We start from the raw sequence: 71,573 nt of genomic DNA, 5'->3' as shown, positions 1-71,573 counted from the left end.
CTTACGAAATGATTTGTGCTTTATTTATGAACTTTCTCTTTGCCGTAAATTCGGTATCCATTCCACCCAAATCTTAAATGTTCACCCTCCAGACATAACAATTGTTCATTCTCTAACAAAACCCATTCTCTAATCCAAACTAAACAACAAGCAGCATCATAAAGTTTTCAGTTTGGTAAACCCAGCCCTCCTCTACTTTTGTCATCACAAAGTAGTTTTGTTTTTATCCTGGCTCTTTTTTTATTCCTTTTGCCATAGAGTCAATGGTTTTTCATTCTGGATGATGGGTATCGCTTGAAGCAGAAGCAGTATTTCAGGAAGGAAACTCGTTTGGATCAGAGATATTTTTCCTAATAGAGATAAGTGTAATTTCCCCCATATTTCTAGGTCTTTTCTGATTTCCTTCCTTACTGTCTCATAGTTATTGTGAAACTGATCTGCGTTTTTATGGGTGAAATTTACTAGACTACTCCAAAACCAAAAAATGGGGAAAGAATATGTATCCTCTTTAGATAAAAGTAAGAGAGGAGTAGTACTGTACATTAAAAATCATATTGATTCAAAGGAAGTATTTAACGATAAAGATGGTTACTATGTAGGAGTAGAAATATGCTGGAAAGAAAAGAAAATCTTATTAATAGGAATTTACAGTCCACAAGAAAATAAAGGTCTTTTCTATAAAAAATTGCAGGAAAAAATCTTAGAATATGACTATGAACACACCATTATGATTGGGGATTTTAATGGAGTTATAGAGCCAAAATTGGACAGGAGATCAAGCAACAAGATAAAAAACAATCAAGGGAAACTACCACAGAAATTTTTTGATTTGGTAAAAAATTTAACACTGGTAGATGTATGGAGGTTCCTCCACAACAATGAGAGCTGTTTTACTTTCTTTTCACCCAGGCACGATTCCCTTTCGAGAATTGATTTATGTCTTGTATCAAACTCGTTGTTAAGGGATGTGGATGGTATGGAAACACTAAACAGGGTTATATCCGACCATAATCCAATTAAAATCTCATTTAAAGAATCAGATAAAAAATCGAGATGGTACTTGAACGAGGAATTGTTAAGAGATAAGAAGATAGTTAGCAAAGGGAAGGAGGTGATTAGATTTTTCTTTGAAGAAAACCAAAATGGCGAAGTAAATTTAGCTACGGTTTGGGATGCAGGGAAGGCCGTGATTAGAGGTTTTCTCACGCAGCAGAATATAATATGGCAAAAAAACAAGAAGCAAGGAAGAATAATTCTGAACAATATCTTAAAAGATAAAGAAGAACAATTAAAACATAATCCAAAAAGTAAAGCTATCCAAAATGAGATAAAGTTAATTCAAAAACAGATAGAAATAGAAGCAACATCTGAATTGGAGAAAAGATTAAAACAGGCAAAACAAAAATACTTTGAGCATGCGAATAAAACTGGTAAATGGCTGGCAAATAAATTAAGAAAAGATAAAGCTAAAAAAGCTATAAACAAAATCAAAAGAAAGGACACAGTAATTACCAAACAAGAAGATATCAGAAAAGAATTTCAATTTTTCTTTGAGAAACTGTATTCAGAAAAAGAAGTAGACGAGGAGCTATGGGATAAATACGTTAAGGAATTGCAGTTAGACAGCCTGTCGGAGGATATGAGACAACAACTGAATCAACCTGTTACGAAAATGGAAGTATGGGAGGCTATCTCCCAACTAAAAACTGACAAAGCCCCAGGTCATGACGGACTGACAGCAATGTTCTATAAAACGTTTATGGAAGAACTAACATCTCCTCTTCAACAAGTAATAAATGAGGCATTAACTGGAGATATTCCTAGCTCTTGGAAACAAGCAGAAATAGTTGTTATTCACAAAGAAGGAAAGGACCCTTTGGACATAGTAAATTATAGACCGATATCATTATTAAATAATGATTATAAAATTTTTGCATCAATTTTGGCTAAAAGATTGAAAAAATGTTTACCAGACCTAATTGGAGAAGATCAGAGAGGCTTTATGCCAAATAGACATATAAGAGACAATATTAGAATTATTTGGGACACATTAGAATTTTACGAAATACATAACGATAAAAAATTAGGGTTATTGTTTATAGATTTTGAAAAAGCTTTTGACTCAGTTAATTGGAAAACGCTGCAAAAATTGATGCAAGACATTAATATTGGCAAAAATTTTTCAACTTGGATGGAGAAGATTTATAATTCCCAGAAAGCCCAAATCAAAATTAATGGTGTTAATTCAGATTTTATTTCAATAAATAGAGGCACACGCCAGGGATGCCCTTTGTCCCCAATTTTATAGAATTATTTATTAAAAGAATAAAAAGGAATGAAAAAATTCAAGGAATCAAAATTAGAAAATCCAACTTCAAAATAAGAGCTTTTGCGGACGATGTGGCGATAATTGTAGATGACCCAATGGACAGCATTAATAGTATTCTGGAGGAAATAGAACTGTTTGGCAGTATATCAGGCTGTAACATTAATCAAAGTAAATCTAACTTGCTGACAAAACACCTGAAGAAAGAGGAAGAACTACTATTACATAATATCTCAGGGATTAGCATTGTCAAAAAAGTAAAATATTTGGGTATTCAAATTACAAAAAAGACGACAGGTCTGTTTGAAAACAACTATAAGAAAGTTTGGAGTAAAATTAAGGAGGATCTGATAGGTTGGAACAGATTAGGTCTCTCAATTACAGGAAGGATTTCTACAATAAAAATGAATATATTACCAAGGATTCTATTTCTTTTCCAGACAATTCCTATAATAACCACAGATAAAATATTTACTACCTGGAATAAAGATATAACTAATTTTATTTGGAGAGGAAGGAAACCGAGAATAAAACTAAAAAGTCTGCAGGATACCAAAGAGAGAGGGGGCTTAAATTTGCCGAATCTTAAGCTGTACTTCGAGGCATGCTGTCTGATGTGGTTAAAAGACTGGGCAACATTGGAAAACAGAAAGCTCTTAGAATTAGAAAGTGAAGGAAATAATTTGGGGTGGCATGCGTACTTGGCATATGGAAAAGCAAAACAAAATAAATCTTTTTTAAATCACTGCGTGAGAAAGCCCCTGATCAGGGTTTGGGATAAATATAAAAGATACATCATCCCTAAGATTTGTGGGTGGATCTCTCCCTTAGAAGCATTCCATAGGAAAGAAACGAGAGGGGATACAAAATGGTTTAAATAGGAAGATGTGTGGATGAAGGAGGAGGAGGTTATTAAGCTAAAATCTAGAGAACAACTAAATAAAGAAGGATGGGATATCAACTGGTTCATGTATAGACAGTTAGTGGAGAGATTTAAAATGGACGGTAAAATGTATGGTTTTGAAATGGACCAAGAAGACAAATATTCGGATCTACCTAGGATCTTACTAAAAGAGAACGAAAAACTGGTCAGGAAATTCTATGTGGCACTTTTAGAAATAGAATTGAAAGACGAAGAAGTCAAAGATCAAATGATTAAATGGGCCAAATGCCTGGGACATCCTATACAAATGTCACAATGGGAAAAGTTATGGAAAGATGTAAACAGATTGACGGTTGCCCAAAACATAAGAGAAAATTTTTATAAAATGTTTTATTTTTGGTATCTTTCCCCATACAAAATAGCCAAAATATATAAGACAAACAAAGATTTATGTTGGAAATGCCAAAAAGAAAAAGGCACTTTTTTCCACTGTTGGTGGGGCTGCAAACTAGTAAAAGAATTTTGGAGAATGATCAATAATACAATTAATTCTATTTTAAGTGCGAATCTTACCTTGAATCCCGATCTTTACCTTTTGGGTCTGATGAATAAGGACATAAAGAAGGAGGACGAGAAAGTTTTATTTTACATGATATCGCTAGCAAGAATTTGTTTGGCGCAGAAATGGAAAGAAAAGCAAATTCCAACAAGGGAAGATTGGTTACTGAGGCTATATGATGGTATGTCAATGGATATCTTAACGAAGATGATTAGAAACGAATATGATGAAAGCGTACTAATAGAATGGAAAAGGGTTATAACATATTTTGAAGAGTTGTGGGGGGAAATAGCAGTGGTAAATCTAGGGAATAGGTGTTAGATGGATGTCGACCTCTATCAAGAGGATCTAACAGGATAATAATCGGATATGTATTATATATTATGATTTGTCAGGTTATTGTACAAAGATTAAATAGTTGTATTGGATAGTCAATATTCTACATAGATACGGGATGGTAGGTAGGAAGTCATGTAGGATGAATGAGAAGTGGAAGAAAGATAGAAGGAAAACGAAAGAAGAAAGAAGAAAGAAGAAAGCAGTATGAATGTATTGTGATATATCGTATTGGAAGGTATATGTTTGTGTTTGAGCCTTTTAACCAATAAACTTAAAAAAAAAGAAATCTTAAATTCTTCTGTTTCTTTATAGTTAACAATTAGTTTGGCTCTTTGATCTTTATACGTTGCCTTTATCCATCTTAAATAAGAAGCTCCTATTTCGATTTTTTTAAGTGTCGCAAAGAAACATATCCCATCCTATGTTATCGAAGGCCTTTTCTAAATCAAGAAAGATTAGTGCAAGGTTTTTTCCGTTCTGCCTTTCAAAATATTCAATTATATTTAAGGTGTTTCGTATGTTATCACTGATTTCTCTGTGAGGAAGAAATCCTGATTGGTGCTTATGAATCCAGTCTTTAAGAACTTTTTTGAGTCTATGTGCCAAAATCATAGAAAATAATTGATAATCCATATTTAATAAGGAAATTAGCCTATAGCTCTTTACCTCAGTTGCATCTATATCTTCTTTTAACCGCAAAGTTATATTAGCTTGTTTCCGTGTTTCAGGATAATGGTTTCCTTTGATGGCATTTATCATTAATTTGAGTGGTGTTAACAGTCGATCCTCAAATACTTTATGATAACTGGCGATGAAGCCATCATTCCTGGTGTTTTCCCTTTTTTCCCTTTTACTTATTACTTCCATGATTTCTGCTGTCGTCATCGGTCCATTTAATATAGTTCTTTGTTGGTCTGAAAGTGGCTTTAAGTTAGCTTTTCCCAAAAACTCCTCTATTTTGGCTCTAGACATTTGAGATCCTTTATATAATTTAGCATAGAATTTTTGGAAGACCTTTTTAATTTTAATAAAATAATAAAATAATAATAAAACTTTTATTTATATACCGCCCTTCCATTGATCAGGGCGGTGAACAACATAATACAAATAATACATACAGTAAAACATTTTAAAATAATCATAAAACCCCCGGTCAGCTCTCCAAATTGCCGTCAGCAAGAGAGAGAGGCCATCTAGGACTTCATTCGGGGAATGCAGTTCGAAATAGGAGGGTCTTTAACTCCCTCCTAAACTGAGCCAGGGAGGTGGCCGAGCGGAGCTCTGTGGGCAGCGTGTTCCAAAGGGTCGGGGCAACGATGGAATACGTCCTCCTCGATGTCGAGGAGAGTTTAGCCCCAGGTACCCTAAGTAATTGCTGCCCAGAAGTTCTGAGGGTGCGGGGCGGAATGTATGGGGAGAGGCGGTCCTTCAGGTATCCTGGGCCCAAGCTATGTAGGGCTTTATAGGTAATCACCAACACCTTGTACTGTGCCCGGAAGCGAATAGGCAGCCAGTGCAGGTCTTTGAGCACCGGTGTTTTGTGGCTGGTCCTGGAAGTACCAGTGACCAGCCTGGCCGCCATGTTCTGTACCAGCTGTAGCTTCCGGGTATGATACAAGGGTTGCCCCATGTAGAGCACGTTGCAGAAATCCAATCTAGAGGTTACCAGAGCATGTACCACCATTTCTAAGTCCCTCTGGGCCAGGTATGGGCGCAGCTGGCGAATAAGCCGAAGCTGGTAACAGGTGTTCCTGACCGTCGCATTCACCTGAGATGTAAGGTGAAGCGACGAATCAAGAAGCACCCCCAGACTGCGCACGGAGTCCTTCACGGGAAGCGTGATCCCATTCAGGACAGGTGGAACTACCGCCATTCCTGGGCCAGGGGAACCTATCACGAGTAGCTCCGTTTTCTCAGGATTCAGGCTGAGTCGGTTTTTCCTCATCCAGCCCATTACCGACTCCAGACAGGCCACGAGAGGAGAGACGCCATCCTCGGTCACTGCAGCAGTCGGAGACATAGAGAAAACTATTTGGGTGTCATCAGCGTACTGATAACCCCGCGCCCCATGTCTCCAGATGATCTCTCCCAGCGGTTTCATGTAAATGTTAAATAGCATGGGAGACAGAATGGCTCCTTGAGGGACCCCAGTTGTGAGGGCCCTCTTATCGGAGCACACGTCTCCCAGCTGCACCATCTGGAACCTCCCGGAGAGGTAGGACCGGAACCACTGGAGCGCAGTGCCCCCGATACCCACCTCAGCCAGGCGCTCCAGAAGGATACCATGGTCTATGGTATCGAAAGCCGCTGAGATGTCCAAGAGCACCAACAGGGACACGCTTCCCCTGTCGATGCCCAGATGGAGATCATCGACCAAGGTGACCATGGCCGTCTCAACCCCGTAACCCGCCCGAAAGCCAGTTTGAAATGGGTCCAGATAATCCGTTTCATCCAAGACCGACTGAAGCTGGATTGCAACCGCCCTCTCGATCACCTTCCCCAAAAATGGCAGCAGCGAAACTGGCCGATAATTATTGTGTACCAGGGGGTCGAGGGAGGGCTTTTTTAACAAAGGTTTTATGATGGCCAATTTTAATTCAGATGGAAATTGCCCTTCCCTCAAAGATGTATTAATAATCCGTCGCAGCAACAAAGTTTCTGCCGGTCCCCCCTGCGCTGCTAACCATGAGGGACAGGGATCGAGAGAGCAGGTTGTCTTCCGAACACTTCCGAGGATCTTGTCCACATCATCGGTACTCACCAACTCAAACTGATCCAGTATAATGGAGTCCACGGAGGCTCTGGACGTCTCTACCCTAGGTTCTGCTCCAATGCCAGCGTTAAGACCTTCGCTTATCCGAGAGGTTTTATCCGCGAAGAAGTTGTTAAATTGGTCGCAGCAGGCCTTAGAAGGTTCAAGGATCTGGTTCTGGGTGGGAGGGAGCTGAGTTAGCTCCCTGACCACCCTGAACAACTCTGCTGGCCGCGACTCCGCGGACGTGACACGAGCAGCATAGAACGAATTCTTAGCTGCTCCTATCGCCTCTCCATAGTCCTCCAAAAGGAGGTCTAGGAGAGCCTTGTCGGCTAAGCGTAGGTGTTTCCGCCAGCGGTGCTCTAGCCGTTGCAAGACCCGCTTCCTTGCCCGGAGATCTTCCGTATACCAGGGCTTACGTTTGGAACAGGCTTGAGAGGGCGCTTGGGAGCGATGCTGTGTATTCCAAATACCGGTCAGGGCATCAACAGAGTCGCCGTCACTTCCAACCATGTATCCCTCTAAGGCTTCCTGGAACCTTTTGGGTTCCATCAGCCTTCGAGGGTGGACCATCCTAATAGGTCCACCACCCCCGGGGGGGGGGGGTCTGGGTAGTGGCCCTGATTTTTGCCTCCACGAGGAAATGATCCGTCCATGACAGGGGGGAAATATTAGTTATTTCCGCCCACGGATTTTCCACATCCGAACAGAAGACCATATCAAGTGTATTACCCGCAAAATGCGTTGGACCCTCAATCAGCTGGGACAGGCCCATGGCTGCCATGGTGTCCATGAATTCCCGAGCCACACCGGATGGAACATAGCTGGCCGTAAGAGCGATGTTGAAGTCACCCAGGACAAGTAGCCTGGGCGTCTCCAGCATCAGCTCAGCGACCAGCTGTGTCAGCTCGTTAAGGGAGTCCGCTATCGCACGGGGTGGCCGATACACTAACAGAATCCCTAGACTATTCCTAGCTTTTAGGGTCAGGTAAATGCACTCGATAAAGGACGTCTGTCGGATGTGGTTCCTGGTAAGAGGCAAGGTGTTCCTATGTATCAGAGCCACACCCGCCCCCCGCCCACCTAACCTGGGCTGGTCCTTCACCGAGAACCCAGCAGGGAGGGCCTGTGCCCACACAGCATCCCCCTCAGGCCCAAGCCAGGTCTCGGTAATGCAAGCCAGGTTGCAATTAGAGTCCTCCAACAGATCGTGGAGGATGTGGGTCTTGTTGTTGATCGACCTGGCATTGCACAGGAGCAGCGACAGGGTTTGTGGCATGTTTGGAGTGTCCCTCAGGTCCCTTTGGTTGGGAGGGGGACAGGAAGGAGAGATAGATATGATGCATCGATCCCGCCTTCCTCTGTAACGCGAGTCCCTTCTCCCACCGCCATACCTTCCCTTGCCCAGCACTACCTCAATGGGAGCTCCGCTCATGCCGCTGTTATCCCCCTCCTCCCCAGCCCACGCATCCCCCGTATCCATAGCTTCCTCCCCCCCTTCCCCTGCAATAAAAAGAGCAGAGGTTAGCCACTTCAGGCATCCCCTGCTCTAAAGCTGACAACCTTACAGCCTCTTCTAACTCTTGCGCCGATGGAACTGCGCAGCTGCACATCTGGAGTCCTCCAAACAGTCCGTGGGCAGCCTCCCTGGGGCGGTGCACAGATGCGCACCTCCGACACCCCAGAGAGAGCCGCCCGGCAGCAGCAGCTTGGCCCCTGGCTCGGAGTCCGGCAAGAGAGGGAGGCGTGGTGAAGGAGGAGTCCAGGCAGCTGGATTTCAGCGTGTCGCTGCCACCGACACGCCCCTCGCTCCACCTCCCCCCAGGTGTCCCTGGTCTGGTCCTCCGAAGCCTCCTTGGAGCCACAGAAAAAACAACAGAGGAGTCCTCCAAACAGTCCGTGGGCGGCCTCCCTGGGGCGGTGCGCAGATGCGCACCTCCAACACCCCAGAGAGAGCCGCCCGGCAGCAGCAGCTTGGCCCCTGGCTCGGAGTCCGGCAAGAGAGGGAGGCGTGGTTTGTGGCTTTTACCTGCAAGCAGGCCTTAAGAAATGCCTCTCTCACAGGGACAGCCCCCTCACAGCTGAGCAGCAGAGTCCGGTGGTGGTCTGAGGCTTTTACCTGCAAGCAGGCCTTAAGAAATGCCTCTCTCACAGGCACAGCCCCCTCACAGCTGAGCAGCAGAGTCCGGTGGTGGTCTGAGGCTTTTACCTGCAAGCAGGCCTTAGGAAATGCCTCTCTCACAGGCACAGCCCCCTCACAGCTGAGCAGCAGAGTCCGGTGGTGGTCTGAGGCTTTTACCTGCAAGCAGGCCTTAGGAAATGCCTCTCTCACAGGCACAGCCCCCTCACAGCTGAGCAGCAGAGTCCGGTGGTGGTCTGTGGCTTTTACCTGCAAGCAGGCCTTAAGAAATGCCTCTCTCACAGGCACAGCCCCCTCACAGCTGAGCAGCAGAGTCCGGTGGTGGTCTGAGGCTTTTACCTGCAAGCAGGCCTTAAGAAATGCCTCTCTCACAGGCACAGCCCCCTCACAGCTGAGCAGCAGAGTCCGGTGGTGGTCTGAGGCTTTTACCTGCAAGCAGGCCTTAAGAAATGCCTCTCTCACAGGCCAGATGTTAATGTCGAATCTTTGTTTATTTCCGTAATCGTGTTTCGTTGTTTCAACTTTCTTATTTTATTGGCAAGCCATCTTCCTGGCTTGTTTGCTGGTTGAAACTTCCTTTGTTTTAGATACCTAATTTATTCTAGATTTCCATTGCTTCTTCTGTATAGGTTTATGAGGGAAGACTGCATCCTGGACTATGCTAATTTTTGAGATGTGAAGACCTATGGAAATTCATTTTATAAACCCAGTGAAACAAATATCTCACAAAGCTCTAGTAAACAACATGTACACACACAGTCCCCACACAAAGGACTCACTGGCGCACTGTGCGTCTGGGGTCTGGAAATCCAACTTCCACCTTCTGGGAGGACAATGCTGCCAGAGACTGAATTTGGGGCTTTATACCTGCAAAGCATGGCTCACTCTCTCAACTGCAACCCTTCCACACAATCCTGGACTGAAACATTTAAACAAAGGTCCTCTTTCAGCTCCAGGAATAAAGGCCTACCTTCACTGCAAAGACCCTGATTCCTGCAGCCCTCTCCTGCAGTCCTTTATTGCCGGAGCTTCCCTGGGTCAGAGGCAATACCTAGGAAACCCCTCTGAGTCCCAGCCATTCTACGAATGAGTGCCAGGAGTGAGTCCAGGGGGCTGAGGGGGTCTCCTTTCCCAAAGAGGGAGGCAAGGACCAGTGGGACCCTCCCCAGCTAGGGCAAAAAGGGAGGGTCTCCTTCCCACCTCTCTCTCCCATCCCCCAAAGCCCAGCCTCCCCACTGGCCCTGAGTCCCTGCCTAGCCTTCCTCAGACCCCCACAGGCCCCTTCCTTCCTTCCTTCCTTCCTTCCTTCCTTCCTTCCTTCCTTCCTTCCTTCTCCCTCCCTCCCTCCCTCCCTCCCTGCCTGCCTTCCTCCCTCCCTCCCTTCCTTCCTTCCTTCCTCCCTCCCTCCCTCCCTCCCTTCCTTCCTTCCTTCCTTCCTCCCTCCCTTCCTTCCTTCTCCCTCCCTCCCTTCCTTCCTTCCTCCCTCCCTTCCTCCCTCCCTCCCTCCCTCCCTCCCTTCCTTCCTTCCTTCCTTCCTTCCTTCCTCCCTCCCTTCCTTCCTTCTCCCTCCCTCCCTTCCTTCCTTCCTTCCTTCCTTCCTTCCTTCCTTCCTTCCTCCCTTCCTTCCTCCCTCCCTTCCTCCCTTCCTTCCTCCCTTCCTTCCTTCCTTCCTTCTCCCTCCCTCCCTTCCTTCCTTCCTCCCTTCCTTCCTTCTCCCTCCCTCCCTCCCTTCCTTCCTTCTCCCTCCCTTCCTTCCTTCCTTCCTCCCTTCCTTCCTTCTCCCTCCCTCCCTCCCTCCCTTCCTTCCTTCCTTCCTTCCTTCCTTCCTTCTCCCTCCCTCCCTTCCTTCCTTCCTTCCTTCCTTCCTCCCTTCCTTCCTTCCTTCCTCCCTTCCTTCCTTCCTCCCTGCCTCCCTCCCTCCCTCCCTCCCTCCCTCCCTCCCTCCCTCCCTCCCTCCCTCCCTTCCTTCCTTCCTTCCTTCTCCCTCCCTCCCTTCCTTCCTTCCTCCCTTCCTTCCTTCTCCCTCCCTCCCTCCCTCCCTCCCTCCCTCCCTTCCTTCCCTCCTCCCTCCCTCCCTTCCTTCTCCCTCCCTCCCTTCCCTCCTCCCTTCCTTCGCCCCAAAATGGAGGGCCAGAAGCACAAAGGGACACACTTTCTTCCTTTTGGCCCAAGGAGCCTGGCCTCATTCTCACTCTGGAGCCTCAGGAGAGAAAGAGATACCTCTGTTCAACTGAGGCCTCAGAGAAGGTTCCGGAACCTTATTCCCCACAATCACAAGAAGCACAAAATGGCTGCCAGAACACAAAATGGCTGCCTGAACACAAAATGGCCGCCTCTGCCTCAGTGCTTGGCAGTTGTCCGTTTAAGGCCTTCAGGGAACCCAAAATGGAGGATGAAAGTGCCCCAAAGTCGGAAGGGACCCCAAACAGGATTTCTGAACCTAAACAACACAGAACGGTTTGCCTGATGGCACCCGATGGCTGTGAGGACACAAAAGTCCCCAAACAGGATTTCCAAACCTTAACAACACCTAAACATTTTACTGGTGCTATTGAAAGGAGGAACCTGATCCCCTCCTTAATTACAATCAATAGTGAAACATATTGATATTAAGAATGCCCATCGTCCACAACCAGCTCAGGTCTTGACCGCTCAGGGAGGCCAGTCCAGCTGCAGGTGGCCCTCCGTCCGTCCCCCTTTCCTAATGCATTCCTCCTCTTTTCCCCAGCATCAGCCCTTTCCCAAGAAGGCTGCATCCGCACTATAGAAATAAGGCACTTTGACACTGCTTTAACCACTCAGTGCTATGGAATCCTGGGATTTTACCTTTGGACGCTTAGCCTTCTCTGCCAGAGAGCTCTCATGCCACAACAAAGTACAAATCCCAGGATTCCATAGGATGGAGCCAGGAGAGTTAAAGCAGTTTCGAACTGAATTATTTCTGTAGTGCAGATACAGACTGTTTCAGTTGCAAAAGGACCCAAGTTGAATTTTTATCCTGTTAAAAATGTTTTTGCTTTTTTAAATATAAGAAGTTTGTTTTTCTGTCTAATCCTTATTCTTCTTGTTGTTATTTGTTTGTTTGTTTGTTTGTATCATTCTTGGTAATATGAGATGGTCTGGTCTGCCTCCTTCCTTCTTCCTTGAAAATCTATTGATAAGAAAACTGGGGAGACTTTTAAAACCTCCCAAAGGAGCTACTTTTGGCCTTTTTGGGGGACAATCTTAGAAGGGATAATTTCTGATCCCTTTTAAAACCCACGTTCCCCAGAAGGAGCAGAGCTGTGTAAGAAAACCCTCTCAGAAAAGACACACAAAGAGACACACTTCCTTCCTTTTGGCCCAAGGAGCCTGGCCTCCTTCTCTCTCTGGAGCCTCAGGAGAGAAAGAGAAGCCTCTGTTCAACTGAGGCCTCAGAGAAGGTTCTGGAACCGTATTCCCCTCAGTCACAAGCAGCACAAAATGGCTGCCAGAACACAAAATGGCCGCCTGAACACAAAATGCCTGCCTCTGCCTCGGTGCTTGGCAGATGGCAGTTTGAGGCCTTCAGGGAACCCAAAATGGCAGATGAAAGGGCCCCAAAGTCGGAAGGGACCCCATACAGGATTTCTGAACCTAAACAACACAGGAAGGTTTTCCTGATGGCACCCGATGGCTGTGAGGACACAAAAGTCCCCAAACAGGATTTCCAAACCTTAACCACACCTAAACATTTTCCTGATGCTATTGAAAGGAGGAACCTGATCCCCTCCTTAATTACAATCAATAGTGAGAGATATTAATATTAATATTAAGAGTGCCCATCGTCCACAACCAGCTCAGGTCTTGACCGCTCAGGGAGGCCAGTCCAGCTGCAGGACTGGGACCACTTTAACTGCCCTGGAGCAGTGCTAGGGAATTCTGGGAAATGTAGTTTTGTGAAACATTGAGCCTTCTCTTTCAGAGAGCTCTGGTGCCACAATAAACTCCAATTCCCAGGATTCCCTAACACTGGGCCAGGGCAGTTAAAGCGCACTCAAGCTGGACTATTGCTGCCGTGTGTTTTGGACCTTACTTGGCCACAAATTGCCCATAGCCTGCAATGCATCTCCTAATTCTGTTGCCAGTCCCTCCCTCCCAACACTTTCTCATTTCCCCCCAAAACAAGCGCAAATCTGGCAGATGGAAAGAGGTTTTAAAGCAGCATTTAAATCTGCAGTAGTTGCTCTTAAAAATCTAAATGTCCCATATGCTATTATCAGGTTTGTAGCTATTATTACAGAAAAACGTAGAGTGCAAACTCCTCAAGTACCATTATTTTCTGGAGTGAGATGTGCTTTTCCAATTGATTCACTGTGATGATCTCCGTGGTCCAAGCAGCCAAACCGCGGCCCTGTAATAATAATAATAATAATAATAATAATAGTAATATTTTATACCCCTCTCTTCAGCCAAAAGGCTATCAGAGTGGCTTACAAATTGTTAATTAGACATTCAGACATTATGGCTCTTAGCCCAGAAGGCACTTTAATTCCTTAAAGCATGCTGCCACCACCCAGTGAATTATCAAAGGGTTTCCCTTAACCTCCACTCGGACCGGTTAAGGAACCTTATTTCTACTTCTTTACTGATCTTCCAAGCATCAACCGAGCCAAGACACGTGTAAAAGGAGTGCCGAGTAGTAGATACTCTAAGGAGGTATGTATTATAAACAACAAAGTATAACTGAAATATAAGTCATACAAGATATTAAGAATCTTGCAGGTACAATATTTGAAAGTATATAATGCTCAATTCATACAAGCTATTAAAAAAACAAATAAACCTAAGCTTCCAGTTCTGAGACTAACTTCCAAGATCCGCTCTTTAACTCTCGATCTCCGACCGACACAATTCCCCCAACTGTCTCTTGGTCTCTCAGGCCTTATATCTCCTTCTCACGGAAGCTTCCAGAAAAACCTTTATCTTGCTTTCTGATTGGTCAAGAGAGCCTTCCGTAGCAGTGATGTCACAATGCATTTGCATAAACCTCCCTTTACTGCCTGAAGAAGACCTCCATTGATTGGAGCCCAGTCATTGCACTTGCCCAAGGCAAGGCTTGCCCTTATTTCCCAGTGTCGTTCTTGGTGTCTGCCTTCCAGTTGTTTCAGGTCTTAAGGTGACCTTATGGGAGTCTCTGAAGGGGTTTTCTTGGCAGGTTCCCTCAGAGTGGGTTTCCCATGGCCATCCTCTGAAAGAGTGTGACTTGCCAAAGGTCACTCAGTGGGTTTTTGTGACATTCATTCAGAGGGAGATGCCTTCTTTACTTGACACTGAGATATCTCTGGATGTCATGAGCATACAGATAGCACCCGCCCCATGCCTCCGGATGAACTCTCTTGGCGGTTTGATGTAGATGTTGACTAGCATTGGGGATAGGATGGCACCCTGGAGAACGCTGCATTTAAGATCCCTCATAGAGGAGCAACTGTCCCCAAGCATCTCCATCTGGAATCTGCTGGAGAAATAGGACCGGAAGCATTGCAATGCAGTGCCCCCGATCCCCAATTCCCTCAGGAGTTCCAGAAGGATGACATGGTCAATAGTATCAAAAGCCACTGAGAGGCCCAAAAGCATCAACAGGGTCACACTTCCCCTGTCGATACTCAAGCGGAGATCATCTAAGGTAACCATAGCAATCTTGACTCTGGATCCCATCCTGAAGCCAGGTTGAAATGGATCTAGGTAATCTGTTTCATCCAAGACTGTTTGGAGTTGAAGAGAAATGGAAGACGGGAGACCGCTCTGTAATTCTTCATGTCCAAGGGATCTGGGGAGGGCTTTTTCAGAAGCAGCCGTATCACTGCTTCTTTTAAGCAAGATGGAAAATAGCCCTCCCTAAGAGATGCATCTATGATATATCTCAGGTGAGTCCTCAAAGCATCTCCTCCTTGGATGACCAGCCATGAAAGGCAAGGGTTGAGAGGGCAAGTTGTCTTCTTCACACTTCCAAGGTGCTTGTCCCCATCCTCAGTACTCACAGATTCACAATGATCCAGTATGATCTTATTCACAGAGTCACTGGAATGTCTTTACTGTTTTTACTGTTGAGGTATGGAGCAGCATTGAAAATGTTCAGATGTGGCAGAGAAGCTAATGGACACTCGCTGCTCTTAACCAGGAATTGGTTGCAGCTGTGGCTCCAGACAGCAGGGGATTGTCCAAGATTGTGGCGGAGTGTGCCAGAGAGCAGCACATAGCACTTGTGTAAATATGCGGTAACATCTGGAATGATGGACAGTAATCCAGGTAACATAGGAAATTGTACAGGAAGGGGTTGAGCTAGATTGCCACATGGCAAAAGTGTATATAAGCTCAGATCATCATTGTACAGTGTGGGTTTTGTAATTGGTGGATGGGGTTGGTCTAGCTCTCGTGTATGTTTTGCAACCAAAAATAAACAGTGCCTCTTGGAGAAAAGCCAGCCTACGGTGCTTTAATCTAGCAGCTGTGTTTCCTGGCAAAGCTCCAGTCTGCCAGTTTGTCTATCTACTCACAAGCTTCCAAGATTGCTCTGAGTTCACCTCTGCATTTTCTCCCAACATTTATACTCTCATTGTTTAATCCAGTTTTAGTACTGGGATCGGGGGGGATTGATTTCTTTTGGATTTTATTGTAACCTCGATGTATTTTATTGTTGAAACCAGCACAGATTCTCCTTCATAGAGCGGGCTAGAAATAAATCTTTTCTTATTATATTATGCTGGCATCCAAGTCGGCTCGTATCTCGTGTGTGTGTTTGCCTTTGCTGTTCTTATGGCTGGGAATGGAGCTGAGGAATGAGGAGAGAAGAAAGGGTCCGTTTTGTGCAAATTCACAACTTCTGCGCATCAAAGAGTCCAGTCTGTTGAAATAGCAAAGAACTTTATTAAAACACATAGTCAGAAATTCAGTGTTTAAGCTAGAACTGCCCTCCCCAAGCCAAAGAATATAGTGAAACCCCCAAACCTAAAACTCCACCTTCTACCAAACCTAGCCCCCACCTACAATTCCCACCATCTATCCCCCACTTTGCCATCCCTCTCACACGCACAATCTCTCCCTGCCCCAGACATTCGAAGAAACTGGATCCCTTTCTGTTACTACAGGTCCCCAACTTTCTTCAGCCAACATCCCACAAATTCCGAATGCTATCCTTGCTATTCTAGCCAGCCGCAACAAACCCCAGCCCCCCATCTAACTAACCTAAACCACGACCCATAATCCCCCGCCAAATTTATAACCCAAAGCAATTATCTACACTAGTAGCAATTAAAACCTAAACTTTACTAAACATAACTTTAAAACATAAACAGACATATGGACAGAGAAACTGTGCAAATAAATTCATATGGGCTTTTTAGCACCGCTGGATGGAAAAAATATTTTTGTATTCCACCTTTACAAAAATAATGTTCATTCACTTCTTGGGTTTGTGTGGCTTCTCTCCTGTGCTGCCTCTCTGGTGACTGAATAGGCCTGACCTCCGAGAAAAGCATTTTCCACACTGCTGGCATTTGTATGGCTTCTCTCCTGTGTGGACTCTCTGGTGTCTCACTAAGTTTACCTTCAAAGAAAAGCATTTCTCACACTGCTGGCATTTGTGTGGCTTCTCTCCTGTGTGGATTTCCTGGTGTCTCACTAAGTCTCCCTTCAAAGAAAAACATTTCCCACAATGCTGGCATTTGTATGGCTTCTCTCCTGTGTGGACTCTCTGGTGTGTCAGTAGGTTTGACTGCTGAGAAAAACATGTTCCACAATGCTGGCATTTGTATGGCTTCTCTCCTGTGTGGATTTGCTGGTGTCTCACTAAGTCTCCCTTCAAAGAAAAACATTTCCCACAATGCTGGCATTTGTATGGCTTCTCTCCTGTGTGGACTCTCTGGTGTGTCAGTAGGTTTGACTGCTGAGAAAAACATGTTTCACAATGCTGGCATTTGTATGGCTTCTCTCCTGTGTGGATTCTCTGATGTCTCACTAAGTTTACCTTCAAAGTAAAGCATTTTCCACACTGCTGGCATTTGTATGGCTTCTCTCCTGTATGGATTCTTTTGTGTGTCAGTAGGTTTGACTGCCGAGAAAAACATGTTCCACAATGCTGGCATTTGTATGGCTTCTCTCCGGTGTGGATTCGCTGGTGTCTCACTAGGTCTCCCTTCAAATAACAACATTTCCCACAATGCTGGCATTTGTATGGCTTCTCTCCTGTGTGGACTCTCCGATGGACGAGAAGGATCGACATGTATGCAAAATGTTTCCCACAATGCTGGCAGTTGTGTGGCTTCTCTGATGTGTGGACTCTCTGATGTGCCACTAGGACTGACTTCAAACAAAAACATTTCCCACAGTGTTGGCATTTGTATGGCTTCTCTCCGGTGTGGACTCTCCGATGCATGAGAAGGATCGACTTGTATGCAAAATGTTTCCCACAATGCTGGCAGTTGTATGGCTTCTCTGATGTGTGGACGCTTTCATGACTGACAAGTTCTTCTGTAAAGAAGGAAAATAATACTGAATATCAGAGTTAAGAGAGGAAAGTGTTAGCCCAAGATTTAGCCCTACGTTCACACCTCCCTATTTGATATTAAATTAATAAAGTTGGGGTGGGTGACCTGAGCAGGACCCTGTCGCAGATGCCCCAAATCCATGAAACGATTATATCCTTACTCACAGGAGCTGGCAAAGAAGAGATTGTGGGGGAACTACCTTGAGGTAATCAGTTGAAGCAGATAGTCATACAGACTGTTGAAAAAAGATTCCTTTAAACATGTGTAAAATATTTTGATTGAAAAGTGGCATCATATCCTGTGAGACGGCCAGAGAGTCCTGAGTCTGAGCACATGGCATGATGCAAGCCAACTGCAGAGGACGCTTCATGCTGTGTGGCACCAGGAGATGGATCACAACCAATACACAATACAGGACACATGTGGATTGCTGTGGATAGGATTGGATTGGAGTTGTGTATAGAAGAGATGGTGAACATGATGGAAGTCAGAGAGGAGAGCTTGCAAATATTTTGATTATATTGCAACTCAAGAAAGAGAACCTCCAAAGATTCGGATGAAATCAACTGTGTCTGTGACTTATTTTTAAGTGTGAAATGTGGCCAGTGCATTGCCAATACCTGTATCTGGAACGTTGTTTCCATACTGTGCTATGTTATTGTTGAGCTGCATCTGGGAGCATCATGCTCACATTGCGCTGTATATTGGCTTGTGAACGGGACTGGAATTCAGAGCAACAAGGACCTGAGGATCGGTGTGGTAATCCCTTATGTCTGAGGTATTTGCACCAAGCACCCATTGCATTCAATTTGATTTTGGACCATATTTTCCCCACCCAGGAAACTTTCTAAAACGATTTAAACCTTATAGAAAACTCGGGTTCTGCCCACTAGCAACCATTTCAGTATAAATATTGCAGTCCAGTTGCAGATAGACACTCTGTTGGTTTACATTGCTAAACGCCTCACTACACTCGCCAGCTCCACTTGCCATGGGAGTTACTGACTTCTCTCCCCATTGTGGACCCTCAGCAATTGGAATCAAGTTCTGTCTAGGTTATGTATTACCACTAGCAAAGCCTAACATCTATTCACCACTCCCACCTTTGTTACCTAGTTCCTGTGTGTTTGTGTGAACACCTATATGTGTGTGCATGCGTGTACAGTGCACCTGCGTCATACGCGGGCACGCCTTACGCGGATTTCAGCATACACTAAAAGCCACACTGGGAAAAGGGGCGGCATGCCCCATAAGGGTTAATGGCGCCTGTGCGGAGCCCCATTCATTTATATAGGGCTCGAGAATAGATGGGATCCCCCTAACACCGGGAGGGAGGGGGGAGATCAGGAATGGGATGAGTCCCGAGGCCACTGTTGCCCCAATCTCTCCTTTGAGCTAAGTATGAAATTCCCCTGAAAGCATAGCACTTGGGAGTGTCCTCCCCAGACTCCAGCATTTCGGGTAACAAAGGGCCTCTGGAATCACCCATGGAGCTAAGCAAGCTCAGGTTGGAAAAGAAACATTAGGCAAAAAGGCATTTTTGTGTTGCCCTTTCCTCTCTTCATAGACATTGCTCATAATTTCTAAATGGAACCCCTTAATATGTTTGAAAACAAGGACCTGAGCTGGTTCTCACAGGTTCGGTTCTTAAAATCTGTCAGGTTGGTGGCTGCCTCCCAATCCCCAAGGCCCCTCTCCTGGCCCTTCCCAGAGGTCCCTTCCTCTCCGCACAGAGCTAGGAGATCCTGGCTTTGCTCCAGCCTTCCCCTCCTGGCTCCCATCTGCCAGATCCCCTTCCCTTTCTCCCTCCGCTCTCCAACCTTCCCTCTTGCCCATCTGCACTGCTTCAGCATCTCATTTTCAGCCTCTCTTCCCTGCCTTTCTATTTTTCACTTTCCCTCCGTCTCTCTGTTACAGACACAAACCCACAGAGTGTGATGCATAAAAGGGATCATAGAGTCATAGAGCTGGAAGAAACCGCAAGGGCCATCCAGTCCAACCGCCTGCCATGCAGGAACTCTCAATTGAAGCATCCCAGACCATCCAGCCTCTGTTTAAAGACCTCCAAGGAAGGAGGCTCCACTACACTCCGAGGAAGGAGTGTGTTCCACTGTCGAACAGCCCTTACTCTCAAGAGGTTCTTTCAAATGTTGAGGTGGAATCTCTTTTCCTGTAGCTTGCATCCACTGCTCCGGGTCCTAGTCTCTGGAGCAGCTGAAAACAAGTCAGCTCCCTCCTCAGTATGACATCCCTTTTAGGCCCATTTGTTGAGAAAGGCAGGATAATCAATATACAAATAATTCATTGGCAAAGGCAGAGCAAGGGGGCTGGGACCTGGACTCCAATTTTGGTGAGGGTGAAATGCCAGGGAGCAGCCTTAAAACAGCCTTAAATCATCTATAAGACAGGCATAGACTACTGATGGGGTTGGAGGAGATCTCAGGGGCAACCCCACATTGTATTGCCGGGGGGTGGGGGGGTGGGAGATGAAATAATATTTTGCCCCTCAACATCCCGAAACATCCCTTTGGGGAAGTGGAGGCCATTTTGCCACTGTTGGGCCCTCTCTGAGCCATTGGAGGCCCAAGGGGGGCTTTCCCCTAAGAAGACTCCCCAGAGCCTTACAAGGATGGAAGAGGGGCCAAAAGAGGTAGGAAACTTGCTCAGGGATGTGCTGAGTACCATTTGGGTGAGAAAAGCATTAATCTCCATGGCTTCTTCCCATGAAAACCTAGCATTGGCAGTTTAGGATGGGGTTATTAGAATCCTTAGAGCCTGGAGAGCAATAGTGCCTCACTGAACTACAGATTCAAATATTCTACAGGATGTTGCTATCACAATTAATCTAGGCTTGAAAGGGATCTAGGACTCCTAGTAGACCGCAAGTTGAACATGGGCCAACAGTGTGATGAGGCAGCTACAAAGGCCAGTGTGATTCTAGGCTGCATCAATACAAGAATAGTTTCTAGATCAAGAGAAGTAATAGTGCCACTCTATTCTGCTTTGGTCAAGGCTCATTTGGAATAATCCTGTGTCCAGTTCTGGGCCCCACAATTCAAAAAGGATGTTCACAAATTGGGGCATGTCCAAAGGTGTGCCACCAAAGTGGTGAAGGGTCTGGAAACCATCAAGCTCTATGAGGAGCAGCTTAGAGAGCTGGTTATGTTTAGCCTGGAGAAAAGAAGATAAAGAGTGGATATGATGTCCATGTTTAAACATTTGAAAGGGTGTCCTGTTGCGCAAGGAGCAGGCTTGCTTTTGCTGCAACAGAGAAAAGGAGACACCGCAATGGATGCAAGGCACAGGGAAAGAGCTTCCACCTAAACATTAGGAGGAACTTTGTGACAGTAAGAGCAATTTGACAGTGGAATATACTCCCTTAGAGTTTGGTGGAGTCCTCTTCTTTGGAGGTCTTTAAACAGAGGCTGGATGTGTATTCCTGCATGGCAGAAGGGGATTGAACTGGATGGCCCTTGTGGTCTATTCCAACTCTATGACTCTATAATTCTAGTGGAACCTTTGCAACATGATAATATAGTATGAAAGGACCCTCAGTCTTTATAGAAAGAGCCATGGATTCAGGTTACTTACCTACAGAAGCCACATTTTCATAATTGTCCATCATTACAGAATTGTACAAAAGTTTCTGTTTCGCCGTCAACAGATTCCATTCATCCTTGGAGAAATATACTGCCACATCGGCAAAGGTCACCTGAAATAGAAAATAGCCCTCATCCAGAGAGTGACAAAGAAAAGGGGAGGAAAGCACATGGTGCTTCCCAAATGTTATTTCATCACTTCAGAAATAAACTTTAAATTCTGTTAGCAAGCAAAAAGCTACTGCCTTTCAGATCAGTTTGTCTTGAATCCTTTCAATATAACATACAATGTAATAAACAATATAATTTAGGCCATGGCTGGGATATTGAGGATGGATTAGGATACTGACTATCCCAACACATAGAGTACATTTAGCCACAAAAGAATTATGGTGCATTTAGCCATTTCTTGCCACATTTCAGAGGCAAAGGTCATTTTAAAAAACAGTTCTGGGGAGCATTCTGGACTTGAAGGCCACTGGGCCACCCCCAATTTAGATCCAGAGATGGTCTCCCATATCCCCAACATTTCACAGACAGGAAAAGCAAGGCACATGTGGACAAGCAACACCAGAAGGGGCTGAGGATGGCCAAGGTTGTTTAGGAGGAAGATCACACAAGCTAGGAAGGGCACAGCAGTTTGCTTTTGCTTCAGCCTCCTGGCAAGGGAAGACCCTGGCAACTTATCTCCTCCCCTGTCCCCATTTTTGAGTTGATGGGGTGCAAACTCCTTGGAAGTCACTTTGCAGTAACCCAAGGCAGCTGAGGAGAAGGGGCAAAGTGGGAGGAGGAGAGAGAAACCGGGACATTTTTGAAAGCCCCTGAAAAAGTGGGATGACAGAGGATTAACCAGGACTTTCTCTGCCAAATTGGAACAATATGTTCTCCGCTCACTTTCATGAACAGCCCCAGCAGTGACACAAAGGGAACTAATAATCAGGATGTCAACTCACCAAAGAGTTGTTGTACTTCGACAGCCTCTTTCTCTTGGAGCCCAACTCCCTCTGCTTGGCCTCTGTGTTGGCCATTAGGTTGTCCTGGTGGCCCTGCACCTGTGTCTCTTTCAGCAAAATATGGCCCAAGGCTGTGTAGAAGGAGACTGAGATGAAGTTCCTGAGAAAAGAGACTAGGGTTAGGCTTGATTTGTCAAGACACAGAGAACAGCATGCTGCTAGTGAGATACGCAGGTGACATATGCCTTTGGGCCAATGCAGAGGTGGGTATCCCCTTCCTCCCTCTTCACCAAACAAAGCCCTCTGGACCTAGCATAGATTCACTGCAGCTCCCCTACACAACAGATACTCCATGTTAAACACTTTTGACATTGCTGTGTTGCGCAGCACGTGAGGCAACACGTTAACGTATGGCACCAGATTCTCCACCTTGACTGTAGTCAGTAGCTTGTGAGCTGAAGAAACACCTGTCGCTTTCTCAATGAGCAGAGACACTGTAATCTTCTCTCAGATCAGGCTTTTATTCATATAAGAAGTTCCACTGTGTACAACACTCTATACATCGACACCATCCACCATCCACACCAGTAACAACCCACTCTGAGGCTCACACTGTCTGACTCTTCCTCAGTGACAGTTGAGAATGACAGTTGGCAGTTGCATCAACATTCCAATGATGCACTGTTTAAATGCTGCCACTAGAGCTGTCAATGACTTCCACAACAGCTCCACCTAGTGGCCACATGCCTGTCATTTCCTCAGACCTGTTCACCATGGTCCTGACACTCCATGCCTTGTGAGAGTGGAGGGGGGTCAGGGGATGGGAATTGGAGAGGACCCTGGCTATGTCCCTGTCGCTAGATGTGAAATGAGCGCATCATCTGCTGAAACCTCCTGACCTCCCCAGTGGCCCTCAGAGGGGAATGCCTTCCTTTTGCTTCTGGCTAGAGAAACACAGCTGCATGCTTCTCCAACACTCTCATCAGGCATGGAATGAACATGGAGCATGGCTTCCACAATTCCCACTTTTCATTTTGTATTCCTTCTCATTTCACATCTATTTTAAACCTCTCCCTCATTCGACGATAAAGACACCATTGAAAAATCTAGGCCAGATTCTTTAAGTTTGATCTCTAGTTTTCCTTGCGATTCTTTCAGTACATCCTTGTATCTTAACCATAGAGTTTTCTGGATACTGTTCCTCCCAAAAAGAGCCTCATGTGACGAACACCATGAAGGTATTTTTGGACATATTCTTTTTTTTTTTAATAATAAATTGATAAAATATTGATTAAATTCACCTTACAATAATATATAAATAGACTTTTACATTATATTCCCCATACATATAATATATCCCTTTATATTCCATTCTTTACTACTTTATCTAACTTTACTTCATATTTCTTTTCATCATATATGTTTCATAATTCCCCCCTTCCCCCAAGTGCTCCCCATCCCCTGATCCTAATATCTTCTTATTACTCTATCTCCAGAATTGTAACTCTTCCTCTGGTGATAAAACACCTCCTTCTTTTCCTAAAACTTTTTGTACAAATGTTTTCCATATTGCTTCAAAGTCATTTCTCTTGATTATTCCTCTTCTAAACTTAATTTCACTAGTTAACTTATCATTAATTGCTATTTGCCAAATCTCTCTATACCAATCTTGTATTTGTAAATCTCCCTGGTCTTTCCACTTTTTTGCTATCATTAATCTCGCCGCTGTTAATAAATTTGTAATTAGATCCTTTATAACTTGGGTGCAGTTAATTTTATCATATAAAGATAATAACGCTATCTTTGGACTAAATTCTAAATCAGTTTTTGTTATTTCTTTTATCTCCTCAAATACCATTTGCCAAAATCTCCTTACGGTTCTGCAACCCCACCACATATGCCTATAAGTCCCTATCTCTTGACTCCCTCTCCAACATAACCTTGAATAATTCTTATTTATATGACTTAACCTTACAGGCGTTAAATACCATTTCCAAATTATTTTGTAATAGTTCTCTTTTATTCGTAAAGAATAAAATTTTAAATGGCGTTGATTCCAAATTTTCCCCCATTCGTGGTCATTTATTTTTTGTACTCAATCATCCTCCCATGTTGTCTTTAAATAATCTTCTTTCTCATTATATTTTAATAATAATTTATATATTTCACTTGTGACCCCTTTCAAAGTTTCATTCGCCTCTATACTTTCTCTTTGCCTAATCAACTGTTCAAATTTTGTGTATTCTCTAATCTCTCCTATATTTTTCTCATACTTCTTTGTCCATTGTTCCAATTGAATACAATTATACCAAGTTAATTTTGATCCTTGCAATTTCTCCTTTATTTTCCCTTTCTCCCTCATAGTCTTCATCCATTCTTTTATCCTATATATTTCTTGACCTTTTACTAATTTCCCTACTTCTTCCTTTAAATTTACTGGAAAATGTTTTAGCATTATAACTGGTGTTAAAGGTGAAATAGCTGGCATTAGTTTTTCTTTATTTTTTTTCCAAATTTCTAATATATTCTTTAAAAAGGGGTTTTCTATTTCCTTCATTTCTTTCATAGTAAGTTCTTTAAAAATTATATTTTCCAATTTTTCCTCTATTCCTGTTGTTTCCATCTCTAACCAATCTAATTCCCCTTTCTCTATGATTCCATCTATAATATATCTTATTTGGTTTGCATTATAGTACAATTTTAAATTTCGGAGACCCAAACCTCCTTCTTTTTGGGGTTTATACCAATATCTTTTATTAATCCTTGCTTTTTTATTTCCATTACAATAGTTATTCACTAATACTTGCCAATTTTTAATTTCAACCTCTGATATTTGTATTGGCAACATCCTAAACAAAAAATTAATCTTAGGGCGGCGGCGCTCACGGGCAGCGGCGCGGAGGGAGGAGGAGAGGCCGGAACAGCCGGGGCCATAAAGCCCCCACCGCACCCGACTCCAGCGGCGGTGGCGCTCGTGGGCGGCGGCGCGGAGGGAGGAGGAGAGGCCGGAACAGCCGGGGCCATAAAGCCCCCACCGCACCCGACTCCAGCGGCGGCGGCGCTCGTGGGCGGCGGCGCGGAGGGAGGAGGAGAGGCTGGAACAGCCGGGCCATAAAGCCCCCACCGCACCCGACTCCAGCGGCGGCGGCGCTCGTGGGCGGCTGCGCGGAGGGAGGAGGAGAGGCCGGAAGAGCCGGGCCATAAAGCCCCCACCGCACCCAACTCCAGCGGCGGCGGCGCTCGTGGGCGGCGGCGCGGAGGGAGGAGGAGAGGCCGGAACAGCCGGGGCCATAAAGCCCCATCCGCACCCGACTCCAGCGGTGGCGGCGCTCGTGGGCGGCGGCGCGGAGGGAGGAGGAGAGGCCGGAACAGCCAGGGCCATAAAGCCCCACCGCATCCGACTCCAGCGGCGGCGGCGCTCGTGGGTGGTGGCGCGGAGGGAGGAGGAGAGGCCGGAACAGCCGGGGCCATAAATCCCCCACCGCACCCAACTCCAGCGGCGGCGGCGCTCGTGGGCGGCGGCGCGGAGGGAGGAGGAGAGGCCGGAACAGCCGGGGCCATAAAGCCCCCACCGCACCCAACTCCAGCGGCGGCGGCGCTCGTGAGCGGCGGCGCAGAGGGAGGAGGAGAGGCCGGAACAGCCGGTGCCATAAAGCCCCACCGCACCCGACTCCAGTGGCGGCGGCGCTCGCGGGCGGCGGCGCGGAGGGAGAAGGAGAGGCCGGAACAGCCGGGGCCATAAAGCCCCCACCACACCCGACTCCAGCGGCGGCGGCGCTCATGGGCGGCGGCACGGAGGGAGGAGGAGAGGCCAGAACAGCCGGGGCCATAAAGCCCCACCGCACCCGACTCCAGCGGCGGCGGCGCTCGCGGGCGGCGGCGCGGAGGGAGGAGGAGAGGCCGGAACAGCCGGGGCCATAAAGCCCCCACCGCACCCGACTCCAGCGGTGGCAGCGCTCGTGGGCGGCGGCGCGGAGGGAGAAGGAGAGGCCGGAACAGCCGGGGCCATAAAGCCCCCACCGCACCCGACTCCAGTGATCTCCCACGCTTAGTGGTGAGACAGGCGCCTTTTGTACATCAGCCTCCCCGACGCCACGTATTGGGAAGGCAGATGAGAGGTGATGTGAGATACAATCTCACTAGCCCTTCTGTTAGTGATAAGTCAGGTCCTTATTAGGATTCTGGGTTTTCACCCCACGAAGGGCGGTTACTTTGGGGGGCTCGCAGGGGGCCTGTGCTATCTTCCTGACATCGATTTTCATGGGGAAATTGGTGTGGGAGGTAGAGAGGGCCGCAGAGTAACCATTATCACTGCAGAAAGCCTTTGGCTCCAATTTACCTTTATTTTTTATTTAGCATCTACAAGAAAGGAAGAAATAAGGAAGGAAGTTCTAACTCAATTGCATGATAAGTGGCCCAGACTATAAATCATACTTCTTAGTGTAAATGGGATAAACATAGAGTGACTGTTGGTTTGAATGATATTACAAAAAACGGATTATATCTCAGTGGAAAAAGGAACAAAACAAGGATGTCCGCTTTCCCCTTTACTTTTCATAGCAACCCTCGAAGTTCTAAATAATGCGATCAGGGATAATAGGGAAATAAGGGGAACTAAGATTAAAGGGTGTGAATACAAACTCCGCGCATATGCGGATGATATGGTCATAATTCTGGAGGACCCATTAGAAAGTATAGACAACTTGTTAATGGAATTGAAAGAATTTGGGGAATACTCCGGTATCAAAATAAATAAAGAAAAGACTCAGATGATTACTAAAAATATGAAAAAGGAAAAGGAGATGGAATTGGCTAATAAAGCAGGGATTAAAGTAGTGAAGAAGGTAAAATATTTGGGTATTTGGTTAACCAACAAAAATATAGAATTGTTTGAAAATAATTATAAAAAAACTTGGTTACAAATTAAGAAAGATTTTTTAATGTGGAATAATTTAGATTTGTCACTATTGGGCAGAGTGGCAACTCTGAAAATGAATGTATTACCAAAAATTATGTTTTTATATCAAAATATACCTATTATAGTTAAAGATAAAGTATTTACAGATTGGGATAAAGATATAAAAAATTTCTTTGGAAAGGGAAAAAAGCCAGAATTAAGTATCAAATTTTAAAGAAGGGAAGTGAAAAAGGAGGATGGGCATTATTTCTGGGCATGTGGGTTACTGTGGATTCAGGATTGGATAAAAGTGGATAAAAATACACTGTTGAATGTGGAAGCATGTAATATGCGATATGGATGGCATGCGTACCTATGGTACCAGAGGCATCAGATTAATATAGATTTTTTACATCATGTGATTCGTAAATCTCTATTTAGAATATGGAATATAATTAGGAAACGATATTATTCAAAAATCCCTTTATGGATATCAACTCAGGAGGCATTCTTTGATAGATGGGAAACGAAGAATGACTGGATGAGATATAGAGACTTGTTAAAGATAAAAAAGAATGGGGAAATAGACATAAAAACTAAAGAAGAGTTGGAAAAAGAAGGAAAGAATGTACAATGGTTTGGATACTTACAAATTAAATCCAAGTTTAAACAAGATGTAATGAATGATGGATTTGAAACAAAAGAAAATAATTTGGATAAAATTCTGTGGGGAAAGGACAAAGGTAAAATTGCAAAGCTATATAAGATTCTTATGGCATATGAATTAGAAAATGAAAATGTCACTGACAATATGACGAAATGGGCTCAAGAGATAGGACGAGTAATTTTGATGGAAAATTGGGAGAACGCATGGAAAAGAACTGCCAAGTTCACAGTAGCACAAGACTTAAAAGAAAATTATTTGAAAGTGTATAATCGCTGGTATTTTACACCGGTAAAAATTGCTAAGATGTATAAATTGAGTAAAGACAAATGCTGGAAATGTGAAAAAGAAAGGGGATCCTACTATCATATGTGGTGGAGTTGTTCCCGAATTAAGTGCTTTTGGAGGAAGATACATAATATTATACAAATAATGTTAGACATTCAATACACTATGCGACCGGAAATTTATTTATTGAACATGACAGTATTTTTGGGGGGAAAAAACGAAAAAAAAATTGGAGAATTATGCTCTACCTTATAACAGCTGCTAGAATATTGTTAGCAAAAAATTGGAAGAATAAGATAATACCGGACATAGAGGAATGGTTACAAAAAGTTTTGGACTTAAAGAATATGGACGAGTTGACATTGATATTACAAAATAAGAAAGAAAAAATGGATGATTGGAAGATTGTAGAAGATTTTTTGAAGAAATATTGGCATTTAAATAGAAAGCAATAATATGATGACAATTATTATATGTGAAGAAAAAGAAATCCAGAAGAATGATAATAGGAATGAATAGATTGATGAATTATGGTGTATCTTGTTATTAAGAGAAATGAAAGCAAGGATGGTTTATATATGGAATATATGATTGCAATTGACTGGGACAACAGAAAATAAGATGTAATAGAAATATCTGGAAGTGTGGAAGTGTGTAATTTCAATGTATGCTGTTTTTTTAATCAATCAATATCTATCTTTCCATCCTTTACAAATTCCTGTTCTTCCGTTTTTGGATAATTGAACAACATTAGCTCTGATTTATTCCAATTGACTCTTAGTCCTGTCATTTGTCCAAACTCCTTTAAATGGTTTTTCACATTATTCATTTTTTCCAAGGGGTCTCTAATTGTTAATAGAGTATCATCTGCAAATAAACTTATCTTATTCAATTTTCTCACCCCAATTCCTTCCAGATTTTTATCCTCCCTAATAATATTTGCTAATATTTCAATAAATATTGCAAATAAAACCGGGGAAAGAGGGCATCCTTGCCTTGTTCCTCTAGAAATTGAAATTTGTTCTGTTATTCCATCATTTATTGTTACTACTGCTGTATTAGTTAAATACAACTGATCTATCAATCCTCTAAACTTTTCTCCCATACCTAATTTCTTTAACGTTGTTTTTAATGCTGGCCATTCCACACAATCAAAAGCTTTATAAATATCTAATGCCATTATTCCTGCTTTCTGCTTTCTTTTCTCTATTATATTTATTTTATTCAGTACTCTTCCTATTAAATTTGACATTTGTCTTCCTTGCCCAAATCCACATTGATCATTTTGAATATATTTATATATAAACTTATTCATTCTTTTTGCCATTATGGCTGTTAATATTTTAGCATCCTGATTGATAAGGGATATAGGTCTGTATGAGCCTGGATCTGACAAATCTTTATCCGGTTTTGGAATCAATATTATCATTGAGTGGTCCCATGATGGTGGGATCCTTTCTCCATTTAAAATTTTATTGTATAACACTTCTAATTTAAGTATTAAAACCTTTTTAAAAGTTTTATAATATTCTGGTCCTAATCCATCCATTCCTGGTGATTTCCCTCCTTTTAATTTATCTATCACTTCTTCAATTTCTTTTTTCGAAACTGGTTGTTCCATTATTTCTTTATCCTCTTCTTCTATCTTTGTTCTCCAATTTTTCTCTATATATTCCTCAATTTTGCCAATTGAACTATCCCCTGCTGTATATAAATCTTTGTAGTATTCTTCAAATATCTTTATCTTTTCTTTCATCAGCATACATTTTTCCCTGTTTTGTCCTTTATAACCCCTATCAGATTTTTCTCTTTCTTTTTTTGTGTTAATCTTGCTAACATTTTTGAATTTTTGTTACTATATTCAAAAAACTCCCTCCGTAAATATATCAAATTTTTCTGGATCTGATCTATTTCTATCTTCTCTAATTCCTTTCTTTTCGCTTGCAGTTTTAGATATATATTTTTACTTCTATTCTTTATATAATCCTTATTTAATTTTTCAATTTCCGTTTCCAATTTGATTTTTCTCTCTTCCTTTTGTCTCCTTACCTTGCATGTTTCCCTAATACAAATCCCTCTTGCCACTGCTTTCATAGTATCCCATAATAAAGCTTGAGAAATCTCTTTGTTATTAATATCCCATATAACCTGCCATTCTTCCTCTATTTTATTCACTATTTATTTATTATTAAGTATGCTAGTGTCTAACCTCCATCTTTTCGCTTCTCTATAATCTTTTTTAATTATGAAATCCATGTTTACTATTCCATGATCTGTAACTTTTATTCCTTCTATTTCACTATTTAATACCCTTGACATCATATTTTTGGATACAAAAATGAAATCTATTCTAGAATAATTTTTATGAACCGCTGAATAGTAAGTATAGTTCTTTTCATCTCCTTTAATCAATCTCCATACATCTTTTAATTCTTTCCTATTCATTATCTTGTTCAAAGGTGTAATCTTATTAAGTCTGTCCCTTATTGTTGGGTCTGATTTATCTTTAACCTTATCCATGACCGTATTGAAATCTCCTGCCATAATTTTTGGACATATTCTACACTTCTTTTCCCCCCAGATCTTCAATAGAGCTTTTCTTACGAAATGATTTGTGCTTTCTTTATGAACTTTCTCTTTGCCGTAAATTCGGGATCCATTCCACCCAAATCTTAAATGTTCACCCTCCAGACATAACAATTGTTCATTCTCTAACATAAACCATTCTCTAATCCAAACTAAACAACAAGCAGCATCATAAAGTTTTCTTTTTGGTAAACCCAGCCCTCCTCTACTTTTGTCATCACAAAGTATTTTTGTTTTTATCCTGGCTCTTTTTTTATTCCTTTTGCCATAGAGTCAATGGTTTTTCATTCTGGATGATGGGAATCGCTTGAAGCAGAAACAGTATTTCAGGAAGGAAACTCATTTGGATCAGTGATATTTTTCCTAATAGAGATAAGTGTAATGTCCCCCATATTTCTAGGTCTTTTCTGATTTCCTTCCTTATTGTCTCATAGTTATTGTGAAACTGATCTGCGTTTTTATTGGTGAAATTTATTCCTAGATATTTAACTTTCTTTCCCACTTTAAATCCACTAATTTCTTCCAGGATTTGTTCTTCCTTTCCTCCATATTTTTTGTTGTTGTTTTGTCTCTGTTTACTTTTAGTCCCGAAACATATTCCAATTCCAGTATTACATCCATCAATTCCCTTATGCTCTTTTCTGGGTTCTCCAGGGAATACAAAATGTTGTCTGCAAAGACTCTCATTTTAAACTCAATGTATGTTAATTTTTATTCTATTGATCTTATTTTCTAATCTTATCCTTTTATTCACACTTCAAGGATCAGAATGAACAAAAGGGGTGATAGTGGGAAAGCTTGCGGTGTACCTTTAGAAATCTTAAATTCTTCTTCTTCTTTTTATAGTTAACAGTTTGGCTCTTTGATCTTTATACATTGCCCCTATCTTAAATAAGAAGCTACTATTTCGATTATTTCAAGTGTCGCATCCTATGTTATCGAAGCCCTTTTCTAAATCGACAAAGTGCAATTTTTTTTCCGTTGTGCCTTTCTAAATATTCAATTATATTTAAGACGTTTCGTATGTTATCACTGAGTTGTCTGTGGGGGAGAAATCCCGATTAGTCCTTGTGAATCCAGTCTTTAAGAACCTTTTTGAGTCTATCATAGAAAATAATTTATAATCCATATTTAATAAGGAAATTAGCCTATAGCTCTTTACCTCAGTTGCATCTATATCTTCTTTTAACCGCAAAGTTATATTAGCTTGTTTCCATGTTTCAGGATAATGGTTTCCTTTGATGGCATTTATCGTTAATTTCAGTGGTGTTAACAGTCGATCCTCAAATACTTTATGATAACTGGCGATGAAGCCATCATTCCTGGTGTTTTCCCTTTTTTCCCTTTTTCTTATTACTTCCATGATTTCTGCTGTTGTCATCGGTCCATTTAATATAGTTCTTTGTTGGTCTGAAAGTGGCTTTAAGTTAGCTTTTCCCAAAAACTCCTCCATTTTGGCTCTAGACGTTTGAGATCCTTTATATAATTTAGCATAGAATTTTTGGAAGACCTTCTTAATTTTATTTTGGCCAGATGTTAATGTCGAATCTTTGTTTATTTCCGTAATCGTGTTTCGTTGTTTCAACTTCCTTATTTTATTGGCAAGCCATCTTCCTGGCTTGTTTGCTGGTTCAAAACTCCTTTGTTTTAGATATCTAATTTATGCTTCTTCTGTATAGGTTTATGAGGGAAGACTGCATCCTGGACTATGCTAATTTTGGGGATGTGAAGACCTATGGAAATTCATTTTATAAACCCAGTGAAACAAATATCTCACAAAGCTCTAGTAAACAACATGTACACACACAGTCCCCACACAAAGGACTCACTGGCGCACTGTGCGTCTGGGGTCTGGAAATCCAACTTCCACCTTCTGGGAGGACAATGCTGCCAGAGACTGAATTTGGGGCTTTATACCTGCAAAGCATGGCTCACTCTCTCAACTGCAACCCTTCCACACAATCCTGGACTGAAACATTTAAACAAAGGTCCTCTTTCAGCTCCAGGAATAAAGGCCTACCTTCACTGCAAAGACCCTGATTCCTGCAGCCCTCTCCTGCAGTCCTTTATTGCCGGAGCTTCCCTGGGTCAGAGGCTGTCTCCTCAACCGTAGAGAAGGGTTGCTCTGAGTGCGAAGGAGGAGGAGGTCCACAGGGCTGAGGGAGGAAAGGCAATGGGGAAAGGTCAGTGCCAATGGCCATGGAGAGCAGAAGGTGGCAATGCCTAGGAACCCCTCTGAGTCCCAGCCATTCTAGGAATGAGTGGCAGGAGTGAGTCCAGGGGGCTGAGGGGGTCTCCTTTCCCAAAGTGGGGTGGAAAGAACTGGTTCCCATGGGACTGTGGACCTCCATGACCTGTGAGCAAATCTATGGGAGACGCTGCCTCAAAGAGCATTGGAGGAGTCTCTGGCTGGATGGCCATCTCTTTGGAGGACTTGGAGGGCAGAATGGGGCTGACTGTTTGGCCCTTGGGGCTCCCTTCCAGCCCTAGGAGCCTACGAAGCCTACCTTACAAGGCAGTTGTGGGAGTTAATCACAAGACAATTACTACACAAGAATGGCCACCTTTTAGCAGCTTACAATAAAAATATCCATACAATACAATAAAAACATGTTTCATGATCTGCCAAACCCTAACCCTAACACTCCCATCCAAAACAAAATGCCATTAAATTACTGGATAGTTATTTAAAATTATTGGACAGTTATTGAAACAGTTATTAAAAACAGGGATAGTAGTCAAAGCCCAATGTTTGTGAAGAATAATGATAATAAGGCTTGTATTAAAACTATCCTCCCCATTTCTGATCCCTTTTAAAACCCATGTTCCCCAGAAGGAGCAGAGCTGTGTAATATGAAAACCCTCTCTGAAAAGAGACACAAAAGACACACAAAGGGACACACTTCCTTCCTTTTGGCCCAAAAAGCCTGGCCTCCTCCTGGCTCTAGAGCCTCAGGAGAGAAAGAGAGGCCTCTGCTCAACTGAGTCACAAGCAGCACAAAATGGCCTCCGGAACACAAAATGGCCTCCAGAACACAAAATGGCCTCCGGAACACAAAATGGCTGCCGGGACACAAAATGGCCGCCTCTGGCTCAGTGTTTGGCAGTGGTCAGTTTGAGGCCTTCAGGGAAGCCATAATGGAGGATGAAAGGGCCCCAAAGTCGGAAGGGACCCCAAACATGATTTCCAAACCTTAACAACACTTAAAATGCCAAGCCAAAAGAACATTCCTAGAGTTCCATAAGACAGAGCCATGGCCATTACGGTGGGGCACATCAAGAACGCCCAGGAAGGTGGCATTAATGATGATTTAGGTGTGGCAGCAGCTCCATCCTCTGCCCTGCAGTTCTGATAATATCATCATCAATCATCATCATCATCATCAATCATCATCATCATCATCATCACTACAGCATGAGAGCCACCATTAAAAGCATTAAAATCCCTTTTGGGGACTCCCACTCTCCCACCTTCAGAGAGAGTGGCCCATGCCTAGAAGGACCGCTGGGCCTCCTTCCTCCCCGCCTTAGTGGCAGTGGCCAAAGGAAAGCATCAGCAGCAGTAGACCCAAGCCAGGCCCAGCCAGCCCTCAGTGCAGCAGTGAAGCCTAGTGGTTCCAGGCCTTGTCTCTCTGCTGACCCTCCCTGTCTGTCTGTCTCTCTCTTTCTCTCTAGGACACTCTGCTCCTCTCCTCGCTCACTCTTCCACGCATAGAGCTAAATAGAGAAGCTGAAGCTCTGCCTCTTCTCGCGGCTGGCCAATGGGGGCAGAGCAGCTAGAAGACCCTGCCCCTGCCTGCCCCAGACTCACATTTTGCATTCTGGCAGCCATTTTGTTTTCTGGCGGCCATTTTGGTTTCTGGCAGCCATTTTGTTTTCTGGCAGCCATTTTGTGTGCTGCTTGTGACTGTGGGGAATAATGTTCCAGAACCTCCTCTGACCATTGGCTTCTCTTTCTCTCCCTGAAGCTTTAGAGTGATAAGGAAGCCAGGCTCCTTGGGTCAAAAGGAAGGAAGTGTGTCCCTTTGTGTGTCTTTTGTGTCTCTTTTCAGAGAGGGTTTTCATATTACACAGCTCTGCTCCTTCTGGGGAACATGGGTTTTAAAAGGGATCAGAAATGGGGAGGATAGTATTAATACAAGCCTGATTCTTTTTCTTCACAAACATTTGGCTTTGGCTTCTAAGAGGAAGACTGCCCCCTCTTAGAAAAAAGGCCAAAAGCAGCTCCTTTGGGAGGTTTTAAAAGCCTCCCCAGTTTTCTTACTTACTAAGAGATTTTTACTCATGAAGGAAGTTGACAAAGCAGACCATCTCACATTACCAAGAATAAACAAACAAATATAGACACAAAGAAACAACAACAAAAGTAAGGATTAGACAGAAAAAAGAGCTTATTTTTTGAAAGTAAAACCATGATTAAGAGGGTAAAAACCAGACTTGGGTGCTTCGACCCTTTTACAACCAGCTCAGGCTGTATCTGCACTGCAGAAATATTCCAGTTCGAAACTGTGTTAACTCTCCTGGCTCCTTCCTGTGGAATCCTGGGATTTGTAGTTTCTTGCGGCACCAGAGATCCAGAGCCACCCCAAGGCAAGGCTCTCCAGGGCTCTCTTGGCCCTCCTTTGCTTGCGAATACTGACTATCTCAGGGAGTCTCTATATTAGAGCATCAGGAAAACTTTTGGGTATTCTTAAGGCTGGGAAATCCTGTTTGGGGTCACTTCTGACTTTAGGGATGTTACATCCTCTATTATGGGTTTCTTGAAGGCCTCAAACTGCCAACTGCAAAGAGCTGAGGCTGGGGCAGCCATTTTGTGTTCTGGCAGCCATTTTGTGGTCCAGCGGCCATTTTGAGACTGGCCCATTGTGACCTCAGTCTGATGCTCCTTACCTGAAGGATTGCGACTGGCCCATTGTGACTTCTGGCTCATGCATCTTACCTGAATAACTGAGACTGGCTCATTGTGATCTCAGCCTAAAGTTCCTTGCCTTAAAGATTGAAATGGGACTATTATCAGTTAAGGTGCTCTTTACCTGGATTGAGAATGGCCCATTGCTGTGGAGTTGGGAAGGGCTGTATAAAATAGGGACCACCAAGACAACCACAACTGAAATAAAGACCACTAAGAGAAGCAATTGGCAGAAATTGGCCACAGCTTTATTAACTATACATAACTGAAAGGAGGGTTGGCCCGAAAAGCATAAGGTCCGGATCTGTCATCCACCAACCCGCGTTGGTCAATGAACTGAATATGCCTGAACACGACCAGGCATCGGGACGACAGAGGGGTAACCGACCAGGTGCGTGACCTTGTGCCCCTTCGGCTATGCGCCCATGCGCATTTTCCACCCTTGTCACCGGGGGACGCTGAATCGATGTCGCCCCCGTATTGGCGACATCGCTCTCCCTCAGCATCCCCGGGTCCCGAGATGACTCCCGATCCTTTGCTCCGCAGCACAGTAAACCACGCCCACCAGATCCAAGACCTATGCTTCCGCCACGAAGGCCAAGCCCTAGAGAGGGCCGCCTTCCGCCAACCCTCGACCTAAATTTGAGCCCCCATGAAACTGGTCCAAGCGTGGGCGGATGTACCCCTTGAACGCCCTGGACCTCCATCTCCCCAGCTTCTTGATAGAGTCCTGAGTCATCCCGCACTGTGCAGCAGAAGTAGCAGCCCCGATGCGGAAAGAGTGGCTGCCGAACTCCATGGTGGGTAAACCAGCTCGTCGCAGGGCCATCCGGAGCACCGACACTAACTGGTACCTAGTGAGAGGAGAGCCATCCTCGTGGGTGAATAGTGGGCCCCTCACGTTCGTGCGGGATGACAGGTATCTGCGGAGATTTTTCACAGGGCACAGGCGGTGGCCCCGCAGCTTATATAGGGTGATGGTGGCCCCTTTTCCCAGCTGGTCACCCTTAGACATTCGGAGGGTTATGAAAACGGCCTTGGATGCCAAGACCACGTCCCCCACCTGTAAGCATCTATTAGACCCGCCCACCTTGGCCGAGGAAACTAGCTCGCTGACCCTGAAAGCCTCAAAGAAAGCCGTGACAAATGTCGTCTGGAAAAGGCTGGCTTCGGCTTTTGAGTGGCAGACATGTTTCAGGTGAGTGGAAATGGAGCAGAGGATCTCGAAGCAGATGGGCCTCCTGCCATCAGACTTCCGGGGGGCCGTTCTCCGCCACCCTTCAAGGGCCCTGCGCACCAGGAACGACGAGCAGGGGTCTTGGATGCCGCTCGCCTTAGAAAAGAAGGAGATCCCCGCCAGGTGGACTGCCATGGTGCGAGGAGCGATCCCTGTCTCCCGGAGCCACACCAGGAACTGTAAGACTGTCTCAGTCTGGATAGGCCAGTGGGGGGTGAGGCCTGAAGCCCCGAAAAAAGGCATGTAGCTTGGAGATGGCTCCGTCGTAGGCTCGGAGAGTGGCAGGGGCCACCGAAGCCAGGACGCCCTGAGTCACAACAAACTTCCAATGTTCCATAGTTCCTGTGGGAAGGGAGTGGGAGAGGGGTCTGCTCCCGGTGCCAACCGCCGGAACCTGGCCTCCTGAAAACGAGACAAGGCATCTGCCAAATTATTATCGAGACCAGGCACAAATCGGGCTTTGAAAGTGATGTTCTTGTTGAGACAAAGGAGCACAAAAGGGCGTAACAGGAGCATGACCCTTTCAGACTTGCACGTTTGGGGGTTGATGACCCTGACAACCGCCTGGTTGTCGCACCAGAAGGTAACCTCTTTATTGGCTAACTCGCTGCCCCATAAACGAACTGCCACTAAGATGGGAAAGAATTCAAGGAAGGTAAGGTCCCTCAGGATGTCAGTGGTCAACCAGTGATCTGGCCAGCGCTGGGCGCACCAGTGTCCTTCAAAATAGACCCCGAAACCCTGGCTGCCTGCTGCATCGGAATGGATTTGGAGGCCTGGACCCAGGGCCCATGGGCGCTGCCAAAGGGAAATCCCGTTAAAGTGATCAAGAAATCTATCCCACATGAGGAGGTCTTGTTTGATACCCTTGGAAAGGCGGATGTGGTGGTGAGGGGCCCGAACACCTGCCGTGGCCCTGGCAAGCCTGGCACAGAAAGCCCTACCAGGTGAGACCACCCTACAGGTGAAATTGAGGTGACCAAGGATGGTCTGAATCTCTTTGAGGGTCGCCTTAGGGGCCGACAGGGTGGCCTTGATTAGTGTATGGAGCTTGAGGAGCTTGTCCTCGGGCAATCGGGAAACACCGGCCAATGAATCTAGCTGTATGCCCAGGAAGGAGAGGGAAGTGGTGGGGCCTTCAGTCTTTTCTGATGCCAAAGGGACCCCTAGCTCATCAGTGAGGGCCTGGAAGGTGGCGAGAAGCTTGGCACAGCCGGTGTCACCCGCCCTGCCTGCGAAAAGGAAGTCATCCAAGTAGTGGGTGACCAAAGGGGAGGTGGCCCGTCTCTTGACCTCCCACTCGAGAAAGGAGCTGAAGGTCTCGAATGCCGCACAGCTGATGGAACAGCCCACGGGCATCGCCTTATCGAAATACCATTGGTTTTCGAATCGGAACCCAAGCAGGCAGTGATCATCTGGGTGGACAGGGAGTAGCCGGAAGGCTGACTGGATGTCACACTTAGCCATAAGAGCTCCCCGGCCACATGATCTGATGAGCCTAACTGCATGATCGAATGATGCATAGCGGACCGAGCACAGCTCGGGCGGGATGGCATCGTTGACGGACCTACCTGGTGGGTAGGAGAGGTGGTGAATTAGGCGAAATTCACCGGCAGTCTTTTTGGGCACCACTCCCAGTGGGGAGACCCTGAGGTTAGGGAAGGGTGGGGAGGGGAAGGGGCCCGCCACCCTGCCCGCTTTGATTTCCTTGTCCAGTTTGGCTTTGAGAACCTCAGGCATGTCCCTGGCGGACTTGAGGTTGCGGGCATCAGAAACCTCCCGGGGGCCCTGGGCAGGAATCCTGAACCCTAGAGAGAAACCATCAGCCAGGAACTTGGCTGACTCCCGGAGGGGGTATCCCTGAAGGAGCTTGATTAAGGCGGCCGGGCGGACAGGTGTAGGAGCAAGGGAGTAAGGAGACAGAACAGCCCTGGGGAGCTCATTTTGGACCCCCCAACCCCCCGGTGGTGGTTGTGGGGGGAACGTCTCGTTTACCGGAGGCTGAAGGGGTGGGGCGTCCCTGACGAAAGGGCTGGTGGGCACCCGAGGTGCGGGTGCAAGCTAGCTTGGCATGAGGGCCCATGCATACCTCACAGCAGTGGTCATACTTGCACACCGACCTGACAAATCTACCTAGATTGAACTCCCAGCAGAGAAGCCTGCGGGAGTCTTTTTTGGACGCCCACCTGGAGTATTTGGGATCGGACTTTCCCTTGATGTGAGGGCCCACCCGAAGTAGCCAGACATCGCTGTTGATTTGGTCCCACCTATCCATGCTGCTCTCAGACGCCCGCTTACGGAAGGCAGCATCATAGGCGATGGCGGCTGCCTCGCCAGCTATAGCTCTGGCTTTGTGAACATTGGACATGTGGTTAACTAGATGCCAAGCCCTGTCTGGGTAAGCCATGGAAACAACCCCTAGAAAAGTGCAAAAACCCTCGGTCCAATTGGAGAAATTGCGCTCCGCTTGGCGCGGCCTATGCTTCTTGTCACCTTTTTTCCGTGATGGGGAGGCGGCCTCCTCACCCAGGGGCTCCAAAAGGGAGAAAACATCAACATATTTCCCCTTAAGAATCCGCTTTCTGGTGGACTTGGGAAGGTGAAGGCCTGGATAGGTATCGCCCCTGGCTGGGAGCGGGAAGGGAGGAGCTTGACCGTCGACCCAGACCCCTTCTATCCCCTGACGCCTGGACCTGCGTCTGGCAGCCCAGGCCGGCATGCCTGGGATATCAGCACCTGCAACCCAATAGTCCTGTCTTCCCCGTGGTATGGAGGACTCACCACCCCCTGTATTGGTCACTCTGTTGTCGCGCCTACGGTTCTTCTTGTTGCGCTTCTTTCTTTTGGACCTCTTCTTATGTCCTGAAGATCTATGGGATGATCTGGAACTGGACGAGGATGTCGAGGATGAAGAGGAGGAGCTAGAACCCGAGGAGCTGCTGCTGGATGAAGAGCTCGATCTAGCGGTACTGGCTCTAGATGTCTCTTCACGAGTTCGTCTACGTTGTCTTCCTCGCTCGCGCTTGTCCATCCGCTGCATGAACTCGGAAAGGATGCGCGAAAAACTTGCCATTGCCTGGCTGTCCAAAGCTGGAGGAGGGGGTGAAGCCGATAATTCTGCTGGCTCACCGGCGGGAGGCTGGGCAGGTGGTGATGGTGATCTTGGTGGACGTTGAGGTGCCTTGCGCTGTTGCTCCAGGAAAGCAGTGAGGGCCTATAGGAGGCTTGTCGCAGTCTGCCCCTCCATGGCAGGTGGAGGGGGGTCAATCACTGCCACGGCTGGGTCCCCAGCCTGGTGCTGGACAGACGTTTGAGCTGGCAAGGAGGGCTGCTGTTATGAGATACGCTGTTGCTCCAGAAAGGCAGCGAGAATTCTAGTAATATCTGCCGGGGTTTCTGAGTTCGTAGGTTGGGGCAGAGTCGCAGCTGCTGTCTCTGATATCTGTCCCGTGGGCAACGTGTCTGTTTGGGGTGTCTCATTTGTCTGACCCGACCGAGGGTGGAGGCTGGATGTTGCAGCCCCCCCGGTGGCTGTGGTGGGCGCTGCTTGCGTGGCTTGGGAGCCAGGTCTGCCCAAGATTTAGGTGCCCGCCCACTTTGGCCCCTGGTCGCTGGACGAGATGGGACTGAGTTGGCGGCATGCTTGGAAGAGGGCATAATGAGCCTGACAGCAGCCCCAGTGCACCACTGAGGAACAGAGAGGAAGATATAGTACCTGGCCGAAGTTGAGGTCAGCTGCAATGGAGAGGCAAGCCCAGGTGATCTTCCTTCTACCGCCCCTAAAATTAGGAGTGCGTGGGGGGGGGGGGCAAGCGGCTCCGAGGAGTCTGGTCGCTGCTCCCCTGCCGCTAGCTCTGCCGCTAACGCCGCCGCCGCACCCCTACAAAGTGGAGCAGGCAGCTCCAAAGTCCTGGCTGCAGCTGCTCTTGGCCCAGTTCCAAGAGGGTGGAGGGCGAAGCAGCGCCGGAGAGTTGCAGCCCCACGCTGCCTCTCCGAACCAGGAACTCAAAATGGCGCCGGCCACCGGCGATCCAGGGCCTAAAAAGGCCCTCCAGCCAATCAGTGGCTGGGAGCCCACGAGAGGACCGCCTCCTCGGGCTCCCTGCCGATGAGAGTGGCTGACACCCCTCCCGCGCCAGCCAATGCGGGCCGCTTCCGCTCCCAAGGGATGCTGGGAGCTGTAGTCCAGGAGCGGCGGCCCCCGACGCTTCCGCTCCCAGGGCTCCTGGGAGCTGGAGTCCGCCGCCGCGGGGGTGTCCGCCGCTATGCCGGCCCTGAGGGCCGCCCGACACGCGGGCCCTCCCGCGGCCACCCCCGCATGCGCCCACACCGGGCGACCGCCCTGATCGGCCCCAGCAACTCGGCCTGCCCGGTAAGTCGGGAGGCCCCATTTGTGACCTAAGGCTGATGCTCCTTCCCTCATGCATTGAGTCTGCACATTTTGATTTCAGTCTGGTGCACCTTACCTTAAGCATTGAGGCTGTCCCATTGTGATCTCAGAATCATAGAATCCTGGAATCATAGAGTTGGAAGAGAACACTAGGGCCATCCAGTCGTACCCCGCCATGCAGGAACTCTCAATCAAAGCATCCCTGACAGATGGCCATCCAGCCTCTGTTTGAAGACTTCTAAGGAAGGAGACTCCAGTACACTCCGAGGGAGTTTGTTCCACTGTCGAACAGCCCTTACTGTCAGGAAGTTCCTCCTAATGTTGAGGTGGAATCTCTATTCCTAGAGCTTCCATCCACTGCTCCAAGTCCTGTTTTCTGGAGCAGCAGAAAACAAGCTTGCTCCCTCCTCAATGTGACACCCCTTCAAATAGTTAAACAGGGCTATCATATCACCTCTTAACCTTCCCTTCTCCAGATTAAACATACCCAGCTCCCTGGGTAGTTCCTCATAGGGCATGGTTTAGTATAGGTGTGATATGGTCACATCTAGATCTTCCAGTGACCACTCTGGCTGCCATATTTTGGATTAGTTGAACTTTCCGGACTTAATACAAGGGTAGCCCTATGTAGAGCACATTACAGAAGTCAAGACGTGAGGTTACCAGCGCATGCACCATAGTGTTTAGGTCTTCAGGTTCCAAGAAGGGACGCAGTTGGCGTATCAACCAAAGCTGATAACAGGCACTCTTGGCCATCCTATCTATCTGAGCTGACATCTGGAGCAACGGATTCAAGAGCACCCCTAAACTGCAAACACAGTACTTTAGGGGAAGTGTGACTCCATCCAGGACCGGTTAACAGACCTCCATACCGAGAATAGGACCTCCAACAATACACACCTCCGTTTAATCTGAATTCAGTTTCAATCTGTTTTTCCTCATCCAGCCCATTACTGCTTCAAGACATTCATTCAGAGGGAGATGCCTTCTTTACTTGACACTAAGATACCTCTGGATGTCATGAGCATACAGAAAGCACCCGCCCCATGCCTCCGGATGAACTCTCTTGGCGGTTTGATGTAGATGTTGACTAGCATTGGGGATAGGATGGCACCCTGGAGAACGCTGCATTTAAGATCCCTCATAGAGGAGCAACTGTCCCCAAGCATCTCCATCTGGAATCTGCTTGAGAAATAGGACCGGAAGCATTGCAATGCAGTGCCCCCGATCCCCAATTCCCTAAGGAGTTCCAGAAGGATGACATGGTCAATAGTATCAAAAGCCACTGAGAGGCCCAAAAGCATCAACAGGGTCACACTTCCCCTGTCGATACTCAAGCGGAGATCATCTAAGGTAACCATAGCAATCTTGACTCTGTATCCCATCCTGAAGCCAGGTTGAAATGGATCTAGGTAATCTGTTTCATCCAAGACTGTTTGGAGTTGAAGAGAAATGGAAGACGGGAGACCGCTCTGTAATTCTTCATGTCCAAGGGATCTGGGGAGGGCTTTTACAGAAGCAGCCGTATCACTGCTTCTTTTAAGCAAGATGGAAAATAGCCCTCCCTAAGAGATGCATCTATGATATATCTCAGGTGAGTCCTCAAAGCATCTCCTCCTTGGATGACCAGCCATGAAAGGCAAGGGTTGAGAGGGCAAGTTGTCTTCTTCACACTTCCAAGGAGCTTGTCCCCATCCTCACTACTCACAGATTCACAATGATCCAGTATGATCTTATTCACAGAGTCACTGGAATGTCTTTACTGTTTTTATTGTTGAGGTATGGAGCAGCATTGAAAATGTTCAGATGTGGCAGAGAAGCTAATGGACACTCGCTGCTCTTAACCAGGAATTGGTTGCAGCTGTGGCTCCAGACAGCAGGGGATTGTCCAAGATTGTGGCGGAGTGTGCCAGAGAGCAGCACATAGCACTTGTGTAAATATGCGGTGACATCTGGAATGATGGACAGTAATCCAGGTAACACAGGAAATTGTACAGGAAGGGGTTGAGCTAGATTGCCACATGGCAAAAGTGTATATAAGCTCAGATCATCATTGTACAGTGTGGGTTTTGTAATTGGTGGATGGGGTTGGTCTAGCTCTCGTGTATGTTTTGCAACCAAAAATAAACAGTGCCTCTTGGAGAAAAGCCAGCCTACGGTGCTTTAATCTAGCAGCTGTGTTTCCTGGCAAAGCTCCAGTCTGCCAGTTTGTCTATCTACTCACAAGCTTCCAAGATTGCTCTGAGTTCACCTCTGCATTTTCTCCCAACATTTATACTCTCATTGTTTAATCCAGTTTTAGTACTGGGATCGGGGGGGATTGATTTCTTTTGGATTTTATTGTAACCTCGATGTATTTTATTGTTGAAACCAGCACAGATTCTCCTTCATAGAGCGGGCTAGAAATAAATCTTTTCTTATTATATTATGCTGGCATCCAAGTCGGCTCGTATCTCGTGTGTGTTTGCCTTTGCTGTTCTTATGGCTGGGAATGGAGCTGAGGAATGAGGAGAGAAGAAAGGGTCCGGGTTGTGCAAATTCACAACTTCTGCGCATCAAAGAGTCCAGTCTGTTGAAATAGCAAAGAACTTTATTATAACACATAGTCAGAAATTCAGTGTTTAAGCTAGAACTGCCCTCCCCAAGCCAAAGAATATATTGAAACCCCCAAACCTAAAACTCCACCTTCTACCAAACCTAGCCCCCACCTACAATTCCCACCATCTATCCCCCACTTTGCCATCCCTCTCACACGCACAATCTCTCCCTGCCCCAGACATTCGAAGAAACTGGATCCCTTTCTGTTACTACAGGTCCCCAACTTTCTTCAGCCAACACCCCACAAATTCCGAATGCTATCATTGCTATTCTAGCCAGCCGCAACAAACCCCAGACCCCCATCTAACTAACCTAAACCACGACCCATAATCCCCCGCCAAATTTATAACCCAAAGCAATTATCTATACTAGTAGCAATTAAAACCTAAACTTTACTAAACATAACTTTAAAACATAAACAGACATATGGACAGAGAAACTGTGCAAATAAATTCATATGGGCTTTTTAGCACCGCTGGATGGAAAAATATTTTTGTATTCCACCTTTACAAAAATAATGTTCATTCACTTCTTGGGTTTGTGTGGCTTCTCTCCTGTGCTGCCTCTCTGGTGACTGAATAGGCCTGACCTCCGAGAAAAGCATTTTCCACACTGCTGGCATTTGTATGGCTTCTCTCCTGTGTGGACTCTCTGGTGTCTTGCTAAATCTCTCTTTGAAGAAAAACATGTTCCACAATGCTGGCATTTGTGTGGCTTCTCTCCTGTGTGGACTCTCTGGTGTGTCAGTAGGTTTGACTGCCGAGAAAAACATGTTCCACAATGCTGGCATTTGTATGGCTTCTCTCCTGTGTGGATTCTCTGGTGTGTCAGTAGGTTTGACTGCCAAGAAAAACATTTCCCACAATGCTGGCATTTGTATGGCTTCTCTCCTGTGTGGATTCTTTTGTGTGTCACTAGGTGGGACTGCTGAGAAAAACATTTCCCACAATGCTGGCATTTGTATGGCTTCTCTCCTGTGTGGACTCTCTGATGTCTCACTAAGCCTCCCTTCAAAGAAAAACAGTTCCCACAATGATGGCATTTGTATGGCTTCTCTCCTGTGTGGACTCTCTGATGTGCCACTAGGACTGACTTCAAACAAAAACATTTCCCACAGTGTTGGCATTTGTATGGCTTCTCTCCGGTGTGGACTCTCCGATGCATGAGAAGGATCGACTTGTATGCAAAATGTTTCCCACAATGCTGGCAGTTGTATGGCTTCTCTGATGTGTGGACGCTTTCATGACTGACAAGTTCTTCTGTAAAGGAAGAAAATAATACTGAATATCAGAGTTAAGAGAGGAAAGTGTTAGCAAAAGATTTAGCCCTACATCTAATCTAGCCTAACTTCAGTCACCCAGAGGGCCTTTTCCATCACAGCTCCGAAGCTATGGAATGACCTGCCGAAGGAGATCCGTGACATTTCTACTCTTCCAGCCTTTAAGAAGGCTCTTAAGACGGATCTCTTCCGGCAGGCCTTCCCTACCTAGTTCTAATCCCCATTTACTGCGACTTATGTCACTCTGTCCACCAATTCTTCTCTTAAATTTAATGAGAAGAATTAAATTAAAATTAATTAAAATAAAATCCTTGCCTCAAGAAGAAGAGCCCTCCCTCCATGACATCACCATCAGACCTGGGAGGGAATGAAAAAGAGAGGCCCAACTTCCATCAGGCCTAACTGTGAATGTATTTTATTTATTTATTGTATTTTATTTTATTATCTTTATTTTTACTATTGTAACCCGCCTGGATTGCTTGTGATTGGGCGGGCTATAAATAAATTATTATTATTATTATTATTATTATTATTATTATTACATTTCCGCCTCCCTATTTGATATTAAATTAATAAAGTTGGGGTGGGTGACCTGAGCAGGACCCTGTTGCCGATGCCCCAAATCCATGAAACGATTATATCCTTATCCACAGGAGCTGGCAAAGAAGAGATTGTGGGGGAACTACCTTGAGGTAATCAGTTGAAGAAGATAGTCATACAGACTGTTGAAAAAAGATTCCTTTAAACATGTGTAAAATATTTTGATTGAAAAGTGGCATCATATCCTGTGAGACGGCCAGAGAGTCCTGAGTCAGAGCACATGGCATGATGCAAGCCAACTGCAGAGGACGCTTCATGCTGTGTGGCACCAGGAGATGGATCACAACCAATACACAATACAGGACACATGTGGATTGCTGTGGATAGGATTGGATTGGAGTTGTGTATAGAAGAGATGGTGAACATGATGGAAGTCAGAGAGGAGAGCTAGCAAATATTTTGATTATATTGCAAGTCAAGATAGAGAACCTCCAAAGATTCGGATGAAATCAACTGTGTCTGTGACTTATTTTTAAGTGTGAAATGTGGCCAGTGCATTGCCAATACCTGTATCTGGAAAGTTGTTTCCATACTGTGCTATGTTATTGTTGAGCTGCATCTGGGAGCATCATGCTCACATTGCGCTGTACATTGGCTTGTGAACGAGACTGGAATTCAGAGCCAACAAGGACCTGAGGACCGGTGTGGTAATCCCTTATGTCTGAGGTATTGGCACCAAGCACCCATTGCATTCAGTTTGATTTTGGACCATATTTTCCCCACCCAGGAAACTTTGTAAAACGATTTAAACCTTATAGAAAACTCGGGTTCTGCCCACTAGCAACCATTTCAGTATAAATATTGCAGTCCAGTTGCAGACAGACACTCTGTTGGTTTACATTGCTAAATGCCTCACTACACTTGCCAGCTCCACTTGCCATGGGAGTTACTGACTTCTCTCCCCATTGTGGACCCTCAGCAATTGGAATCAAGTTCCGTCTAGGTTATGTATTACCATTAGCAAAGCGTAACATCTATTCACCACTCCTACCTTTGTTACCTATTTCTTGTGTGTTTGTGTGAACACCTATATGTGTGTGCATGCGTGTACAGTGCACCTGCGTCATACGCGGGCACGCCTTATGCGGATTTCAGCATACACTAAAAGCCACACTGGGAAAAGGGGCGGCATGCCCCATAAGGGTTAATGGCGCCTGTGCGGAGCCCCATTCATTTAAATAGGGCTCGAGAATAGATGGGATCCCCCTAACACCGGGGGGGGGGGGAGATCAGGAATGGGATGAGTCCCGAGGCCACTGTTGCCCCAATCTCTCCTTTGAGCTAAGTATGAAATTCCCCTGAAAGCATAGCACTTGGGAGTGTCCTCCCCAGACTCCAGCATTTCGGGTAACAAAGGGCCTCTGGAATCACCCATGGAGCTAAGCAAGCTCAGGTTGGAAAAGAAACATTAGACAAAAAGGCATTTTTGTGTTGCCCTTTCCTCTCTTCATAGACATTGCTCATAATTTCTAAATGCAACCCCTTAATATGTTTGAAAACAAGGACCTGAGCTGCTTCTCACAGGTTCGGTTCTTAAAATCTGTCAGGTTGGTGGCTGCCTCCCAATCCCCAAGGCCCCTCTCCTGGCCCTTCCCAGAGGTCCCTTCCTCTCCGCACAGAGCTAGGAGATCCTGGCTTTGCTCCAGCCTTCCCCTCCTGGCTCCCATCTGCCAGATCCCCTTCCCTTTCTCCCTCCGCTCTCCAACCTTCCCTCTTGCCCATCTGCACTGCTTCAGCATCTCATTTTCAGCCTCTCTTCCCTGCCTTTCTATTTTTCACTTTCCCTCCGTCTCTCTGTTACACACACAAACCCACAGAGTGTGATGCATAAAAGGGATCATAGAGTCATAGAGCTGGAAGAAACCGCAAGGGCCATCCAGTCCAACCGCCTGCCATGCAGGAACTCTCAATCGAAGCATCCCAGACCATCCAGCCTCTGTTTAAAGACCTCCAAGGAAGGAGGCTCCACTACACTCCGAGGAAGGAGTGTGTTCCACTGTCGAACAGCCCTTACTCTCAGGAGGTTCTTTCAAATGTTGAGATGGAATCTCTTTTTCCTGTGGCTTGCATCCACTGCTCTGGGTCCTAGTCTCTGGAGCAGCTGAAAACAAGTCAGCTCCCTCCTCAGTATGACATCCCTTTTAGGCCCATTTGTTGAGATAGGCAGGATGATCAATATACAAATAATTCATTGGCAAAGGCAGAGCAAGGGGGCTGGGACCTGGACTCCAATTTTGGTGAGGGTGAAGTGCCAGGGAGCAGCCTTAAAACAGCCTTAAAACATCTATAAGACAGGCATGGACTACTGATGGGGTTGGAGGAGATCTCAGGGGCAACCCCACATTGTATTGCCGGGGGGTGGGGGTGGGAGATGAAATAATATTTTGCCCCTCAACATCCCAAAACATCCTTTTGGGGATGTAGAGGCCATTTTGCCACTGTTGGGCCCTCTCTGAGCCATTGCAGGCCCAAGGGGGGCTTTCCCCTAAGAAGACTCTCCAGAGCCTTAAAAGGATGGAAGAGGGGCCAAAAGAGGTAGGAAACTTGCTCAGGGATGTGCTGAGTACCATTTGGGTGAGAAAAGCATTAATCTCCATGGCTTCTTCCCATAAAATCCTAGAATTGGCAGTTTAGGATGGGGTTATTAGAATCCTTAGAACCTGGAGAGAAATAGTGCCTCACTGAACTACAGATTCAAATATTCTACAGGATGTTGCTATCACAATTAATCTAGGCTTGAAAGGGATCTAGGACTCCTAGTAGACCGCAAGTTGAACATGGGCCAACAGTGTGATGAGGCAGCTACAAAGGCCAGTGTGATTCTAGGCTGCATCAATCCAAGAATAGTCTCTAGATCAAGAGAAGTAATAGTGCCACTCTATTCTGCTTTGGTCAAGGCTCATTTCGAATAATCCTGTGTCCAGTTCTGGGCCCCACAATTCAAAAAGGATGTTGACAAATTGGAGCATGTCCAAAGGAGTGCAACCAAAGTGGTGAAGGGTCTGGAAACCATCAAGCTCTATGAGGAGCAGCTTAGAGAGCTGGTTATGTTTAGCCTGGAGAAAAGAAGATAAAGAGTGGATATGATATCCATGTTCAAACATTTGAAAGGGTGTCATGTTGCGCAAGGAGCAGGCTTGCTTTTTGCTGACACCGAGAAAAGGAGACACCGCAATGGATGCCAGACACATTGAAAGAGGTTCCACCTAAACCTTAGGAGGAACTTTATGACAGTAAGAGCACTTTGACATTGGAATATACTCCCTTAGAGTTTGGTGGAGTCCTCTTCTTTGGAGGTCTTTAAAGAGAGACTGGATGGCCATCTCTTGGGCGTGATTTGAATGTGTATTCCTGCATGGCAGAAGGGGGTTGAACTGGATGGCCCTTGTGGTCTATTCCAACTCTATGACTCTATAATTCTAGTGGAACCATAGCAACATGATAATAATGAAAGGGCCCTCAGTCTTTATAGAAAGAGCCATGGATTCAGGTTCCTTACCTACAGAAGCCACATTTTCATAATTGTCCATCATTACAGAATTGTACAAAAGTTTCTGTTTCGCCGTCAACAGATTCCATTCATCCTTGGAGAAATATACTGCCACATCGGCAAAGGTCACCTGAAATAGAAAATAGCCCTCATCCAGAGAGTGACTAAGAAAAGGGGAGGAAAGCACATGGTGCTTCCCAAATGTTATTTCATCACTTCAGAAATAAACTTTAAATTCTGTTAGCAAGCAAAAAGCTACTGCCTTTCAGATCAGTTTGTCTTGAATCCTTTCAATATAACATACAATGTAATAAACAATATAATTTAGGCCATGGCTGGGATATTGAGGATGGATTAGGATACTGACTATCCCAACACATAGAGTACATTTAGCCACAAAAGAATTATGGTGCATTTAGCCATTTCTTGCCACATTTCAGAGGCAAAGGTCATTTTAAAAAACAGTTCTGGGGAGCATTCTGGACTTGAAGGCCACTGGGCCACCCCCAATTTAGATCCAGAGATGGTCTCCCATATCCCCAACATTTCACAGACAGGAAAAGCAAGGCACATGTGGACAAGCAACACCAGAAGGTGGTGAGGATGGCCGAGGTTGTTTAGGAGGAAGATCACACAAGCTAGGAAGGGCACAGCAGTTTGCTTTTGCTTCAGCCTCCTGGCAAGGGAAGACCCTGGCAACTTATCTCCTCTCCTGTCCCCATTTTTGAGTTGATGGGGTGCAAATTCCTTGGAAATCACTTCGCAGTAACCCAAGGCAGCTGAGGAGAAGGGGCAAAGTGGGAGGAGGAGAGAGAAACCGGGACATTTTTGAAAGCCCCTGAAAAAGTGGGGTGACAGAGGAGTAACCAGGACTTTCTCTGCCAAATTGGAACAATATGTTCTCCGCTCACTTTCATAAACAGCCCCAGCAGTGACACAAAGGGAACTAATAGTCAGGATGTCAACTCACCAAAGAGTTGTTGTACTTCGACAGCCTCTTCCTCTTCGAGCCCAACTCCCTCTGCTTGGCCTCTGTGTTGGCCATTAGGTTGTCCTGCTGGCCCTGCACTTGTGTCTCTTTCAGCAAAATATGGCCTAAGGGTTTGTAGAAGGAGACTTAGATGAGGTTCCTGAGAAAAGAAACTAGGGTTAGGCTTGATTTGTCAAGACACAGAGAACAGCATGCTGCTAGTGAGATACGCAGGTGACATATGCCTTTGGGCCAATGCAGAGGTGGGTATCCCCTTCCTCCCTCTTCACCAAAAAAGCCCTCTGGACCTAGCATAGATTCACTGCAGCTCCCCTACACAACAGATACTCCATGTTAAAACGCTTTTGACGTTGCTATGTTGCGCAGCACATAACATCTGGCACCAGATTCTCCACCTTGACTGTAGTCAGTAGCTTGTGAGCTGAAGAAACACCTGTCGCTTTCTCAATGAGCAGAGACACTGTAATCTTCTCTCAGATCAGGCTTTTATTCATATAAGAAGTTCCACTGTGTACAACACTATATACATCGACACCATCCACCATCCACACCAGTAACAACCCACTCTGAGGCTCACACTGTCTGACTCTTCCTCAGTGACAGTTGAGAATGACAGTTGACAGTTGCATCAACATTCCAATGATGCACTGTTTAAATGCTGCCACTAGAGCTGTCAATGACTTCCGCAACAGCTCCACCAAGTGGCCACATGCCTGTCATTTCCTCAGACCTGTTCACCATGGTCCTGACACTCCATGCCTTGTGAGAGTGGAGGGGGGTCAGGGGATGGGAATTGGAGAGGACCCTGGCTATGTCCCTGTCGCTAGATGTGACATCAGCGCATCATCTGCTGAAACCTTCTGACCTCCCCAGTGGCCCTCAGAGGAGAATGCCTTCCTTTTGCTTCTGGCTAGAGAAACACAGCTGCATGCTTCTCCAACACTCTCATCAGGCATGGAATAACCATGGAGCATGGCTTCCACAATTCCCACTTTTCATTTTGTATTCCTTCTAATTTCACATCTATTTTAAACCTCTCCCTCATTCGACGATAAAGACACCATTGAAAAATCTAGGCCAGATTCTTTAAGTTTGATCTCTAGTTTTCCTTGCGATTCTTTCAGTACATCCTTCTATCTTAACCATTGAGTTTTCTGGATACTGTTCCTCCCAAAAAGTGCCTCATGTGACGAACACCATGAAGGTATTTTTGGACATATTCTACACTTGTTTTCCCCCCAGATCTTCAACAGAGCTTTTCTTACGAAATGATTTGTGCTTTCTTTATGAACTTTCTCTTTGCCGTAAATTCGGGATCCATTCCACCCAAATCTTAAATGTTCACCCTCCAGACATAACAATTGTTCATTCTCTAACATAAACCATTCTCTAATCCAAACTAAACAACAAGCAGCATCATAAAGTTTTCTTTTTGGTAAACCCAGCCCTCCTCTACTTTTGTCATCACAAAGTAGTTTTGTTTTTATCCTGGCTCTTTTTTTATTCCTTTTGCCATAGAGTCAATGGTTTTTCATTCTGGATGATGGGTATCTCTTGAAGCAGAAACAGTATTTCAGGAAGGAAACTCATTTGGATCAGTGATATTTTTCCTAATAGAGATAAGTGTAATTTCCCCCATATTTCTAGGTCTTTTCTGATTTCCTTCCTTACTGTCTCATAGTTATTGTGAAACTGATCTGCGTTTTTATTGGTGAAATTTATTCCTAGATATTTAACTTTCTTTCCCACTTTAAATCCACTAATTTCTTCCAGGATTTGTTCTTCCTTTCCTCCTTATTTTTTGTTGTTGTTTTGTCTCTGTTTACTTTTAGTCCCGAAACATATTCCAATTCCACTATTACATCCATCAATTCCCTTATGCTCTTTTCTGGGTTCTCCAGGGAATACAAAATGTTGTCTGCAAAGACTCTCATTTTAACCTCAATGTATGTTAATTTTTATTCTATTGATCTTATTTTCTAATCTTATCCTATTATTCACACTTCAAGGATCAGAATGAACAAAAGGGGTGATAGTGGGAAAGCTTGCCGTGTACCTTTAGAAATCTTAAATTCTTCTTCTTCTTTTTATAGTTAACAGTTGGGCTCTTTGATCTTTATACATTGCCCCTATCTTAAATAAGAAGCTACTATTTCGATTATTTCAAGTGTCGCAAATGACATATCCCATCCTATGTTATCGAAGGCCTTTTCTAAATCGACAAAGTGCAAATTTTTTTCCGTTGTGCCTTTCTAAATATTCAATTATATTTAAGACGTTTCGTATGTTATCACTGAGTTGTCTGTGGGGGAGAAATCCCGATTAGTCCTTGTGAATCCAGTCTTTAAGAACCTTTTTGAGTCTATCATAGAAAATAATTTATAATCCATATTTAATAAGGAAATTAGCCTATAGCTCTACTTCAGTTGCATCTATATCTTCTTTTAACCGCAAAGTTATATTAGCTTGTTTCCATGTTTCAGGATAATGGTTTCCTTTGATGGCATTTATCGTTAATTTGAGTGGTGTTAACAGTCGATCCTCAAATACTTTATGATAACTGGCGATGAAGCCATCATTCCTGGTGTTTTCCCTTTTTTCCCTTTTTCTTATTACTTCCATGATTTCTGCTGTTGTCATCGGTCCATTTAATATAGTTCTTTGTTGGTCTGAAAGTGGCTTTAAGTTAGCTTTTCCCAAAAACTCCTCCATTTTGGCTCTAGACGTTTGAGATCCTTTATATAATTTAGCATAGAATTTTTGGAAGACCTTCTTAATTTTATTTTGGCCAGATGTTAATGTCGAATCTTTGTTTATTTCCGTAATCGTGTATCGTTGTTTCAACTTCCTTATTTTATTGGCAAGCCATCTTCCTGGCTTGTTTGCTGGTTCAAAACTCCTTTGTTTTAGATATCTAATTTATGCTTCTTCTGTATAGGTTTATGAGGGAAGATTGCATCCTGGACTATGCTAATTTTGGGGATGTGAAGACCTATGGAAATTCATTTTATAAACCTAGTGAAACAAATATCTCACAAAGCTGTAGTAAACAACATGTACACACACAGTCCCCACACAAAGGACTCACTGGCGCACTGTGCGTCTGGGGTCTGGAAATCCAACTTCCACCTTCTGGGAGGACAATGCTGCTGTAGCCAAGGGTCCGTTTAGGGGAATTTTATTATTATTGTTATTAGCTCAAATATTGCAAGAGGGGGGCCTGCTACGACAGCCCTTGCAGAATCGTCTCCCGATATGTATACGGAGTAGACCAGGGTATCCCAATAAATGGAGCTGAGACAGACTTCTAGAATTAATAACCAATTTATTTATAAGGGGAAAAACACATACGATTCACTAGCATACACACACACATACAAGGCTCAGGAAAAGCATAGGTTAGCATGGAATAGGATTTTAGGCGTCACTGGGGTGATACGTACCAGAATGTAGACTCCCTCCAGGAATCCAAATGGAATATGATGAGGATGGCATGAGGCTCAGCCATGGAATGACTGGCCAAGAATCAGGAGCCAGGAGCCAGGTCAGGGTTCAAGGGGACAGAGCTTCCCCCTGAAATCCAGACTGGCCCAGTGAACAAGCAAATCTGGGAGTACTTATAGGCAAAATCTTGCTTCTGGCAAAGGTGCTTGATGGTGAGAACAAAGGTGTTGAATTACTTGCTTTTCACCTGGATGTTCCTGTCTGATTGTCTTAGTGGTCTTAAGCTGCTCGGACAACAGACCCTGGGGAGGGGGTAAGAGCCTCAGGCAAGGCAAACATTTGCTCTTCCTGGTCATATGATAATCCTCTTATGCGACTCTCTAGATATGATGATGTGGGTGCCCCTCAGGGGTGTATGTACATGTCCTCATGCCTTGCTGGCAATGGTGGACAGGCTATTAGAGTTCATCTAGGGGTCATTAAGGGTTATCATTTATACCAAAATATATATGGAGCAGCATGGGTAACACTGCCAGAGACTGAATTTGGGGCTTTATACCTGCAAAGCATGGCTCACTCTCTCAACTGCAACCCTTCCACACAATCCTGGACTGAAACATTTAAACAAAGGTCCTCTTTCAGCTCCAGGAATAAAGACCTACCTTCACTACAAAGACCCTGATTCCTGCAGCCCTCTCCTGCAGTCCTTTATTGCCGGAGCTTCCCTGGGTCAGAGGCTGTCTCCTCAACCGTAGAGAAGGGTTGCTCTGAGTGCGAAGGAGGAGGAGGTCTACAGGGCTGAGGGAGGAAAGGCAATGGGGAAAGGTCAGTGCCAATGGCCATGGAGAGCAGAAGGTGGCAATGCCTAGGAACCCCTCTGAGTCCCAGCCATTCTAGGAATGAGTGGCAGGAGTGAGTCCAGGGGGCTGAGGGGGTCTCCTTTCCCAAAGTGGGGTGGAAAGAACTGGTTCCCATGGGACTGTGGACCTCCATGACCTGTGAGCAAATCTATGGGAGACGCTGCCTCAAAGAGCATTGGAGGAGTCTCTGGCTGGATGGCCATCTCTTCGGAGGACTTGGAGGGAAGAATGGGGCTGACTGTTTGGCCCTTGGGGCTCCCTTCCAGCCCTAGGAGCCTACGAAGCCTACCTTACAAGGCTGTTGTGGGAGTTAATCACAAGACAATTACTACACAAGAATGGCCACCTTTTAGCAGCTTACAATAAAAATATCCATACAATACAATAAAAACATGTTTCATGATCTGCCAAACCCTAACCCTAACACTCCCATCCAAAACAAAATGCCATTAAATTACTGGATAGTTATTTAAAATTATTGGACAGTTATTGAAACAGTTATTAAAAACAGGGATAGTAGTCAAAGCCCAATGTTTGTGAAGAATAATGATAATAAGGCTTGTATTAAAACTATCCTCCCCATTTCTGATCCCTTTTAAAACCCATGTTCCCCAGAAGGAGCAGAGCTGTGTAATATGAAAACCCTCTCTGAAAAGAGACACAAAAGACACACAAAGGGACACACTTCCTTCCTTTTGGCCCCAAAAGCCTGGCCTCCTCCTGGCTCTGGAGCCTCAGGAGAGAAAGAGAGGCCTCTGCTCAACTGAGTCACAAGCAGCACAAAATGGCCTCCGGAACACAAAATGGCCGCCGGGACACAAAATGGCCTCCGGAACACAAAATGGCCGCCGGGACACAAAATGGCCGCCTCTGGCTCAGTGCTTGGCAGTTGTCAGTTTGAGGCCGTCAGGGAAGCCATAATGGAGGTTGAAAGGGCCCCAAAGTCGGAAGGGACCCCAAACAGGATTTCCAAACCTTAACAACACTTAAAATGCCAAGCCAAAAGAACATTCCTAGAGTTCCATAAGACAGAGCCATGGCCATTACGGTGGGGCACATCAAGAACGCCCAGGAAGGTGGCATTAATGATGATTAAGGTGTGGCAGCAGCTCCATCCTCTGCCCCGCAGGTCTGATATCATCATCATCATCATCATCATCATCATCATCATCATCATCATCACTACAGCATGAGAGCCACCATTAAAAGCATTAAAATCCCTTTTGGGGAGTCCCACTCTCCCACCTTCAGAGAGAGTGGCCCATGCCCAGAAGGACTGCTGGGCCTCCTTCCTCCCCACCTTAGTGGCAGTGGCCAAAGGAAAGCAGCAGCAGCAGTAGACCCAAGCCAGGCCCAGCCAGCCCTCAGTGCAGCAGTGAAGCCTAGTGGTTCCAGGCCTTGTCTCTCTGCTGACCCTCCCTGTCTGTCTGTCTCTCTCTTTCTCTCTAGGACACTCTGCTCCTCTCCTCGCTCACTCTTCCACGCATAGAGCTAAATAGAGAAGCTGAAGCTCCGCCTCTTCTCGAGGCTGGCCAATGGGGGCAGAGGAAGACCCTGCCCCTGCCTGCCCCAGACTCACATTTTGCATTCCGGCTGCCATTTTGTTTTCTGGCAGCCATTTTGTTTTCTGGCAGCCATTTTGTGTGCTGCTTGTGACTGTGGGGAATAATGTTCCAGAACCTCCTCTGACCATTGGCTTCTCTTTCTCTCCCTGAAGCTTTAGAGTGATAAAGAAGCCAGGCTCCTTGGGTCAAAAGGAAGGAAGTGTGTCCCTTTGTTGTCTTTTGTGTCTCTTTTCAGAGAGGGTTTTCATATTACACAGCTCTGCTCCTTCTGGGGAACATGGGTTTTAAAAGGGATCAGAAATGGGGAGGATAGTTTTAATACAAGCCTTATTCTTCTTCTTCACAAACATTGGGCTTTGGCTTCTAAGAGGAAGACTGCCCCCTCTTAGAAAAAAGGCCAAAAGCAGCTCCTTTGGGAGGTTTTAAAAGCCTCCCCAGTTTTCTTACTTACTAAGAGATTTTTACTCATGAAGGAAGTTGACAAAGCAGACCATCTCACATTACCAAGAATAAAACAAACAAATATAGACACAAAGAAACAACAACAAAAGTAAGGATTAGACAGAAAAAAGAGCTTATTTTTTGAAAGTAAAACCATGATTAAGAGGGTAAAAACCAGACTTGGGTGCTTCGACCCTTTTACAACCAGCTCAGGCTGTATCTGCACTGCAGAAATATTCCAGTTCGAAACTGTGTTAACTCTCCTGGCTCCTTCCTGTGGAATCCTGGGATTTGTAGTTTCTTGCGGCACCAGAGATCCAGAGCCACCCCAAGGCAAGGCTCTCCAGGGCTCTCTTGGCCCTCCTTTGCTTGCGAATACTGACTATCTCAGGGAGTCTCTATATTAGAGCATCAGGAAAACTTTTGGGTATTCTTAAGGCTGGGAAATCCTGTTTGGGGTCACTTCTGACTTTAGGGATGTTACATGCTCTATTATGGGTTTCTTGAAGGCCTCAAACTGCCAACTGCAAAGAGCTGAGGCTGGGGCAGCCATTTTGTGTTCTGGCAGCCATTTTGTGGTCCAGCGGCCATTTTGAGACTGGCCCATTGTGACCTCAGTCTGATGCTTCTTACCTGAAGGATTGCGACTGGCCCATTGTGACTTCTGGCTCATGCATCTTACCTGAATAACTGAGACTGGCTCATTGTGATCTCAGCCTAAAGTTCCTTGCCTTAAAGATTGAAATGGGACTATTATCAGTTAAGGTGCTCTTTACCTGGATTGAGAATGGCCCATTGTGACCTAAGGCTGATGCTCCTTCCCTCATGCATTGAGTCTGCACATTTTGATTTCAGGCTGGTGCTCCTTACCTGAAGCATTGAGGCTGTCCCATTGTGATCTCAGAATCATAGAATCCTGGAATCATAGAGTTGGAAGAGAACACTAGGGCCATCCAGTCCTACCCCGCCATGCAGGAACTCTCAATCAAAGCATCCCTGACAGATGGCCATCCAGCCTCTGTTTGAAGACTTCTAAGGAAGGAGACTCCAGTACACTCCGAGGGAGTTTGTTCCACTGTCGAACAGCCCTTACTGTCAGGAAGTTCCTCCTAATGTTGAGGTGGAATCTCTATTCCTAGAGCTTCCATCCACTGCTCCAAGTCCTGTTTTCTGGAGCAGCAGAAAACAAGCTTGCTCCCTCCTCAATGTGACACCCCTTCAAATAGTTAAACAGGGCTATCATATCACCTCTTAACCTTCCCTTCTCCAGATTAAACATACCCAGCTCCCTGGGTAGTTCCTCATAGGGCATGGTTTAGTATAGGTGTGATATGGTCACATCTAGATCTTCCAGTGACCACTCTGGCAGCCTTATTTTGGATTAGTTGAACTTTCCGGACTTAATACAAGGGTAGCCCTATGTAGAGCACATTACAGAAGTCAAGACGTGAGGTTACCAGCGCATGCACCATAGTGTTTAGGTCTTCAGGTTCCAAGAAGGGACGCAGTTGGCGTATCAACCAAAGCTGATAACAGGCACTCTTGGCCATCCTATCTATCTGAGCTGACATCTGGAGCAACGGATTCAAGAGCACCCCTAAACTGCAAAGACAGTCCTTTAGGGGAAGTGTGACTCCATCCAGGACCGGTTAACAGACCTCCATACCGAGAATAGGACCTCCAACAATACACACCTCCGTTTAATCTGAATTCAGTTTCAAGCTGTTTTTCCTCATCCAGCCCATTACTGCTTCAAGACATTCATTCAGAGGGAGATGCCTTCTTTAGTTGACACTAAGATACCTCTGGATGTCATGAGCATACAGAAAGCACCCGCCCCATGCCTCCGGATGAACTCTCTTGGCGGTTTGATGTAGATGTTGACTAGCATTGGGGATAGGATGGCACCCTGGAGAACGCTGCATTTAAGATCCCTCATAGAGGAGCAACTGTCCCCAAGCATCTCCATCTGGAATCTGCTGGAGAAATAGGACCGGAAGCATTGCAATGCAGTGCCCCCGATCCCCAATTCCCTCAGGAGTTCCAGAAGGATGACATGGTCAATACAGTGGTCCCCCGGGTTACGAAATTAATTCGTTCCGCGGTTAATTTCGTAACCCGAAAACCTTCGTAACCCGAATTGCCATAGGCGCTAATAGAAAAAAAGCCGCGGCTCCGCCGCGGCTCCATTTGAAACAGCGCCGGGGTTTTTTCGTAACCCGAAAAAACCTTCGTAAGCCGAAGCAATAAATCCCTATGGGATTTATTCGTATCCCGAAAATTTCGTACCCCGGGTAATTCGTATCCCGGGGTACCACTGTAGTACCAAAAGCCAATGAGAGGCCCAAAAGCATCAACAGGGTCACACTTCCCCTGTCGATACTCAAGCGGAGATCATCTAAGCTAATCATAGCAATCTTGACTCTGGATCCCATCCTGAAGCCAGGTTGAAATGGATCTAGGTAATCTGTTTCATCCAAGACTGTTTGGAGTTGAAGAGAAATGGAAGACGGGAGACCGCTCTGTAATTCTTCATGTCCAAGGGATCTGGGGAGGGCTTTTTCAGAAGCAGCCGTATCACTGCTTCTTTTAATCAAGATGGAAAATAGCCCTCCCTAAGAGATGCATCTATGATATATCTCAGGTTGTGGTGGAAATATTCCTTGTTGAAATAAAAAACTATAGAAAGATGGAGTCACCTTTGTCAGCCAGAGAGATGGTTTTTGAAATAAAGGCTTGGAGTTTAGAGAAACTAGAGCAAAGGAATAAGGAGTGCATCTTGACCTGGATGGAAGCTGGCACCAGTAAAAAGACATAACATAAACTACTGAGATAAGGACACATAGTTGACATTCAGAAGCAAGGTTAGGAGGAAAGCTAAAGGAGGGGGTAAGGAGTGATGATGCAGTTTTAATGTATGCATGTATTTCTGTTCTGATTGTAAGAATTCTGTATGTTTAAATTGTAATTAGCCAATCAGGTGTATAGAAGAAGCTTCTTTGTCTTGAATAATATAAAAAGAGCCATTTTGTCTTGTTCGGGGTCTCAGCTTTTGGAACTTGAATTCCACTGAGTTCATTGTTTTCCTTTGTCGACAATTGGAAATAAACTTATGGATTTTCAATTACTAGGTCCTCTTGCCAATCCTATTGCTCTGCCAATCCTAGAAATTTAAGTTTCCTGAAATTTCTGTTACATATTTGGCGAGCCAGCCAGGAGCCAAGGCAAGCAGGAATTGGCAAAGAGTGGGAGAAATTAACTCTTTCCTGGCTGAACATGTTTCTACTATGGGTAGATTCTTATCAAGGCCCTGCGCGCACTTCAATACCTTTAATTGAAGAGGGCTAAAATAAGGATTGGCTCAAGTGGTGGAGTCAGAGTCTAGCCAAGGAGACCATTTAGTAATTTGAAAATTCACTGGGGGGAAAAGGAAAGGGAAAAAATAGAAAAAGAATCATCTCTTCAGGAACAGGTAAAGTATAAAATATAGGGAAAAGTGCACTAAAAAGGGAGCCTCGTTGACCGGTCCCAATCTTTGGATGCGAGTGGGAGAAAGGACCCCCTCCCTGTGTTAGCTGAGCCAGTAGCAAAGGTTCTGCCCAGAGAAGCCTTCTTGCCAAAACTCAGGAACCGGGCCCCTAGGGAACATAAGCAAGGAACTGGGAACTGAAAGGAGGTAGATTGTGGTGTAAGTATTGATTGCCAAAGTGTGGGATCAGTGTGGAAGTATAAGGCACTTGCTCAGTTGTGCTGGGGTAGTTAATCTACTGATCTCCAAGTGCCAATAAATTGTTTTACCTTTTGTGTGGTGGCAAACCTTTCCCTTCTGTGGTATTTTGTTTTAAATAGCTAGAAGTTAGGTGCTGGTGGAGAGTTGGAGGAGAGCATTGGTCTATTGTGAGTATAAATTATGGTTGTGATATTTTGTTTCATTCTGTCTGGTTGTGGTGGAGGCTCCAGTAAAGACTGTTGAGCTCCAGTAAAGAGTAAAACGTGGGTATATAACGTGTGGAATTTGTCTGTATGTAGTGTCTGAGATTTGTGGGTTTTGCAATCTGTCCAGTGTGTACTATAGTGTTTGCGCCTGTTGAAATTGTGCTTGTGGTCTTTTGTTGTTTTGTGTCTAAGGATGGCTGAGGAAGGTAAAACTCCTTTGGATTACATGGTTGGTCATTTTGATGAATGTTTTAGGAAAGGCATGGGGAAACGTTTGAAAAAGGAGCGATTAATCTTTTTGTGTAAAGATGTTTGGAGTCAGATTTTGCCAAATTGGCCGAGAGAGGGTAGTATAGATATTGACATTGTCTTGCAGTTGTATTCTAAAACATTGGAGCCAGAAAGAGGGTTACTCAATGATTATTTGTATATTTTCTATTGGTATAAGGCTAAAGGAAAAAGCCCACCTGGGTTGAATAGTTGCAGAGAATTGGTGTTTAAAAAGGATGAGAGATTAACTAGTATTAAAGAAGCTGTGTTCAAGATTCAGATTGATTTGGCCCAAATTGTGGAAGAGATAGAAAAGATAGAGATAGACTCTGTAGAGAGAGGTGCAAATCAGGGAAGAAGGCCCCCACATGACAAGAAAAGAGGGTTTTGAATTAGCTTTGTGTGTTAGACAGTGGCCAGGAGCAACCCAGAGGTAGAAACTTGTTGTTTGGGGAAATTGAAATTGTTTAAATTATAAAAATTGGAAATTGCCTTTGTGTATATTGTAGATAAATTTTGGAAAATTGGTGTTTTAACTTGAGGTTTTCATGATTTTAAATGATCAGTGCCTTTGGGAAAGTTCTGCCCTAAATTTGAATGCATATCTAAATTGAATATTAAGCCTGTGCCTTCCCAGAGACATTGCAAATTCTTTTGTCAGTGAAAGTTTTAAGAAGATGGGCAGAAAGAAGTGCTTTATAGTGGTGTTGTTGTTATGGCATAGTAATCATAAAATAGTGAGTTTTAAGCTTAGCCAGTAAGCTTCAGCTGTGGCCTGATTTTGTGAACTGGACTGTGCCCCTGGAGTGGAAGAACATCTGAAACATGGTGGCACCCTGGGCATTCCTATTCTGTTATGAGAGTAGTCCAGAGAAGCATAGTAACAGTTGCTTGGCAAGAGTCTGTAACCAGGCTAAAAATTATAGTTTCTCAATGAGAGGTGATTCTGACAGCAGATACAATATTCTTTATAGTGGAGTTTTCCTATTGAATCATGAAACAAATACACAATACATCACTATTAGAAGATTAGCTTGATGTCAAGAGTAAACTCCAGAGAATCAGATCCAACAAAAGTGTCAAAGGGTTAAAAGCAATGAGAATATGTGTGTTTAACTAATGCTATACATTGTCTTTCTGAAATTGGACCGACTGGAAGATGATATTGCCTGGTGATGGTAAGAATATTAATATTTTGGTAACTGCTAGACAGGTTTGTTTTGTTCTGAGTTTAGAGTGTCATATAAACATAGTTAATAGTTGATAGTATCATGCAATATGAATATTGATGAAACATCAAAAGGGGGGAATGTGGTGGAAATATTCCTTGTTGAAATAAAAAAACTATAGAAAGATGGAGTCACCTTTGTCAGCCAGAGAGATGGTTTTTGAAATAAAGGCTTGGAGTTTAGAAAACTAGAGCAAAGGAATAAGGAGTGCATCTTGACCTGGATGGAAGCTGGCCCCAGTAGAAAGACATAACATAAACTACTGAGATAAGGACATTCAGAAGCAAGGTTAGGAGGAAGGCTACAGGAGGGGGTAAGGAGTGATGATGCAGTTTTAATGTATGCATGTATTTCTGTTCTGATTGTAAGAATTCTGTATGTTTAAATTGTAATTAGCCAATCAGGTGTATTGAAGAAGCTTCTTTGTCTTGAATAATATAAAAAGAGCCATTTTGTCTTGTTCGGGGTCTCAGCTTTTGGAACTTGAATTCCACTGAGTTCATTGTTTTCCTTTGTCGACAATTGGAAATAAACTTATGTATTTTCAATTACTAGGTCCTCTTGCCAATCCTTGCTCTGTCAGTCCTAGAAATTTAAGTTTCCTGAAATTTCTGTTACATTATTATTATGATACATTCCTCAAATGAATAATGAAAACAAGGCCCTGACGTTGCTATATTGTCTAGATATGATAATGGAGAGCCCTTAGAGATCAAGATCGCTCCATCTTCTGACTGAGCATTTTGCAGTGTTACTACACAATGGTTAAGATTTTTAAATAACATTTTCGAGGCCACCCATCCACTCCAATTATTCTACAAGAAATGGTCTTGATTTGCCACAAGGCAAAGGTGACTTTTCTTAGACCAGGGCCTTCAATCCTAGAGACACACTTCAGAGCTGTCTTCACAAAGCTATCAGATAAGAGTGAGATAAGCCTGCCACATTACACCTAAATTCTGTGTCTGTTAATAAGCTTTATCATTTACCTTGACAGGTAATGGCAAAACTACAATTCTAACCAATGGATGACTCATTATAAGCCCTGGGTTTCTCCCGTTTATACTCAAGCCTTACGAGACACACATTCCCTCTCTCTTTCACACACATACATATACAATATACATGTATATATACATACACTAATAAAATGACAGAAAAACGATCATATACAGCATCCTCCTTGGCAATTAGGGCTGCTTCAACTATGTCATTTTCTCAAGGGCTGACCTTATGTGGGCTAAAGATTTTATGAGATACCTCATAATCAGATAAACATAAAATTATATCAAGACAACCTACAAAATACCCAGAATGGCTGCTTTCTCAGCTTATGCCAGGCCAGATATAATACAATTTGACATAAGGCCACAGGCAGCCTCTATATTGGTCAAGAGGCAGATTTTAAATAAAATCAAACAAATAAACAAAACCGCGGTCATGTGGATGCCTGTTCTAAACAAAATTTGATAATTTGATTGGTGATATACTCTTTCAACAATCACTGGATCCAATATTGATAAAAAAATTAATGAAAAGGGAAAATCATTTGCTTTTTCACATAATAATAAAAAATGAGGTCCCTTCATCAGGGACAATCCTCCTTTCCCCCCCATAGATACTTATTTTACAAGAGACAATAGGTTTGGCAGACAGTAGTCTGAGCTTAGTTACCAACCTTACCATCTGTCCCAGGAACTGCTTCACCTGAACCTACAACAACAATGTTCAGTGACAATTCTTGTCAAACAATGACACAAATAGCCCCAGTCCTGGCTGACTGGTGCTAAACGATAGGAGGAAGACTGCAGTCTTTCTTTCATCTTTCATAACAAATTCAGCCAGACCTATGGGTCCTCCCAACTCTAAAAATTTGCTCACATATACATATACCACTCTCATCACTATTTCATTGCTTCCTCAAGATACAGGAAAGCAAAGAGTCATTGGCTGATACCAAAAGCCACAAGACATCTGATCAATATTGGGACAATTAAAAAACTATAAAAACAAAGAGGCTTGTTCCAATCTTCTTTAATTCTACATTTAAAACAATCAAAAACAAAATTTAGAGTGTGGTGCTAGACCTAAAATGGGTCAATTGGTTTATTAAAAACAAACAAACAAACAAAAAACAGGGTCAGACTGGAGATTCTCCAGAAAACCCTGGAGGCACTTCAGCTCCATGATTTTGTGTGTCCCTGTTCTTAGTTGTAGTTGTTTCTGCATCCCAATCCACCTACCTCATCACAATTATCTACACACTGCTTACCAGGGAAAGCTTTTTCCATACAAGGCTCTACCATTCAGTCTGTTGTTTTATTCGGTGACACTCACTACACTGATAGGGACACATTAAAACAGTGAGATCTTCTTGTATACCATAACTTCACAATGTCCTGATCAGATCTGTTTCTCTTCCATAAGATGTAACAGATGTCGAGTTGTGCTTTCCTTCCTATCCAGAAAAGGTTTTCTGCTAACTCATAAAAAGGACAACCTAATTCCATTTCAGAAGCTACAACACTTTGGAGTGGTTGTAGATGCATTGCTGACCAGAGTCTACCTGACCAAACAAAGGGTAAGATCCATGAAGAACACCTTCAAGCAGGTAGGTTGTTCTCAGTTATCTGACCTAGTGTTACTGGCTCACCTACAGTGCCTGATCTGCTTCAATTAATAGTTTGTCATAAACACGAGGAGCCTAGAGTGGTTCCTCTAGCTATTTCAACAATAAATGGCACAGATAAATCACTTGTTCTGACATATACCAAATAAGTTCAAATCCCTTTGAACGGTGGTTGTGCTGCCAATCGAGAAGGATTGTCTGATTTGGCCCCTTAGGGCGATACAAATCATTTTGTTACTCCCAATAAGCAAAATGAATACGACCAACAATCTCTACTCCCCAATATAAATTGGCTTCAATTAAAACCAATAGTGTTTGTTTTCAACCCAACTACTAACAGCTCAATTCTAATTCAAATTGACAAGTTTATATTAAGGGTTCATATACACCAAATGACTGACCCAATCCAGGTCACTGATGACAAAATCAACATTTCTAATAACTTGATTCAAAAAGTGATTTCAACATCTTTTTGTCACAATTAAATTGTGGCTTGTCTTGGATGCATTTTAACATGCTACAAGAAGATTGAGATATCTCTGTTGTGATCAGTGCAGCTACTTCCTCTGCACTACCAACAATCACATCCATCTAAGATAAATGTAGGACATGACATGGCCTTCATCTTCCACATTTACATGCCACCTCTGTTGAGTTGACTTGAATCAAGAAGAGGCTTCCTTTGCAAGACACATCTGGTGGTTCTCACATAAGTGATATGCCTCAGTTCACCCACCCATTGGTTTGGGGAGCTTTGGTAAGTCCCACGTTATAGGATGTTTCCACCTCCATTGCTGGAAAAAGGAACATTGGGTCTTACCTGTGAGATGTTCGTTTTCAGCGATGTAGGTGGAAATATCCTCCCCACCCAGAACTGAGGAGGCTGTTTTCCCTTGACTTTGCAAGGGTGGTTGTTAGTTATTTATTTTTAGTTTGACTTTATGATAGTTTCCATTGATTATACTTAGATTTCCATTAAATGCTCTCTGAGTTTGTTTTCTATCCTCGGCTGTAATATTGACTGAGGGATGGAGGGGGTTGCTCCCTCTGGTGGCGACTCCTTCAAGTCTGTTTTTCCTGCCTATTTCGGAGCAAGAGATAGAATCAACTCACGTTATAGGATGTTTCCACCTACATCGCTGAAAACGAACATCTCACAGGTAAGACCCAATGTTCCTATTTCTAAAGGTACAAGGCAAGCTTTCCCACTATCACCCCTTTTGTTCATTCTGATCCTTGAAGCGTGAATAATGGGATAAGATTAGAAAATAAGATCAATGGAATAAAAATTAACATACATTGAGTTTAAAATGAGAGTCTTTGCAGACAACATTTTGTATTCCCTGGAGAACCCAGAAAAGAGCATAAGGGAATTGATGGATGTAATACTGGAATTGGAATATGTTTTGGGACTAAAAGTAAACAGAGACAAAACAACAACAAAAAATATGGAGGAAAGGAAGAACAAATCCTGGAAGAAATTAGTGGATTTAAAGTGGGAAAGAAAGTTAAATATCTAGGAATAAATTTCACCAATAAAAACGCAGATCAGTTTCACAATAACTATGAGACAGTAAGGAAGGAAATCAGAAAAGACCTAGAAATATGGGGGAAATTACACTTATCTCTATTAGGAAAAATATCACTGATCCAAATGAGTTTCCTTCCTGAAATACTGCTTCTGCTTCAAGCGATACCCATCATCCAGAATGAAAAACCATTGACTCTATGGCAAAAGGAATAAAAAAAGAGCCAGGATAAAAACGAAAATACTTTGTGATGACAAAAGTAGAGGAGGGCTGGGTTTCCCAAAAAGAAAACTTTATGATGCTGCTTGTTGTTTAGTTTGGATTAGAGAATGGTTTATCTTAGAGAATGAACAATTGTTATGTCTGGAGGGTGAACATTTAAGATTTGGGTGGAATGGATCCCGAATTTACGGCAAAGAGAAAGTTCATAAAGAAAGCACAAATCATTTCGTAAGAAAAGCTCTGTTGAAGATCTGGGGGGAAAAGAAGTGTAGAATATGTCCAAAAATACCTTCATGGTGTTCGTCACATGAGGCACTTTTTGGGAGGAACAGTATCCAGAAAACTCTATGGTTAAGATACAAGGATGTACTGAAAGAATCGCAAGGAAAACTAGAGATCAAACTTAAAGAATCTGGCCTAGATTTTTCAATGGTGTCTTTATCGTCGAATGAGGGAGAGGTTTAAAATAGATGTGAAATGAGAAGGAATACAAAATGAAAAGTGGGAATTGTGGAAGCCATGCTCCATGTTCATTCCATGCCTGATGAGAGTGTTGGAGAAGCATGCAGCTGTATTTCTCTAGCCAGAAGCAAAAGGAAGGCATTCTCCTCTGAGGGCCACTGGGGAGGTCAGGAGGTTTCAGCAGATGATGCGCTCATTTCACATCTAGCGACAGGGACATAGCCAGGGTCCTCTCCAATTCCCATCCCCTGACCCCCCTCCACTCTCACAAGGCATGGAGTGTCAGGACCATGGTGAACAGGTCTGAGGAAATGACAGGCATGTGGCCACTAGGTGGAGCTGTTGTGGAAGTCATTGACAGCTCTAGTGGCAGCATTTAAACAGTGCATCATTGGAATGTTGATGCAACTGCCAACTGTCATTCTCAACTGTCACTGAGGAAGAGTCAGACAGTGTGAGCCTCAGAGTGGGTTGTTACTGGTGTGGATGGTGGGTGGTGTCGATGTATATAGTGTTGTACACAGTGGAACTTCTTATATGAATAAAAGCCTGATCTGAGAGAAGATTACAGTGTCTCTGCTCATTGAGAAAGCGACAGGTGTTTCTTCAGCTCACAAGCTACTGACTACAGGCAAGGTGGAGAATCTGGTGCCATACGTTAACGTGTTGCCTCACGTGCTGCGCAACACAGCAATGTCAAAACCGTTTAACATGGAGTATCTGTTGTGTAGGCGAGCTGCAGTGAATCTATGCTAGGTCCAGAGGGCTTTGTTTGGTGAAGAGGGAGGAAGGGGATACCCACCTCTGCATTGGCCCAAAGGCATATGTCACCTGCGTATCTCACTAGCAGCATGCTGTTCTCTGTGTCTTGACAAATCAAGCCTAACCCTAGTCTCTTTTCTCAGGAACTTCATCTCAGTCTCCATCTACACAGCCTTGGGCCATATTTTGCTGAAAGAGACACAGGTGCAGGGCCACCAGGACAACCTAATGGCCAACACAGAGGCCAAGCAGAGGGAGTTGGGCTCCAAGAGGAAGAGGCTGTCGAAGTACAACAACTCTTTGGTGAGTTGACATCCTGACTATTAGTTTCCTTTGTGTCACTGCTGGGGCTGTTCATGAAAGGGAGCGGAGAACATATTGTTCCAATTTGGCAGAGAAAGTCCTGGTTAATCCTCTGTCACCCCACTTTTTCAGGAGCTTTCAAAAATGTCCCGGTTTCTCTCTCCTCCTCCCACTTTGCCCCTTCTCCTCAGCTGCCTTGGGTTACTGTGAAGTGACTTCCAAGGAGTTTGCACCCCATCAACTCAAAAATGGGGACAGGAGAGGAGATAAGTTGCCAGGGTCTTCCCTTGCCAGGAGGCTGAAGCAAAAGCAAACTGCTGTGCCCTTCCTAGCTTGTGTGATCTTCCTCCTAAACAACCTTGGCCATCCTCACCACCTTCTGGTGTTGCTTGTCCACATGTGCCTTGCTTTTCCTGTCTGTGAAATGTTGGGGATATGGGAGACCATCTCTGGATCTAAATTGGGGGTGGCCCAGTGGCCTTCAAGTCCAGAATGCTCCCCAGAACTGTTTTTTAAAATGACCTTTGCCTCTGAAATGTGGCAAGAAATGGCTAAATGCACCATAATTCTTTTGTGGCTAAATGTACTCTATGTGTTGGGATAGTCAGTATCCTAATCCATCCTCAATATCCCAGCCATGGCCTAAATTATATTCTTTATTACATTGTATGTTATATTGAAAGGATTCAAGACAAACTGATCTGAAAGGCAGTAGCTTTTTGCTTGCTAACAGAATTTAAAGTTTATTTCTGAAGTGATGAAATAACATTTGGGAAGCACCATGTGCTTTCCTCCCCTTTTCTTTGTCACTCTCTGGATGAGGGCTATTTTCTATTTCAGGTGACCTTTGCCGATGTGGCAGTATATTTCTCAGAGGATGAATGGAATCTGTTGACGGCGAAACAGAAACTTTTGTACAATTCTGTAATGATGGACAATTATGAAAATGTGGCTTCTGTAGGTAAGGAACCTGAATCCATGGCTCTTTCTATAAAGACTGAGGGCCCTTTCATTATTATCATGTTGCTATGGTTCCACTAGAATTATAGAGTCATAGAGTTGGAATAGACCACAAGGGCCATCCAGTTCAACCCCCTTCTGCCATGCAGGAATACACATCCTGCCTCTCTTTAAAGACCTCCAAAGAAGAGGACTCCACCAAACTCTAAGGGAGTATATTCCAATGTCAAAGTGCTCTTACTGTCACAAAGTTCCTCCTAATGTTTAGGTGGAACCTCTTTCAATGTGTCTGGCATCCATTGGGGTGTCTCCTTTTCTCGGTGTCAGCAAAAAGCAAGCCTGCTCCTTGCGCAACAGGACACCCTTTCAAATGTTTAAACATGGAGATCATATCCACTCTTTATCTTCTTTTCTCCAGGCTAAACATAACCAGCTCTCTAAGCTGCTCCTCATAGAGCTTGATGGTTTCCAGACCCTTCACCACTTTGGTTGCACTCCTTTGGACATGCTCCAATTTGTCAACATCCTTTTCGTATTGTGAGGCCCAGAACTGGACACAGGATTATTCCAAATGAGCCTTGACCAAAGCAGAATAGAGTGGCACTATTACATCCCTTGTTCTAGAAACTATTCTTGTATAGAGGCAGCCTAGAATCACATTGGCCTTTTTAGCTGCCTCATCACACTGTTGGCCCATGTTCAACTTGCGGTCTACTAGGAGTCCTAGATCCCTTTCAAGCCTAGATTAATTGTGATAGCAACATCCTGTAGCATATTTGAATCTGTAGTTCAGTGAGGCACTATTTCTCTCCAGGATCTAAGGATTCTAATAACCCCATCCTAAACTGCCAATGCTAGGATTTTATGGGAAGAAGCCATGGAGATTAATGCTTTTCTCACCCAAATGGTACTCAGCACATCCCTGAGCAAGTTTCCTACCTCTTTTGGCCCCTCTTCCATCCTTTTAAGGCTCTGGAGAGTCTTCTTAGGGGAAAGCCCCCCTTGGGCCTGCAATGGCTCAGAGAGGGCCCAACAGTGGCAAAATGGCCTCCACTTCCCCAAAGGGATGTTTTGGGATGTTGAGGGGCAAAATATTATTTCATCTCCCTCCCCCCCCCCGGCAATACAATGTGGGGTTGCCCCTGAGATCTCCTCCAACCCCATCAGTAGTCCATGCCTGTCTTATAGATGTTTTAAGGCTGTTTTAAGTCTGCTCCCTGGCATTTCACCGTCACCAAAATTGGAGTCCAGGTCCCAGCCCCCTTGCTCTGCCTTTGCCAATGAATTATTTATATATTGATTATCCTGCCTTTCTCAACAAATGGGCCTAAAAGGGATGTCATACTGAGGAGGGAGCTGACTTGTTTTCAGCTGCTCCAGAGACTAGGACCCGGAGCAGTGGATGCAAGCCGCAGGAAAAAGAGATTCCACCTCAACATTTGAAAAAACCTCTTGAGAGTAAGGGCTGTTCGACAGTGGAACACACTCCTTCCTCGGAGTGTAGTGGAGCCTCCTTCCTTGGAGGTCTTTAAACAGAGGCTGGATGGTCTGGGATGCTTCGATTGAGAGTTCCTGCATGGCAGGCGGTTGGACTGGATGGCCCTTGCGGTTTCTTCTAGCTCTATGACTCTATGATCCCTTTTATGCATCACACTCTGTGGGTTTGTGTCTGTAACAGAGAGACGGAGGGAAAGTGAAAAATAGAAAGGCAGGGAAGAGAGGCTGAAAATGAGATGCTGAAGCAGTGCAGATGGGCAAGAGGGAAGGTTGGAGAGCGGAGGGAGAAAGGGAAGGGGATCTGGCAGATGGGAGCCAGGAGGGGAAGGCTGGAGCAAAGCCAGGATCTCCTAGCTCTGTGCGGAGAGGAAGGGACCTCTGGGAAGGGCCAGGAGAGGGGCCTTGGGGATTGGGAGGCAGCCACCAACCTGACAGATTTTAAGAACCGAACCTGTGAGAAGCAGCTCAGGTCCTTGTTTTCAAACATATTAAGGGGTTGCATTTAGAAATTATGAGCAATGTCTATGAAGAGAGGAAAGGGCAACACAAAAATGCCTTTTTGTCTAATGTTTCTTTTCCAACCTGAGCTTGCTTAGCTCCATGGGTGATTCCAGAGGCCCTTTGTTACCCGAAATGCTGGAGTCTGGGGAGGACACTCCCAAGTGCTATGCTTTCAGGGGAATTTCATACTTAGCTCAAAGGAGAGATTGGGGCAACAGTGGCCTCGGGACTCATCCCATTCCTGATCCCCCCCCCCCCCCGGTGTTAGGGGGATCCCATCTATTCTCGAGCCCTATATAAATGAATGGGGCTCCGCACAGGCGGCATTAACCCTTATGGGGCATGCCGCCCCTTTTACCAGTGTGGCTTTTAGTGTATGATGAAATCCGCGTAAGGCGTGCCCGCGTATGACACAGGTGCACTGTACACGCATGCACACACATATAGGCGTTCACACAAACACACAAGAACTAGGTAACAAAGGTAGGAGTGGTGAATAGATGTTAGGCTTTGCTAATGGTAATACGTAACCTAGACGGAACTTGATTCCAATTGCTGAGGGTCCACAATGGGGAGAGAAGTCAGTAACTCCCATGGCAAGTGGAGCTGGCGAGTGTAGTGAGGCGTTTAGCAATGTAAACCAACAGAGTGTCTGTCTGCAACTGGACTGCAATATTTATACTGAAATGGTTGGTAGTGGGCAGAACCCGAGTTTTCTATAAGGTTTAAATCGTTTTAGAAAGTTTCCTGGGTGGGGAAAATATGGTCCAAAATCAAATTGAATGCAATGGGTGCTTGGTGCAAATACCTCAGACATAAGGGATTACCACACCGGTCCTCAGGTCCTTGTTGGCTCTGAATTCCAGTCCCGTTCACAAGCCAATGTACAGCGCAATGTGAGCACGATGCTCCCAGATGCAGCTCAACAATAACATAGCACAGTATGGAAACAACTTTCCAGATACAGGTATTGGCA

The 71,573-nt window shown here is 44.8% G+C and overlaps 2 protein-coding genes across 2 annotated transcripts; both read right to left on the bottom strand.

Annotated features, from left to right (window-relative positions):
- Positions 1–15,284: 15,284 nt before the first annotated feature.
- LOC149301313 (uncharacterized) lies at positions 15,285–32,389 on the bottom strand. Its single transcript, XM_089484119.1, has 5 exons — positions 32,323–32,389; positions 22,059–22,218; positions 21,098–21,218; positions 16,424–17,489; positions 15,285–15,864 (listed from the first exon to the last, which is right to left on the bottom strand). The coding sequence occupies exons 2-5, from the start codon at positions 22,131–22,133 to the stop codon at positions 15,714–15,716; spliced, it is 1,413 nt and encodes a 470-aa protein (XP_089340245.1). The 5' UTR covers positions 22,134–22,218; positions 32,323–32,389; the 3' UTR covers positions 15,285–15,713.
- An 11,443-nt stretch (positions 32,390–43,832) lies between these two features.
- On the bottom strand, positions 43,833–50,041 carry LOC149301312 (uncharacterized). Its single transcript, XM_089484265.1, has 3 exons — positions 49,967–50,041; positions 49,006–49,126; positions 43,833–44,886 (listed from the first exon to the last, which is right to left on the bottom strand). Exons 1-3 carry the CDS (start codon positions 50,039–50,041, stop codon positions 44,153–44,155), a joined length of 930 nt encoding a protein of 309 aa, XP_089340391.1. The 3' UTR covers positions 43,833–44,152.
- Positions 50,042–71,573: the final 21,532 nt, after the last annotated feature.

This window comes from Sceloporus occidentalis, unplaced genomic scaffold (assembly GCF_023333645.1).
Source record: "Sceloporus occidentalis isolate IW3139 unplaced genomic scaffold, rSceOcc1.0.p SCAF_21, whole genome shotgun sequence".
Classification (NCBI taxonomy): Eukaryota; Metazoa; Chordata; class Lepidosauria; order Squamata; family Phrynosomatidae; genus Sceloporus; species Sceloporus occidentalis.
Note: the sequence above shows the minus strand (reverse complement) of the source record. Positions and strands in the feature narration are given on the sequence as shown.

Excerpts from the sequence above, each read along its gene's own strand:
- LOC149301313 (XM_089484119.1), bottom strand. The coding sequence starts at position 22,133 with ATGGCCAACACAGAGGCCAAGCAGAGGGAGTTGGGCTCCAAGAGAAAG. Across the intron at positions 17,490-21,097 it reads TGAAAATGTGGCTTCTGTAG|AAGAACTTGTCAGTCATGAA; the intron begins GTAAGTAACCTG and ends CCTTCTTTACAG. Across the intron at positions 15,865-16,423 it reads AAGCCACACAAACCCAAGAA|ACTGGACTCTTTGATGCGCA; the intron begins GTGAATGAACAT and ends CTATTTCAACAG.
- LOC149301312 (XM_089484265.1), bottom strand. The coding sequence starts at position 50,041 with ATGGCCAACACAGAGGCCAAGCAGAGGGAGTTGGGCTCGAAGAGGAAG. Across the intron at positions 49,127-49,966 it reads CGAAGTACAACAACTCTTTG|GTGACCTTTGCCGATGTGGC; the intron begins GTGAGTTGACAT and ends TTTCTATTTCAG. Across the intron at positions 44,887-49,005 it reads TGAAAATGTGGCTTCTGTAG|AAGAACTTGTCAGTCATGAA; the intron begins GTAAGGAACCTG and ends CTTCCTTTACAG.